This window comes from Lacerta agilis, chromosome 9 (genome assembly GCF_009819535.1).
Source record: "Lacerta agilis isolate rLacAgi1 chromosome 9, rLacAgi1.pri, whole genome shotgun sequence".
NCBI lineage: Eukaryota > Metazoa > Chordata > Lepidosauria > Squamata > Lacertidae > Lacerta > Lacerta agilis.
The window spans coordinates 4,432,112-4,495,448 of record NC_046320.1 but is presented as its reverse complement, the minus strand read 5'-3'; the positions used below and the strand labels follow the sequence as shown (position 1 = coordinate 4,495,448).

At 49.7% G+C, this 63,337-nt stretch overlaps 4 protein-coding genes across 4 annotated transcripts in view; 1 reads left to right on the top strand and 3 right to left on the bottom strand.

Annotated features, from left to right (window-relative positions):
* MPI (mannose phosphate isomerase) overlaps positions 1-10,611 on the top strand; it is an 11,095-nt gene extending 484 nt beyond the window's left edge. Inside the window, exons 2-8 of the mRNA XM_033160430.1 lie at positions 510-637; positions 3,175-3,375; positions 3,831-3,972; positions 6,916-7,098; positions 7,271-7,444; positions 8,479-8,687; positions 10,122-10,611. Coding sequence (XP_033016321.1) covers positions 510-637; positions 3,175-3,375; positions 3,831-3,972; positions 6,916-7,098; positions 7,271-7,444; positions 8,479-8,687; positions 10,122-10,340 — 1,256 coding nt within the window. The 3' untranslated portion in view covers positions 10,341-10,611. The remainder of the gene's footprint in view (positions 1-509; positions 638-3,174; positions 3,376-3,830; positions 3,973-6,915; positions 7,099-7,270; positions 7,445-8,478; positions 8,688-10,121) is intronic.
* A 3,890-nt stretch (positions 10,612-14,501) lies between these two features.
* Positions 14,502-22,525, bottom strand: FAM219B (family with sequence similarity 219 member B). The gene is made up of 6 exons (XM_033160693.1): positions 22,436-22,525; positions 21,505-21,601; positions 19,459-19,552; positions 18,633-18,710; positions 18,157-18,205; positions 14,502-17,285 (listed from the first exon to the last, which is right to left on the bottom strand). Exons 1-6 carry the CDS (start codon positions 22,523-22,525, stop codon positions 17,130-17,132), a joined length of 564 nt encoding a protein of 187 aa, XP_033016584.1. The 3' UTR covers positions 14,502-17,129.
* Positions 22,526-25,074: 2,549 nt separating this feature from the next.
* LOC117052897 (cytochrome c oxidase subunit 5A, mitochondrial) lies at positions 25,075-34,024 on the bottom strand. Its single transcript, XM_033160256.1, has 5 exons — positions 33,884-34,024; positions 29,858-29,974; positions 28,597-28,718; positions 27,619-27,741; positions 25,075-25,239 (listed from the first exon to the last, which is right to left on the bottom strand). The coding sequence occupies exons 1-4, from the start codon at positions 33,966-33,968 to the stop codon at positions 27,628-27,630; spliced, it is 438 nt and encodes a 145-aa protein (XP_033016147.1). The 5' UTR covers positions 33,969-34,024; the 3' UTR covers positions 25,075-25,239; positions 27,619-27,627.
* Positions 34,025-58,181: 24,157 nt separating this feature from the next.
* On the bottom strand, positions 58,182-59,307 carry RPP25 (ribonuclease P and MRP subunit p25). The gene has a single exon (XM_033160307.1). It carries the CDS (start codon positions 59,225-59,227, stop codon positions 58,592-58,594), a length of 636 nt encoding a protein of 211 aa, XP_033016198.1. The 5' UTR covers positions 59,228-59,307; the 3' UTR covers positions 58,182-58,591.
* Between the last annotated feature and the right edge of the window lie 4,030 nt (positions 59,308-63,337).

Below are 63,337 nucleotides of genomic sequence, written 5' to 3'. Positions count from 1 at the left end.
AAGGCCAGGCAAACCTTTTTTATTCCCTCAGGCCTTTGAAAGAAAAGAAAAGCTCTTAAAACCATCTAATTTTTTCCTATTAGTGTCCACAATATCAGCTACCGCATCCCACCAAACCATCTTGGGAATTGTAGTTTGTTTTGGGCACTGGGTGTTTTTAGGGAGACCCTGTTCCCCTCAAAGAGCTGCAGTTCCCCATGAAGAGGGGTGGGCTGTGAAAACCGGAAGAAACTGTAACTCTGAAAGGTTCTCTCAGCACCTTTAACAAACTATAGTTCCCAGGATCCTTTGCGGGAACTCATGACTATTTAACGTGGAGTGATCCTGCTTTAAATGTGCAGGTGGGGGCCTGTGTCAAGATGCAGGGGAAGGGTGAGGTGGGCTCACTTGCCCTGAGAGGGAGCATCCTGACAACAGCGATGGAGCTGTGGGGCCGACCGGGGACAGCTTCCCACATTGTGTCCTTGCGCATGACCTCTCACCTGCGCCTGTGTCTTTTGCTCGCTCAGTGTTCCCCTTGGCGTGCGCCGTGCAGAACTACTCCTGGGGCAAGCTGGGCCGGGACAGTGAAGTGGCCAGCCTCCTGGCAAGCAGTGATCCAATGATCCACATCGATGCGGGCAAGCCCTATGCGGAGGTGAGTGCCACCTGCCTGGGGGGCCTTGGAGCCAGGCTCCCTCCTCTCCCCTCCCTCCTTGCCCATTCCCAAATTCTGCTATATGGCTGGGAACTCAGATCAAGGTGCTCGGATCGGTCAGGGCGGCCACTTGCGCTCTAGACCCTTGCCCCTCTTGGCTGATAAAAGCCAGCAGGGAGGGAACATCTGGCTGGACCAGGGAAGTGATTGATGCCTCTTTACGAGAGGGAGTGGTCCCTGCCTGTTTGAAGGAGGCAGTGGTAAAACCACTCCTTAATAACCTTCCCTGGAGTCAGAAAACCTAACAAACTATGGGCCAGTTGCTAATCTCCCTTTCCTGAGCAAGGTTCTGGAACAAGGAGTTGCAGACCAGATCCAGGCGCTTTTGGAAGAAACTGATTTTCTGCATCCATTTCAGTTGGGGTTTATGCCCAGTTTTGGCACAGAATCTGCTTTGGTTGCTAGTGCAGAATTCAGCGTCCGGGCTGCTCACTGGAGCAGGATGGTTTGAGCGTATTACACCGATCCTGGTCCGACTGCACTGGCTAACCAGGCCCAAATTCAAAGTGCTGCTTTTGACCTATAAAGCCTTAAATTGCTCAGGACTGCAGTACCTCAAGGACCATCTCTCCATATGAACCTACCTAGACCTTGAGATAGTCTTCTGAGGCCCTGCTTTGTGTGCCACCTCCTCGAGAAGTCCGGAGGGTGGTAACACGAGAACAGGACCTTCTCTGCAGTGGCTCCTCGTCTGTGGAATGCTCTCCCTGGGGAAGTTCACCTGGTGCCTTCATTATACACCTTTAGGTGCCAGGCAAAAACGTTCCTTTTTAACCAGGCCTTTGGTTGATTTGATTGACACCCTATGCCCTTTTAAAATTTGGGTTTTTTGGGGGAGGGTGCTATTGGGTTGTTTTTATTTTGATTATTTACATTGTGGTTTTATTTTTTGATTTTGTTCTATGAACCACCTTGAGACCTCTGGGTATAGAGCGGTATGTAAATTCGATTAAAAAAAACTAAAAAACTAACGAGTCTGAGCTCTCAGCCCTGTCTAAAGTGGCCACGGGGGAACCGTCACAACAGTGCTGCTCAGAAACTGATTTCTCAGGGCTCCAAAATGGGGACAAGGTGCCACCTTTCCTTTGTTGTCAGATGCCCAACTCCCATCCGCCCCAGCCAACAGGGCTAGTGGTTGGAGCTGATAGGAGTGCAAGTCACATGCTGCGACGAACCTTCACTTCAGACTCTCCCCTCGTTACTAAGTGAATTTTTAATCAGGTGTTCTGGGTCAAAAAAGGGGACCCAGGTGGCGCTGTGGGTTAAACCACAGAGTCTAGGGCTTGCTGATCAGAAGGTCGGCGGTTTGAATCCCCGCAACGGGGGTGAGCTCCCGTTGCTCGGTCCCAGCTCCTGCCCACCTAGCAGTTCGAAAGCACGTCAAAGTGCAAGTAGATAAATAGGGATCGCTCCGGCGGGAAGGTAAACGGCGTTTCCGTGTGCTGCTCTGGTTCGCCAGTAAGCGGCTTTGTCATGCTGGCCACATGACCCGGAAGCTGTCTGCGGACAAACGCCGGCTCCCTCGGCCTATAGAGCGAGATGAGCGCCGCAACCCCAGAGTCGGACACGACTGGACCTGATGGTCAGGGGTCCCTTTACCTTTTTTACCTCTGGGTCAAATTACAATGCACCCCACCTGTCCCTCTGAGGTCCGTCTGTTATTTCACTTCCCTTTTATTAATAATCTGGGAATTTCTTAGTAACGGGAGTTTTCCTGTCCAGCGGCCGTGGCCGGTTATATCCTCTGCTCTGGGCTTCAGGGGTTAACCTCTCCTTTGCCCACAGTTCGGGGTCTCTCCTTATTAGATCCCCTCACTATACCAGTTAGCTAAGCCCTCTTAGCAACTCTGTGGCAATACCAGGGTTTCCGCCCGTTAGCCCCTCCTGAGGGAACTCCAAGACACAAACTATCACCCTTCAGGTTAGTTTTGTCCTTTCCCTGAGTTCCCCTCCTCAAGAGCCTATATAACTCGCTGGACCGAAAGAACGACGATATTTTCTTGGCTCAACAATAAGAGGTCTTTATTTCTTACAGAACATAATGGTTTCAGTAATGGTTCATAAGCTTAGTTTCATAACAGTGTAAACTCTTTCAGCAACATATACACATCTTCAACGATCCTAACCTAACCTAACCTACCCAAACCTAACCTGGCCCCACACCCTCCTTCTTCCAGTCACCACTCTCCTCCCTCTAACGGCTCCTCCCTCCTTTTAAAGAGCGGAAGGTCCCGCCTCCCAAGGGGTATCTGCCACTCAAACTGGGGTGCCCATTAACTCCTAAAACACCGTGGGTTTCTGAACACCCCTTAACTTAGATCTGATTCATTACACATGCCGTACTCCAAATCCTATCAGCCCTGATTTCTGGCTGCGCTGCCTGGGGCTGATGGGGATTGGAGCCCAGCACCTGGAGGGCCGCAGGTTGCCCAGCCGTAGGTTTTGTGCATCATCTGTGTGCTCTCTTTTCCTCCTAGCTCTGGATGGGCGCTCACCCCAAAGGGGACGCCGTGATTCTAGATAATCGCATCCCGCAGAAGACCTTGCGGCAATGGATTGCGGACAACCCCGACTGCCTGGGCACCAAGGTCAAGGAGGTCTTCCAGGGCCAGCTGCCCTTCTTGTTCAAAGTGCTGTCCGTTAACTCGGCCTTGTCCATCCAGGCTCACCCCACCAAGGTAAGGCCTTCTTCCCAGGGTGCCAGACAGCATGGAATCCTGCTGAGCTCTCTGGACTTTGTAGGTCAAGGACAAGGAGATTGTGGTGCTCCAGGAGTGGAAGGAGTATCAGTGGTTGAAGCAGGTGCTCATCTGTTGGGTCCAGAGGTTCCCTTCCTCTGACACAAGGAGCCTTCCACCAACGGGCAAATTGAACCTTTTGGATCCAGCCCAAGGCTTCACGTTAATGGGTTAATGTCAGATGCTTCTGGGGTCGCAGCACAAATTCCTCCTGCTTTGATTCCCATCCTTGATGTGTTAGCCCACCCCTGGGTGTGTTGCCTGGTTTCCCAGGTGCTCTGTGGCTCACTGAAGCCACGGCAGAGGGCCCCCCCCCCGAGCGGACTGACTGTGACACTGGAGCCTGGGGCTCAACACCTGTCCCCCCCTCTTCCCTCCCTCTTCCCCCCTCCCAGGAGCTGGCAGAGAAGCTTCATGCCCAGTATCCAGAGCACTACCCAGATGCCAACCACAAGCCGGAGATGGCCATCGCCCTGACGCCCTTCGAGGGCATGTGTGGCTTCCGGCCTGTTGAGGAGATTGTGTCTTTTCTCCAGAGTAAGCATGGGAGGGGAGGGGGAAGGGAAGGGAATAAGAACCAGCAAGATACAGCAACTGGGGATGGAATTGTGTCCTTGGAACCGTTGTTGTTGTTGTTCAGTCATTCAGTCGTGTCCGACTCTTCGTGACCCCATGGACCAGAGCACGCCAGGCACGCCTATCCTTCACTGCCTCTCGCAGTTTGGCCAAACTCATGTTAGTAGCTTCGAGAACACTGTCCAACCATCTCATCCTTTGTCGTCCCCTTCTCCTTGTGCCCTCCATCTTTCCCAACATCAGGGTCTTTTCTAGGGAGTCTTCTCTTCTCATGAGGTGGCCAAAGTACTGGAGCCTCAACTTCAGGATCTGTCCTTCTAGTGAGCACCCAGGGCTGATTTCTTTAAGAATGGATAGGTTTGATTTTCTTGCAGTCCATGGGACTCTCAAGAGTCTCCTCCAGCACCATAATTCAAAAGCATCAATTCTTCGGCGATCAGCCTTCTTGATGGTCCAGCTCTCACTTCCGTACATTACTACTGGGAAAACCATAGCTTTAACTATACGGACCTTTGTCGGCAAGGTGATGTCTTTGCTTTTTAAGATGCTGTCTAGGTTTGTCATTGCTTTTCTCCCAAGAAGCAGGCGTCTTCTAATTTCGTGACTGCTGTCACCATCTGCAGTGATCGTGGAACCCAAGAACGTAAAATCTCTCACTGCCTCCATTTCTTCCCCTTCTATTTGCCAGGAGGTGATGGGACCAGTGGCCATGATCTTAGTTTTTTTGAGGTTGAGCTTCAGACCAGATTTTGCGCTCTCCTCTTTCACCCTCATTAAAAGGTTCTTTAATTCCTCCTCACTTTCTGCCATCAAGGTTGTGTTGTGATGGAAACAAGTATTGCCTCACTGCAGGGTCACCCATCCTCTCCCTCCCCTAGCACAGCCACAAGGAGGCAGTTGGCAGCATTTGCCTTCGGCCCTCCAGATTTTTGGACTACAATGCCCATCATTCCTGACCACTGGTCCTGTTAGCTAGGGGTCATGGGAGTTGTAGTCCCAAAACATCTGGAGGGCCGCAGGTTGGGGGTGCCTGGTTTAGTGTTACAGCCCAGCCCTCAACCATGATTTTGCTTAATAGCAGTATGTTGAAATGAAGTTAGCTTCTTGAACTATAGTTTGAGTTTGGCTTGTTTCAAGCAAGCTGTAATTAAGATTGACCACACAATTAGTTGAGCTTGGCCGACATGACAGGCTGCGATTAACTGGAAGCAGAAGCTGCTAACTGCCCACTCAGGGACCTTCCAGAGGTGGAGGATCAGCAGCAGCCTGGAGGGTGGCTAGACTCCCATGTAGCCATTCTCTCTCCTTTTAAAATAAATTTATTTAGTTTTTTCAAATTTTCAAATTTACAGACAATTGTCAAACATCCAAAATAAAAAGAGAATCCCGTAGATTCCTCTGGACTTCCCTCCTCCCCTTTGTGGGTCCTTAATTAACTTTTTTTCTTTTCTATTAATCCAAATCTATTAAATCTCCATTACAATCATAATTCAATGTTAAACTACATTGGAATAAATTATTATTCCAATCCAACTACTAATTTTAATTGTTTAAAATGACTTTTAAGGTAAATTATTTATTCCCCCCATTCCTTATTAAAGTTTTGGTCTTCCTGATTTATGATTCTTCTGGTCATTTTTGCCATTTTGGCACAGTCCATCGACTTAATCTGCCATTCTTCTCTGGTAAGGATTCTTCTTCTTTCCACTTCTGGGCTAGTAACATCCAGGCAGCAGTGGTCGCATACATAGTATAGCTGTCAACTTTTCCCTTTTCTTGCTAGGAATCCTATTCGGAATAACGGAATTTCCCTTTAAAAAAGGAAAAAGTTGACAGCTATGCATACATAGTCTTTTCTGTTCTGTTGTAATTTTGGCACCTAGAATTCCTTAAAGGAAAGCTTCGAGTTCTTTAAAGAAAAAGTTATGCTAAACATTTTTTTTCCACTTCATTATATATCATCTCCCAAAATTCTTTTACTACTTTTCAAGTCCACCACATATGATAAAAGGTGCCTTCTTTTTCCTTGCATTCCCAGCATGTATTTGACCTTGTTTTATACATTTTAGCTAATTTACTAGGAGTTAAGTACCAACGATACATCATTTTCGTATAATTTTCTTTCAAAGTATAACATGCTGTAAACTTCAAGTCCCAGTTCCATAACTTCTCCAATGCTGTAAGTTGTATATTATATCCAAAGTCCCTCGCCCAGTGTATCATAACTGGTTTAACCTGTTCATCTTTTGTATGCTATTCTAATGTTATTTTATACGTTTTAGAAAGCAATTTGGCCTTGTTTTCTAACAGTTGTTTTTCAAATTTAGATGTTTCATTAAAAAAGCCTTTCTTTTTATCCATCTTAAATAGATCATTAAGTGGATGGTATTCTAGTAGCTGGGGAAACCCAGCCAGTTGGGCGGGGAATGAATGAATGAATGGATGGATGGATAAATAAATAAATTTTATTTATTTATTTGTTTATTTAACCAATCAGTTAATAGTTCTCTTATATCCTCAAACCTCTTTTGTTTTAATTAATGTTCTACTTCCATTAATGATTCTTTATAAGTTTCCCAGTCATTTCTCATATTTAATTTTTTTTAGAGATGTCGCATTTAGTGAGAAAGTCATCATGGTGTTTTCCATTCTAATAAATTTTTATATTTTCCCCATACTTTATAAACCGCTTTCCTTACTACACAGTGTAGGAAAGCTCTATGTACTTTAATCTCGTACCACAAATACTCATGCCAACCATATCTGTTATCATGACCTTCAAGATCTAAATTTTTTAGTGATATCCATTCCTTTAGCCAGCATAGGCAGGATGCTTCACAATATAGTCTTAAATCTGGCTAGACTCCATGCAGTCATTCTCAATGTCCTTTGGTTTCCTTGCAGACGTTCCTGAATTCCGGGCCCTGATCGGGAACGTGGCAGCGGAGCAGCTGGAACGCTGCGCTGGTGAAGACCCCCGGGGTGTCTCTGCCGCACTGCGCATCTGCTTCACCCGGATGATGAAGAGCGAGAAGAAGGTCTTTGTGGACCAGCTTAACATGCTGGTGAAGCGGATTTCTCAGGAAGGTGGGTCTGGTGTGAGACTTGGGTGCTGGGCAGGTTGTGGCCTTCCCAGGTGTTCCTGGGACTGCAACTCCAGGCACCCTTGATGGTTGGCCGTGTTGTGGGAGGCTGATGGGAGCCACCTCTGCAGTGACCTCTGCTCACCAGACTCCCTCCATGTGTCTCCATCCCACAGCAAATGCAGGGAAAGAGACTTCTGCCAGCTGTGGGGAGCTGCTCCTCCGCCTCCACTCCCAGTACCCCGGAGACATCGGCTGCTTTGCCATCTACTTCTTGAACCTGATGAAGCTGCAGCCCGGGGAGTGCATGTTCCTGGGTGCCAATGAACCCCACGCCTACCTCTACGGAGGTGAGTTTCTGGGCGTGGAAGCAAAAGGGAGGCTTTGCATGGCCACCAGATCTCCTCTCAAGGCAGCTTCCCAGGTTTATGGGATTTAACCGCTTGGATTGAACACTTGTGGGGGGGAGCAGGGCTGTGGCCGTGGAAGAAACCTGGAAGGGGCCACGTATGGCCCCCAAGCCTAATGCTCCCCACTCTGAGGTTTGTGTCTGGGTGCTCCATTTTAATTAGCGCTTTGAAAAACTAGAGCAGCCCTCAGAGGAGAGGCGGCCAGGGTGGCGAGCAGGTCTTGTGGCCAAGTCCCGCAAAGGGCAGTTGGGTGCACTGAGTCTATGAAGATCAAGCGGGGTAGAGCGCCAGTGTGGTGTAGTGGTTAAGAGCGGTAGTCTCGTAATCTGGGGAACCGGGTTCGTGTCTCTGCTCCTCCACATGCAGCTGCTGGGTGACCTTGGGCTAGTCACACGTCTCTGAAGTCTCTCAGCCCACTCACCTCACAGAGTGTTTGTTGTGGGGGAGGAAGGGAAAGGAGAATGTTAGCCGCTTTGAGACTCCTTCGGGCAGTGATAAAGCGGGATATCAAATCCAAACTCTTCTCTTCTTCTTCTTAAGACCTGATGCAGAAAGTGGGGCAGACTTGCTCTCTGTTGCTCAGGAGGGCAAGAGTGGTCGCCCGATGGCAAGGGCTGTTCTGGCAACGGAATGTCTTGGCAGCCACTTCCTCCAGATGTGCTGGACTCCAGTTCCCATCAGGCCCCAGCTGATGGTCAGGGATGATGGGAGTTGTATTCCAGAGATGCCTGGAGGCCACTAGGCTCACCATCCCTGCTGCAGCTGCATGAATCCTGCACTGGGCTAAGTGGCCTCAGAGGGTCTTGCCAACTCTGAAACTCTTAACTCTTGGTTTGAGATGACAGGGAGGGAATGATAAAGAGAGGGTTTCTTGAGATGGGGCAGGAGGGTGTTTCTGGAGGGCCTCTCTTGCCACCAGGAGCAGCCTCTGCACTTCCTGACGGGCAGCTTCTCTCCTTCCCGCCTTGCCGCAGATTGCATCGAGTGCATGGCCTGCTCTGACAACACGGTGCGTGCCGGCCTGACGCCCAAGTTCATTGACGTCCTCACGCTGTGCGAGATGCTCAACTACACGCCAGCCCCCGGCAGCTCCAAGCTCTTGAGCCCCGTCCAGAGCCGCCTGGACCCGTGTGTCTACCTCTACGACCCACCTGTCCCAGACTTCTCTGTCATGAGGATAGAGGTGAGCTTCTCGGGGGCTTCCCCTACCCTGATGACGGCAGGCTGTTCCTGCTGCATGATCCTTTCAAGTGCCGAGGTGGCATTAGGCAGCTGCTCCCTGTGCAGCTTGGCTCAGATGGATCCGTCCACTTTGGTTTCTCATTCTGCCCTCACCCTGAATCTTAGGTTCAGTTTTCTCTCTTTCTGGATGTCTTTGCAGTTCATTTTTAAACAGTGTACATGGAAAATGTATAAAACACATTTATGCACACTGTTTAATATAATGCATGTTGGCACACTATTTTCACTGATACACACTTTCCCCAAATGATGCATTTCTTTTTTTGGTTGGAGAAGTGCACCACACATTTGGAGAACAGCATATATCCTGGGATACCTGCTTTCAGATGGCATGTTGGTTCAGAAAAGTGTGAATTAGGTAGCTTTGCATGTTAATGCAAACTTTACAAAGTTGCCTCCCTGTCCCTACATGGGCCCCAACTTTATTTATAATGGCATTCTTCCTCCAAGGAGTTTGGGGTGGCATGTGTGGTTCTTTCTCCTTATATTTAAATGGGGATTTTTGTGTGAAACTTAATTTTTTTAATGCACATTAGGAGTGGGACAGGACACCCATGCGATTAGCGTGGGCGAGAAACAGACGGGCCTGTCGTTGCCTGCTTGTACAGTTGCTGAAATTTCAGTTTGGCTTGAGATGGAGACCAGCTTGCACCGCTGAGCACTCTGGAGGCTGGAGGGATCTGCCATTGCCTCTGGATTTGTCCCACACCTGGCTCATTCATGTGGGATGTAAACACAGAGCAGCCAAACCCAACACTGCTAGAGTGGACATGAAGGTAACTCAGTTCTCCAGGCTTAAATTCCTGTTTACTTGGACTGAGTTACAGGAACCAGAAGTAGGTGTGGCCTTACCTGGGAACAAGATCCCAAAGACCAGTCACCATTTTGCCTCTTCTCTTGAAGAAGCAGGATGCTCTCTTGGCTTGCAGCTGAGAGGAGCACAGGTGAAGCCTGTTCCCCTATGGAATCAGCTTCACTACATGTAAATACATTTATCTAAGCCTGTCTGCCTCTCTGAGCCTGTACTGTAACTCAGGAAGTAATGTAAGTAAACTCTTTTATATCTTATAAACAGTACTGTGTTGTGTCTTTACTTTTAAGAGGGATAAAGGGGAAATATATACCAGGAACATATATATTATTTAGGCTTTAGCAAGCCTGTGCAAGCGCGTCTGCTGTGTGTGTTTTAAAAGGGAATGAAACTCTGCTAAGTTTGGAGCTTGTTAGTTCAAGCTGGGATGAGATATATAAAATAATATATCATCATCCACACTCCTAAACATTCCCACAATTCGCTTCCTACTTAGTGAGGCAGGAAGTTAAAATACCCAGGCCCCACCTCTGTGCTGAGCAAGGGTTCTGCTTTCTCTTGCAGATTCCTTCCTCCATCAAGCTGTACCTCATTTCGGCCATCGACTCGGCCAGCATCCTGTTGGTGGTACAAGGAACTGCTGTCGGCACCTCCACTGCGGCCGCTTCAGAAATGGCTGTCCGCCGCGGCTCTGTGCTCTTCATCTCCGCCAATGAGAGCGTCTCCTTGCACCTGTCCGCACCTGACGGGATGCTGCTCTTCCGAGCCTGCTGCCTCGTATAATGTGGGGGCGCTCGCCTCTTCCTTCTCTTGCTGAGACTCCGGTAGAAATGGCTCTGTGTCCTCTGCACAGCCGTTTACTCCCCTCACCCATCAAACCACTGTGTCAAAAGCCCAAAGCATTGGCGCCCACCCCTGTATGGTGGGTCCTTGTTCCCCACACAGCTTGACACTATCCAGGGAGAACCCTCCTGCTCCTGTAACGGTTGCTGTAAAACATGTGGCTGGGAATTCTCCAGTAGACCTCGTCGTTTTTTTAAAAAACTGCCATCTCCACCATGCGCTCCGGTGGTGGGCCCCAACTCCCATCACTTCCTACGGTTACTGGCTATGTGGTCCCGATGGGAGTCAGAGTCCAGCAGCTCCAAGGGCCACCTATTGCCCACCCCCTCGACTAGACCTTGCTGCTTTTGAGGGGTAGCGGTCTGCACACCCTGAACTTTAAAAATGCTGTAAAACTTATGAAACCAGCAGCCACAGTCAATGGTGTGCCTCTCTCACCCCCTGCCACCCTGGGAAGAGGGTGGAAGTTTGGAAGAAGGGCTTGGTAAGGATTTGAGCTTCCCAGCCGCTAGAATTCCCTCTTGGCCAGGACATTCTGCCTCCTGCCCTTTACCTGGGGGGCAGGCAAAAGCTTGTCTCCACCTCGCCCCAGTTCCTGCCGATCAGGGGCGTCGCAGGGGAGGGGGCGGGGGGCCCCGAGCAGTGCACCTGCTGGGGGTGACACATCGGGGGCGGCCCCGCCCACTGGGCTTTTTTTTTTTTGCTTTTTAAAAATTCTTTTTAGGCTATTTTCGGCACCGCCGGGGTGGAGCCGCAGGGGCCGCCAGCGAGTCGGGGTGTCACCCCCCTCGCTGGCCGCCCCTGCGGCTCTGCCCCGGCAGCGCCGGAAATAGCCCCCGCCCTCCAGCGGCTTTTTGCGCCGCTGGCTGGCTTGCGGAGCCGGGGCAAGGAGAGGGGCGGGCCAGCGAAGAGGGGTGACACCCCTCTTCGCTGACCCGCCCCTCTCTCTGCCCCACTTGCGCTCCCCCGAGGGGGCCCGGGCGGCGGCTTCGGGAGTATCTGCGGGCTGCAGAGAGTCCCGAAGCCGCAGCCTGGCACCCCTTTGTGCTACATCAGCGGCTTCGGGACGCTCTGCAGCCCGCAGAGGCTCCCAAAGCCCCCGCTCGGCATCCCCCGGGGGCGGGGCGTCGCCGTGTGTGCGTGCGAGCTGCAGATAGTCCCGAAGCCCCGCCCGGCATCCCCCGGGGGCGGGGGCATCGCGGCGTGTTCGTACGTCATGACGCACCCACGCGCCGTGATGCCCCCGCCCCCAGGGGTGCCTCTTGGCTTCCCGTCCCGGGTAGCCAAGGGGCTAGGAACGCCCCTGCTGCTGATGGAGAGTGGTTGGCTATCATTGCTTCCAATCCCTGGCTGACAGTGGACAGCATGTTCTGGTGTGGAAGTGCTTCCTCCTTGAGGGGCAGCTGCGGGTGGTTGCTTAATCTAGGCGTGGTTCTATCTGCCCACAGCAGGGCCATGTGGGTTGAGCCTGATAGGAGTTGGGAGTCCAGCAACTCCTGGGGAACTATAGGCTCCCCATCCCCAGTGAACAGTCCTGATTTTGGGATGGGAGGACAAGCCAGTAGTACGTTTCTGGCACCGGTGGCTTTTCAGGTGCGATGTCATTGGACTTCCATCCTGGGCCAGGTGGCAGAAACGAGAAGTCCTCTAATGCTACAGGCCTGTAGGGCAGGGCCTCTGCTTTGGCCTCTCTGGGTGCTTTTCACCATCTGCTTCCCCCCCCCCACCCAGTAGCATTTTCCCAGCACCGTGTAGGAAGCTCTGAGTGGTTCTATCCACCGGCTGCATGTGGGTGTCACAATAAACCGTAGCTTGTTGTGATAAGAACAAACCTGCCCCTGGTCCAGCTCCAAGTGCAGTGTCAGTCTTCACTTTTCCTTGTTTGAAACAAGCACGCCATGGGGTTGATAGAGCTGGTTTGTTCCAAACAAAGCACAGTGAAGACAAACCAGTCTAGGGCTGAGATGATTAATTATAACTGGCACCCCAATTTCCCCATTATTCCTCCCCCTCACATTGGTTGGGGTGAAAGGGTGTGTGTGTGTGTGTGTGTGTGGTCAGGCCCAAGAAAGTGTAGAGGCTCCTTTCTATCCAAACGTAGCCAGCACCTGCTTTCCCTGCAGTAGTTTGGAACCTGTTCCCAAACAACCAGGAAAAGGGTCCCCCTGCCCAACCAGTGTGTTAAATTTGGAGGTAGGCTCAGCTTTTTGTGGCCTGCAGGGGCTGTGGTTATAAGATGATCAAATTGGCACTCCAGTTTGGGTGGGTGTGTGAGCCATATATTGTTAAGCGGAGGCAGAAAAACAATCTGGCTTTGCATTTGTCACCTCCCCACAACTGGGCCTTGCCGTATTTAGCCTGCTCTGAACTTGGCAGATCCCCACCTGTGTTCCCCCCCCCCTTTAGCCATGTAGAACTGCAGCTTATGTGGTGGTAGCATCATCTCGGAATGCAGCTCATGTTTGGCTTTTGCACCAACAGGGAGGGAGAGCTTATTAAGAGTGGCTCTTCCCTTAAAAAACATCAGATTACCACATCTTCACTGTACGGTGAAGCTACTTCCCTGGCATTTCAAAGTAAAGTACATGTGCCAATAGCTAAAGTGAGTGTTATAATCGCTCTGCGCTACCCCTCGCTTCCACCTCCTCTTGCAGAAAAATTCATTGAACGATGGTACCCTAAACTCTTGAGTAAGTCAGTGCTATAAATTCAAGTGTCGCCAAGGGACAGGCGCTGCCTTGGGGCAGGACAGGAGGTAGCCTTTCAGTTGTCACTGTCTTACAGCTCCCATCATGCAGAACCATTTGCCATTCTGGCTGATGGGTGTTGGGGTCTCGCAAGATTTAGGGGGTCTTAGGTTCCTCACCCAAAGTTCAATTCTGTGGCTTGGGGAGTAGAAAGCCCAGCCACTCTACCTTCAACTCAGTTTGAGGTTGCAGTGTTGGAAGTTGTTGCTTACAGAGGGAGAGAAAGTCCACTTGCCGCTTCCACTCGACAACTCTGGTTTGATTTTGCATGCTCACTCATTTGGGGCTCAGTATATTTCAGCAAAGAGAACTGCCCCAGTTTCTCTTCAGCTTCCCGCCAAATAGAACTGTGTCCTTGCCCTAGCAGATTGCCAAGCAGGAGCGACTGTTGTCTGCTGCAGAATGATTCGAGAGAGAAAAGTGCAGAGGGAAAAACACAGAACCTTCAGAGTCTGAAATAACAGTTGTGTATCAGAATTTGAATCCTGAGGTGACTCCGACTCTGGCGCTGCAAATTGTAGAGCTGTGGTTTCAGCATTTGACATTTTGATAGCTGCAGTCAACCACTTCTTAACCATTTGTGTTACAAGATGTGTGGACCCAATTGTACACTTTATACAAACTATTTTGATCCTAAATTAACCTGGAGGTTTGAGATGTACAGAGAGTGCGCAAGTAAAGACCCCTGGAAGAGCCAGTATTCCTGCTACCACTGTACTGTATTCCATATTTCACAGCTATAGTTATGGCTAATAATCCCCAAAAAAATGAAACAGGGAGATGAAATTCAGATGGGTTCAGAAACAAAAAATCTTCCCACCAGTGTAAAGCATCAGTTGTTTAAGAGTCAAATGCAATGAAAAGTTGAAGAAATAAAGAAGGTGCTGTAGAGGACAGGCCCCGAGAACAACCTGCCTGGTGTATGTTTTTCTTGGGCTAAAGTTGCTTTTAAAATTTCGTTTTCAAAAGGCTGAATAAAGAGCTTTGTCCAAGTAAGTTGAGGAGGTTAGGACATTCAAAACCTCGAACAGCAGGCTGGACAGAGTCCCACAAATGCCAGGACCCCAGGAGGCTCCTCACGCCTGCCATGAACGGCCTCTTGCCCTCCACCACCACAGTGGACCCCAGGAGGAATCCTACTGCAGGCCTCTTTGCTAACACACACGCAGGTAAGGAACAAACATTTCACATACAAAAGGATCCTAGCCTTGTGAATACAAGGTAGTTTTATTAATACACACTTCCGTTGCTCAGTATATATAAAACTATTTGCTATATAGTTCTCTGCATATATAATAACATTAATATCCAATAAGATTGTCCTCTGTGCCTTTCAAGGTTGGTTTGTGTTTCAATTTCATTTAATGCATTTCAATATTTTAAGGCAGCTTTTTAAACACTCTACAGGTCACAGTCACTCAACTCCTTTCTCCACCCTGAAACCCCCACATACACAACACTGTCGGCCTGCCAAGCTTACTTTGCAGCAGAAAGCGGGCAGTTTTCTCTCTACAGGTCTACTAGTGTCCTGGCTCTCCACTGTCCACCTCATCTAGCGTTACACACTATTTATTAAAAGCTTACTGCAGCTAGGACTGAACAACTCGAACTTGTCCAGGAACATCAACCTTTTACCATGGAGAAGTGGTCTCTGGAGGATTTGCAGGCAGCACAAATAAATATAGAAAATGAAAGGCAGCTGGGGGTGGGGTAAAGTTGCCTATGTAATCCAGCGACTTCACCACCAACCAACTCTCTCTACTGAAGGGCTGGAAAGTGCAGAGTTCACTTGGCTGTCTCTTGCTAGCCATGTTCCCCAGTGAGTAAACACTGGCCTGTGTTATGGCCTGCCACGTGGCCTATCTCTTGACAAATAATTCTAGCAAAGCACATATACCCAACTGGAAACGGCCTCCTGGGTGCCACTCACCTGGGAACAGCTAAGCAAAGCAGAGAGAACTCCAGTTTAGGATCAAGTCTGCCAAATAGGGCAAGACTTATCTCATGCCTACTGGCAAGTTTTCCAGGAAAATGGGGGGGGGGGGAGCAGCCGCCACTTTTAGCAACTTACAGTAACAGAGGACAACAGTGCAGTAGCATCTTGCTCAAGTTGTGTTAGTGCCTTCAGAGACCTCTACATCTCTTGCTACTAAAGCTTCAATTTAGACGGCAGAGGTAATAAATAGCCTGTTATGGTCCCCAGACCAAGGCAGCAAAGGGGGTCCCATTCATACGGATTTATTACTCAATGAGGCTGCCCAAATATACAGGGCACATCTTCCTCCCCCAACCTAGTGCCTTCCAGGTGTTGCTGGACCAAAATTCCCATAATCTTTAATCACTGGCCGTGCTTGGTCCAAAAGCACCAGACTGAGGGTAGATCATGGCCCCAACTTGCATGCCAGCAGGGTTCCTCACAAAGCAACACTCACAATTGCTGGCAATTCCTCCCCTCCCTGTTCTCCGCAACTGCCACATAAAGCGAACCACAGCTGGTGCTAGCAAATCAGAAAGGCTAGATCGCAGCTCTTGCTCACAAGCTGTCGCTTAGTGTGCACGGAAAACACCCTATGCGCTGCTTGAAATCAAAAGGAGGCTGCATAGGCTAATTCTAATTATGGGGAAATTAAGTCAGAATAACAGGAACTGATGCAGGGATGGGAGACGTGTGGCCCACTAGATCGGGCGTCCTCAACCTGGTACCCGCCAGGGACTGGGGAGACTCCATATCCCATCAACCCCAGGCAGCAGGGCCAACGGTCGGGGATGGTGGGAGCTGAAGTACAACAGCAGTGCTCGGATGGCGCTAGGAGGCACACCTGGTCCAGACCCCTCATCGCACAAAGGCAGGCAACACAGAAATGAGGCTATGGGTGCCAGCACCTTAGCCTTCCTCCTCTGCTCCTCCTCTGCTTGGTCTCTATTAACTTCGGAAGAGGGTAGGGGAGAGGGGCAAGCATGTCTGAATCAGCACCAGCTCCCCAGCCAAAGTGAGGCAGCTATGACCTAAACTAACCAGGATTCTCATCCGGAGCCAGGGATGTCAGATTTGTTGGCCCTTTTGCCAGGGAGGACCAGCCTCCAAGGCAAGACAAGTGAACCCTTCCCCTCTATCTGTGGGGTGGGGTGGGGATACACCTCCCTCCCACGCCAAGAAAAAAGGTTCAGTAGGTCCGTCTTTCACCAGGCCAAGACTTAATGCTGAGGGTCAATTTGAGACGATGCAGCAGCTGGTGAAACTGTTTTGAAAGCTCCTCAAGGGAAAGGGGTCAGAGCAGCAGCTTCCAGGCAGCAAAGCCAGCAGAGGGATGGGTGGGAGTTCAAGAGACTGCGAGGATGCTAGCAGGCTGTGCTCCATCCATGCAGCTTGATAGAGGAGCTTCTCCATCCCAGAAATCCGCATGACAACATCTTAGTCCAGCTCTACAAGGACCCCAGGAGATGGTGGCTCAAGCACTGGAGTCCAGGAAAGGATCCTGAGCAAGTGAGGAAAACCTGTTTGACCCGATGTAGTGACTGGTGTGCTTTTTTCCCCCAATCGTAGTTTTTGTAAACTAAAGTTTTAACTTGTCCTAGTCCATTCTTCATTCCCTTTCACAAAAAAGCTTGGCTGTTTGCCTTTAAGGAGGAAAACACCTGCCCAGTCCTCTCCTCCCATCTGCATCTTTCTCCAAAGGCATTCTCAGGCAAGGGAACCAGCTGGCTCAGAGCCTTCCCAAGGGCTTCCACTGAACAGTCTTGTATGTGCACCACAGATAAGAGCTTCAAGAGGCTGTTTGGTGCCCGGACAAGTGCAAGCAGGGCAATGGTGCACCCCGCTTTCCCAGCCACCAAAGCACCCTCCTCCTGCTCCCTATCGCCTTGGTCAAGGCTCAGTGCCAGACTCCATTGCCTCTGCTGGACCTCCAGGCGTCTGAAAGGAAGGGGGAAAGTGCTGGGTTCTTGACCTGTGCAGTGCAGTGCAGTCCTGCTCTTGGGATCCTTACTGGATGGAGCAGGAGGCAGACTCCCCAAAGCAGCAGGGACATGGTGAGGATGACACAGGCTTGGGAGGGATGAGGTCAAGGTCCTCGTCGTCTGGGATTTCATCGAGCCGATACCCATCTTGCAGCAGCTGGCGGCTGAGATCCTGGTTGACCTGAGAAGCGAGAGGAGGGACAAGCTGAAAACACCTGCTGGACGACTATGGAATTGGCCTGCTGGTTATCAGTTTGTGGTAACATGGAGGCAGGGTTTTCCACTGGTGGAATCAGTGATGTGCATTGCGCTCCATGCTGAAATATGAAAGCCCCATCAGTAGTGGCATTCTGCTGGCTCTTGAAGACACGCCGGTTGAGGCAAGCATTCTCCTGAACTTGAACTTCCTGATCTAATTATTTTAATTGCTTTCCCCCCACTGTTTTACTTGCTATGCTTCTTCACTGTTTTCTTTTATTGTCCATTTTAATTATGGTTGTTTTTAATCTACTCAGAACTGTGTCCCCTTATAGTAAGTAAGTAAGTAAAACTTTAATACGGTCAAAGACCAGCAGAAAAATGCAATTCAGTTCATAAGATAGATTTCTCTATATTATAGGATTGGACTGCAGTCCTAAGAAGGAAAAAAGGCCTGGAGAGCTCTCCTTCCTAGCAAGCATGCAAGTGAGAAAATGCAGATCCATGTGCCTACATTTCCTCACTCATGGTCAGTCACAACATGCTTACTGGGACACATGCGCACATAGACATTTCATGTAAGATAGGGATCCCAGACTGCACGCTCTCCCATCCCTGGCGACTGGTTGGCTAGAGATGGAGGCTGACAGCATCTGGAGGGTCACGGGCTTTGCACCCCAAGATTAATGAGCAGGCAACATGAGTATCTGAGGTTCATCTTGCACCCCACCCCTACCTGCAACAAAAGCCTTTGCTCACTAACCATCAGAAGGTCAAACAGACAGGCAGACAAACCCCACCACCTGCAGGTCAATTTCAATGCCTGTAAGGAGCAAGCCATGCACCAGACTTGCCTCTGCAGAGGAGTAACCGGAGGAACATCTTGATTCCAGCTCCTCATCACTAGGAGAGAAAAACACCAAGGGTCAGCACAAACTGAAAGGGTATTTCTAGCACACCTCTGGCTCCCAATCCTCTGCTAAGAATGAAGAGGGTTTTGTGTCATGAGAGGAAGTTTGTCACCCATAAGAACATAAAGTGACCTTCTGGATCAGACTAGTCCAGCATCCTATCCCCAGAGCAGCCAACCAGATGCTTCTGGGAAGCCCACAAGCAATGCTGACTCCTGCCATTGCTCCCCCGTATCTTCAGGGGAAGACTGCTTCTGAAACTGGAAGCTCTACAGGGCTACTGTGACTGGTATCCCGTTCAGAGACTGATCCTCTTTGCTAACACTCCTTTTTAGAGCCATTTAAAATTGGTGGCAATGCTCAAACCTTTTTGGCCTTCTCTACCCACAATCAGCAAGCAGGTCAGACTCGCTCCTCACCTGTCAGAGTCCAGGGACACCAGGGTTTCATCTGAGATCTGGCTGAGGGCAGCATAGCCCTTGTTGAACTTCACTGACCTAGAGAAAGAGGCAAAAACCAACATGAAGCACCTGAGAGTGGGGGAAGGTGAAGGGAAGGGTGTTGGTGCAAAAGACAGGGTGCCACTTTAGAGTCCTCACTCAGGCAGAAGATGGCCTTGGGCAAGTCACTGCCTCAACTCGACAAACCTGATATGGCTTTTGGCACCAATTCAATTCAAGGTGCAAAAAAAAGTCAGGTTCTGTACCTACGTATTCTGGAAACACATTTCAAATCATTCAAAGCTGAATCCTGCAGTCAAGGCTGACTTATCAACAACAGGGACAGAGGAAGCTACCTCAACCAAGTGAGACAGACCATTTGTGCTCTGCACCAAGCAGGATTGAACTCGGCGTATCAGCTGATTTGCAGAAGTACAATCCTGCTTGGTTCAGAGCTTCAGAAGCTCCTGGCACCCAGCAGTATGATGCCAGGTGAGTGCAGCTTGTCCCAAAAGGCCTGGCAGCCCAAATGCCGGGGACTGTTGGTCCAAGCCTGGCGTCCCCTGCCCAAGCTCTCCACTTTCAGACAGGAGTGTCTCCCAGCCCCCACCTGGAGATCTTGTGGACTGAACCTGGCACCACCTTCCTGCAACGCAAGAGCTTCTACCTCTGAGCTGCACTGGCCCTTCTCTTAAATTGTGCCACCAACGTTAGCCGCCTAACCTAACGGATGCGGACTTGTTAAGGGCAACTGAACTCACAAAAAGCCAAAAATCCCCCCCAACAGTAAGAAAATGGACTGGACCTCTTGGCTGGTAGCTTGGGCTGGTGCCGGACGGCTCCTGAGAATGCGCCTCCCTTCCTCCGCAGCATCGCCTTTGCCATCTCGCGATGTTTCTCTGCAGCCCCCAAAATAACCAAGGCAAACTCAGTGAATATTTGCTGTGTTCCACGTTCCTGGGGAGGATCACCTCCCATAAACTACACCCCACCAGCCAACTGCTGCCTGTGGGGCAAGTTCAGACAAATATTTACTGCAAAAGGACAGCAGAAAAACCCACTCTGGGGAAACGCTGCCTGTACAGGAGTCAGTGTGGTGTAGCGGTTAAGAGCGGTAGACTTGTAATCTGGGGAACCGGGTTCGCATCTCCACTCCTCCACATGCAGCTGCTGGGTGACCTTGGGCTAGTCACTCACTCACCCCACAGAGTGTTTGTTGTGGGGGAGGAAGGGAAAGGAGATAGCCACTTTGAGACTCCTTCGGGTAGTGATAAAGCGGGATATCAAATCCAAACTCTTCTTCATGAATCATCTGAATCCTCTGGTTGCCCAGCAAGATGCCAACACACTCTCAGAGGCTTACCATCTATTAAAGTGGGTTGGCGTGGCAACTATGCTGTGCAAGCCGTCTTGGGGAAGTCCCAGGGGTTCCCACCCCTGCAGCAAATATTCAGGTGAATCCACACCACTTGGTGGTGTTGCAGGAATGCTTCCGGGTGTAGGATGGGGTGTAGAACATAAAAGACCTGCAGCTGGATCAGGCCAGAAAGGGCCCATCCAGTCAAGCATCCTGTCCTTGCATTGGCCAACCAGATGCCTCAATGGGAAACCCACATGAATAACCTGAGCGTAACAATACTCTCTCCACTAGTGCATCCCAGCAACTGGCATAAAGAGGCTTCCTATCTCAGACAGTGAAGAAGAAGAAGAAGAAGAAGAGTTTGAATTTGATATCCCGCTTTATCACTACCCGAAGGAGTCTCAAAGTGGCTAACATTCTCCTTTCCCTTCCTCCCCCACAACAAACACTCTGTGAGGTGAGTGGGGCTGAGAGACTTCAAAGAAGTGTGACTAGCCCAAGGTCACCCAGCAGCTGCATGTGGAGGAGCGGAGACGCGAACCCGGTTCCCCAGATTACGAGTCTACCACTCTTAACCACTACACCACACTGGCTCCTAATGTGGGGGTGGGGCACCTAATTATTGTGGCTGGTAAGCACGGACGAGTCTTATCCTCCATGTCATTGCCTTGCCTTCCTCCTGCAGCAACGAGGGAGCACTTTCTGCTCAGCAGTGAAAAAACCACAACTATTTCTGCCTTCCTAGTTAAGTCAGTAATTTCCATAGAAAATAATTAATCCATGAAACCCACCCCCATGTCTGTACCTTGCTGGTTGGCTGGGGAGCCTGTGCCCCTTCAGATGTTGTTGGGCTACATCTCCCATTGTTGAGGCCACAGGAACACTCCTCCCCTGCTCCTCCACAATGAAGCTCAAGCAGGAACAATTGCCGTCACTTCTTCTCCTGCCTACATTGCCACTTCTTTCGTGGCTGTATAATGGCTCACAGTAAGCAGGTATTGTATTATTGTTGCTAACAGCATTTTAGTTCCAACTAGAGACATGCGGAGGCTTTGGTCAAAATCATGAAAAAAAGTGGGATATTTCAGAGTGATTCTCTGAGGCAAAGTGGGATCTGTACATGGTAGTCAAAGCAGGGATGCCCTAAAGGTGCCTCAGCATCTTGGGGGCACACACACACTACAAACTGTTGTCTGCTAAAAGCAAAACTAATGTCTCTAAACTGACCATGCAAGGGGTGACTCATCCCCATCTCAGTGCTCTGAATACCCCAGTTGTTGAGGAACACAAGTGGGAATGGTGCTACTGTGCAAATGAGCCGCTTATGGGCTTCCTGTGGGCATCTTACTGGCCACTGTGGGAAGAAGACGCTGAGCTAGGTGGGCCTCTGGTCCAACTAAGCAGGGCTCCTCCCTTGCTCCTCAAGCGGTGAGCCCACCGTATTTGTGAAGGCTCTGCCCTCATGTAACACAGATTCCAGTCCTGACTTACGTAGCTTGTCCTGAATGGAAGGAGTTTTGCTCATAAGGTACGGCCCCCTTTTCTCCACTGGTGTTTCCCTGCTTGTCCTCTTCTTGTCCCTCTGCCCCTGTCAGAAGGAAAAATTTGACAGCCATTATACCCCAAAGAGAACACAGAAGTCCAAAGCAGGGGAGCTTTCCTTTCCTTTTATTGATGCCCAGCTTTTTACTTATTTCATTGCTGGCCCCATATCAAACACATGCCTGTTTTATTTACTGCAAGATGCACTTTTTGCTCAAAAAGGGAGATAGAAAGTACAAAACAACAACAACAAATATACTGTATGAATCCCCTCCATTTCCAAGGTTCAGGCTGTGAGAGCCATTATGTAGCCAAAACAGCACCATCCATTTACAAGGAATAGGTATCAGCAGGACTGCAGTGGATGCAGAATGCTGATGGGACTATTAGCAGGGGGAAAGAAACCTGGGGTAGGGAGGAACAGAGTGGCTAGTATTCTGAATGGGAAGCACTCTGTTGATGAACACCTGACTAGCTAACAACCCACCCCACCCATGCAACGCTCCCCCTTCCTGCGGCTCCCTGAGCCCAAGGAGGCAGAGCACAGCCTCCATCACGGCCAGCGGTGGGACAGGCTTGCTTCTTCTCCACGAAGCCCTCTCATCCTCCTGCGGGAGGGAGTTCCGCAGTTTAGCTGCTTCGCGAAAAGAACTCGCTCCTTTCATCCCTCCGGACTCCTCCAACGTCCAGCTCGCGCGTCTGACGCAGTTGGAAGGGGGCCCCGCAGGTCATCTACACGACCCCCGAAAGCCCCGGCAGGCGGCCCCCCTCGCCCCGCTTCCAAGCAGTAGAACCTCCATGGCCAGGAGCAGCCCACCCGCCCTGCGGAGGCCCGGCAGCAGAGGCCCCGGGAAGGCCCGCCCACCCGCCGGCCACGCACCGTGTCTCTGCTGGGCCCGGGCAGCGTCGCGACCTCCCTCCGACCCGGAGGCTCCACACCGCCTCCCGCCGCCGCGGCCGCCGCCTCCATCGTCGCTGCCCTCACCGCAGCGCCGCCACAAAGCCACGCCTCCCGCTTACGTCTCCCCGCCGGCTCTCCCCCATTGGTTTGTTTTAAAGCGGCCCGCCCCATGTCCTCTCGCGTTAGCAGCGCTCGTTGGCTGTTGAGGGGAGAGACCAACCAACCAGCGAGAGCAGGAGGCGGAAGAGCCGCTGAAAGGCAGTGACGGAGCGAGGCGACGGTCTAGGCTTCCGGAGGTGTCGCAGTCTGTGGTGTGCTCCGCTGCTCTCGGGGTCACGGGGGGACGGGGATGACGAGACCGTAGTCTCAGGAGTTAGCTTTCTGATTAAACGATAATTTCCTGCCACCACAAATCCCTGCAGATAGAAAAATAGTGCATCAAGGGAGTGGCTCTAACTAGGGGTGCCATATCTCAAAAAAGAAGATTCCTGTTGACCTTTTTTAAGGAAACCAACACAATTGTTGAGCTTTTTTGGGGAAACCTGTCCCAAAAAAACCTAACCACAGCGGATGGCGCTGTGGGTTAAACCACAGAGTCTAGGGCTTGCTGATCAGAAGGTCATCAGAAGGCAAGGAATGAGTCTCTGTGCTCCACGGAATATGGAACTGTTGTGATGGGAACTCAAGGCTCTCCCTTTGTTCCCTCCCACGTGCACTATCTTGCTACCCAAGTCAAATTCAGTGTGAATGCTCATGTCTGGCTCAGTTGTAAAGGAGCAGATCAGGAGCCCCCATAGCCTCCAGGCAGATGAATAGCTGGTCCGACAGGCCACTGACACACCTGGAGTGAATGGCAGGGACATTGCCTGATGGCTGCTGCCCTCTTGCACATTCCGGGAATATCAGTGTTTTGATGAAATAGTCTAAAACAGAACTGCCCGACGTGCGGCCTTCTTGTTGTTGGGACTGCAACTCCCATCAGCCCCAAGCATCATGGCCAACAGACGATGATGGGAGTTGAAATCCAGCACCAGGAGGGTCACAGGTTAAACACCTCTGGCATACAAGTAATGGTGTAGTGGGCTTGTGCATTTATACAATGATCAACCTAGCAGTTTGGAAGCATGCCAGTGCAAAGGTACTGCTGTGGCGGGAAGGTAAACGGTGTTTCCGTGCGCTCTGGCACTCGCCATGGTCCTCCGTGCGCCAGTAGCGGTTTAGTCCTGCTGGCCACATGACCCGGAAAACAGTCTGTGGACAAACACCGGCTCCCTCGGCCTGAAAGCAAGATGAGCGCTGCAACCCCGTAGTCACCTTTGACTGGATTTAATAATAATTTATTATTTATACCCCACCCATCTGGCCTAGTTTCCCAAGCCACTCTGGGCAGTTTCCAACAGAATATTAAAATACAATGGTCGATTAAACATTAAAAGCTTCCCTAAACAGGGCTGCCTTCAGATGTCTTCTAAAAGTCTGGTAGTTGTTTTTCTCCTTGACATCTGGTGGGAGGGCATTCCACAGGGTGGGTGCCACTACCGAGAAGGCCCTCTGCCTAGTTCCCTGTAACGTGGCTTCTCGCAGTGAGGGAACCCCAGAAGGCCCTCGTCGCTGGACTTCATTGTCCGGGCAGAACTATGTGGGTGGAAACGCTCCTTCAGGTATACTGGACCAAGGCCGTTCAGGGCTTTAAAGGTCAGCACCAACACTTTGAATCGTGCACGGAAACGTACCAGGAGCCAATGTAGGTCTTTCAAGACCGGTGTTTAACCATCCAGGGGTACTTTACCTTTACCTTACAAATGAAGTCTTACTGTAAGATTTTGCAATTTACTATTCACATGAAGAGGCAAGGAAGCCTTGCTATCAGACCAATAGAAATCTTAAGGGTTATTACCAGTTGCACTCAATTCTCTCCGATTTTAAACATGCCCATTGATTTCAATTTGATCTAAGCTCAATGAACTTAGTCTGGATCCTTATTTAGTACCTCCAACTTACAGGACTCCACTAAATATTGATCAAATACCTCCAAGCATTTCTGCCACCTCAAGAGCTAAAAATTTGCATTGCTGTAGTAGTACTATATCATGAATTATGAAAATTTCAACGGTTTTCTCAGGTTCTCGCCATTAGTCACCCTGTGTGTCTGATTGGAGGAAGGGCCACATATATAAATAAAACAGAAGCTGTCCTTAGCAAGCAAGTTCAGTGCTGTGGTTTTTGTGCAGCAGTGCACACATACAAGAGGATCTGCCTAAGGAACAAGAAGTAAAGCTCCTGGCCCCATCAGTTTCATGAACTCACATGGTGTTTTGAAACAAAAGCATGTAATGATAACCTTCCTCAAGGATTTATAGGGATCCACACACAAGCAATAAAAATTTGAATGCCAATGACACCAATAAATGAAATTAAAAAATTCCTTCCAGTAGCACCACAGAGACCAACTAAGTTTGTTATTGGTATAAGCTTTCGTGTGCATGCACACTTCTTTGAGAATCCCATTGTCAGGTTGTGAAATTGAGGATTAAGTTCTGTACCCCATGTTTATTCACTTTTATTATGGGAAATAAGATTTCTTTTCTAGTATATAATCACACAGGCTACAAAGAACACTCAGTTCAAACCAGTTCCCCTTTATTAGGTCCAGCTTCACAACACATACTCCAGGACTCAATAAAAGGAAGTAGTAATTTCAAATAAGTAATATTTTAACGTCTGTTTCCAGGCAATTGTTGTACAATCAAATAGAATTAACAATAACCCCACAGGAAGCTCATCTGGAAGAGAACAGATATCATGGATTAGTTCATGCATTTCTACACCCTTTTCAAGCTTTTTCTGCCTCCCCCCACCACCACCAGAAAGCTTCTGAAAGAGAAAAAATGGATAGTTGGGGGAACATAATCTGATCTGTGTACCAAGCAGCTGCAGATTAACAGCTTGCTGCCCAGTGGTTTAAAAAGACCATTTTTCTACCACAGCCTTGTGACCTTTGTTTTCCTCGTATCTCCAAATATATATATATGCAGTCTAAAGAATTACAATCCTGCAGTCCACTTGTTTCACACACACACACAGCACATGAACACACCATATATCCCAGCGGCCCTTCAAAAAATTTATTTCAACAACATTTGCTTAACATTTTTGCCCTTTTAAGTAGGGAGCTATTATATTTTTTCTATTTTAGCAGGTATCTGGCAAACTGGGCTGATTTTGCTTTGTTCTCTCTACTGCTTTGGGTTGCATCCAACGCTACTGTTCCATTAGCACTGCAGACTTCTGCCTGTGCAACACACCACACGCACCCCTCTCCCTGCAACCTCAGAACCTGCTCCAAAGTGCTGGAGAACCCCTCCAGAACAGGTGTGGATGGCACACAGGGAGAGGAGAGGGACAGCCTGTTTCACAAGTGGGACTCCGTGCACACAGTACTGGACACAACCCTTTGTGTTTTAATCTGTATTTGTAAAATAACTATGTTTTGATTTGCTGCTATTCTTAACCTGCTCTTAAGTTATTGTACAATGGCCATCTTGTTCCTATTTCTTTTATTCAGGACTGTACTGTTCTTAGCCACTCTGGTCATTTTTATGAAAGGGGGGTACATTTTGTGGGGTATGAAATAAATAAATAAATAAATAAATGTCATCTCCAGAATACAGGCTCTCTCTCTCTCTCTCTCTCTCTCTCTCTCTCTCTCTCTCTCACGTATACAAGGATTTCATGCTGGGTCAACGCAAATGTAAGTGAAATTGCATGAAGTGGGGAGCACCCCACTTTAATAAGGACAGTGTGTGGAGAGAAGAGACTCTGCCTGGAAATCTCTTGGGGCTGCTGTCCCAAGCCTGCTTGCCTGCCTGCAAGGAGTTAGTGTGTGTGGCAGCAGCCACTGGCCACAGAGAGCAAGGACCAAGAATGGCACCCAGCAGAACTGGTGCCAGGATGCGGGCGTGGATGTGCTTCCTGCCCTATGTCATTGGTCGGTTGAAGGCCACCTTCTGTTGCTTGGGCAGGGAAGCATGGGAAACAGTAAAACATTTCTAACTGCATACAGAGTTGCAGCTCTTCATTCAAAGTCAGCAGGATTCTAGTGTTTACACAGAACACACAGCAGATGGTGCCCAAGCAGTAGATTGTGGTTATGTGGCTGCAAATAAGGCCACAGATCAAGCCCCTAGTTCACTATAACCAATGCAACATTAGACTAACAGCTCAGAATCTTCTCAATGGAAAAAGGCCTTTCTCCCTGCAAAGGCTACTTGCCCCAGATGAATACTTATGCTAAAGTCAATTCAGGTTTGTGCAGGCTTGCAAATAAACACTGCTCCTTGTCTCCTTCCTGGTGCCACTATACCTAGCAGGGGCTCTGCTGCTTTTTTTCTGTACTTTAGAGTGACAGCTTAAAGTTAGCAGAGCATTGCATGTATTGCCACTAAACATTCAACTTCCATAGCACTGTTGTATTTAAGGGTGACGTGTTTGCATAGTTTTGAATGCTGCTCCATTAACAGAACAGCAGTTGCTAAGCTTAGGCTGAGTGCTTGACCCCCACTGTAAGTTCAGCACATATGACAGCAGGAAAAACACTCCTGGTTGCCAGGAGTGAAGTTATTTGATGCAGACAACTAAGCAAGCACCAATATTATATGGCTGTATTTGAGTCAGATTCAGAATTAAGGAGCCTGACATTGATGAATGAGAAGTGTTCGTTGTACTTTTCTCCAGTCTTTTTTAATCATTTAAGTATAAGAACTACATTTCAAGTACATCAAGAATGGCCCACCAGAAAAAGGGGTGGGGCTAGGTGAATGCAGGGAATCTATAAGACTTTTTTCTGCCTTTCCTCAGGCAAACCTAGAAAACGAAGCCTTGGTGTTCTACTCAAGATAGCTCAAATTCTATCTGGCGTGCAGGGCAATTGCAACTTGCACAAAGGTTACATTCCCGGAGGTTCCGAATAAAAACAAAATCACACAAAGTCAGAACAACCCCTGGAACTGCTCACACCTCTTGAGATATTGCAATATCTCAGGTTGCCCCATGAGATCTCCTAGGAACCCTCAGAGGCCTCATGCAACTGTCTAGGAGCCTGGTAAACAAGACGGATGATTAAAAAGCTGTTTCCTCAAAGGACTGAAGGTTTGTTCTCTTACCAATAATGTTTACACTTTGTCCAGGCCAAGTTCCTCTGGAGTTGAGATTCCCAACTCATTCAATGTTGGTCTAAGTTCCTGGATAACATATGGGTATATTTCCTTGTGAGGCCCTGCTTTGTCCTAATTGAAAGAACACAAAATGAATTTAAACATAACAAAACCAAGACAGATTCCTATCCAAGGCCAAAAGGGTTAATTCTTCAATACAGTGGTACCTCGGGTTAAGAACTTAATTTGTTCCGGAGGTCCGTTCTTAACCTGAAGCACCACTTTAGCTAATGGGACCTCCCGCTGCCACTGCGCCGCCAGAGCACAATTTCTGTTCTTATCCTGAAGCAAAGTTCTTAACCTGAAGCATTATTTCTGGGTTAGTGGAGTCTGTAACCTGAAGCGTATGTAACCTGAGGTACCACTGTAGTTTTAAGTTTTTTTAAAAAAATACACACAAGAGAAAAGCATTTCACCAAGAGTTAAGCAACAATTTACTGCTTCAAAATCCAGCTTTTACAGGTGAAAGTGGCTACATGAGGCTACAAATCTATACTCGCCTGAAAGCAAATCCCACTGAACTCAGTTGGGCTTTCTTTTGAGTTTACATGCATAGGCTTCCATTATAAGTAGCCTGATAAACTTTTGTGGGGAAATGGGCAAAGGTGGGGCAGGGGCAGAGCACATGTATTTTGTACAGAAAGTTCCACTCTCAGCCGCACATATCCTGTCAAAAAGATCAATGTTAACAGGGTTAGAAGGACCTATGTCACAGGCTGTGGAGAGCCAATGACCATTAAAGTAGACAATGCTGGCTAGAAAGATTTGCTAGGCTCTCAAGGCTAGTCAAACAATTCTCTACACAGAGTGCAAAGGCTCTTTATGGATCACCAGCAAGCCAGAACTCCACAATATACACACTATAAACACAGAGGCAAATGGAGAAGCAGGGTGTTGGCTGCTCAGATTCAGGTGTCTTTCACTGACCTTTACAACTTCTAAGATACGGACTGCGCTAGCAAAGTCATTTAGTCGTCGGCATGCCCTCAAAGCAGCATCAATGATTTTTGGTTCTGGAACCAGGTCATAACCAACCAGTGTGTTCATGCCTGTGGGAATGAACAAGAATGAGAATATTCTGTTGTTCTTACAAGTTCAGGAGTGTGTCACACGGGCTCCACTTCTCTTCCAAACATTTCTGATTATATCTAAATATGCCAGAACATATTATTAATACCAAATTTCCTGCAAGTGACTTCTGATATTTGATATTGCCACAGTACACAAAATTTGTAGAGCGAAAATGAAACATTGCTTACATTCCACATACAAAATCTGAGATCAAATCTGTAATTTGCCATTTCAGTGCCAAAACTACAATTCTAATTTTTTTGCATCCCATCCAACAACAGATCCCAATTTCTACAACAAAGCTCCATTTATTGTGGACTTTAAACTTGAAAAGTTAAACGCAACTTCAAGATTCTGAATGTTTGTGGCTTTTATGCTCCCTGCTTATTTAAGAACTCACATAATTTGGGGAGTTTTCTAAAATGTTACTTTATTCAACTATCAATTGCTGTTCAGCCTCTGTAGCAAAGAAGAGCCACCCAATAAAAAGTGCCGTTTTGTCTTGACAACCGTCAACACAATAAAAACTGTACACTTCCTCTTACCTTAAATAGAATATTGCAAGGCATTCAACAAAGGGATTTTATCAGTTTAGTGCTCGTTCACAGGGCCCTAATATCATTGTCCTCTTATGTACAGCCAAAGTCAGTCTTTTCTCTCTTTCCCTAACAAAAGATATGCCTTGAAAAAGGTGAGGCATGGCTGAAACACCAAGGGACTGAAAAAAACATTGAATCAGTTTCGATTTCAGCAAGATATGATAAATTACGGTACCATTTTTTACTACTCATGCAGCTATTAAAATACCAGAGGTACAATCCTAAAAGCAGAGGTTGGATGGCCATCTGTCACGTACGTTTTAGCTGAGATTCCTGCACTGCAGAGGGTTGGACTAGATGACCCTCAGGGTCTCTTCCAACCTCTACAATTCTATGATTCTATGCTCTGGAACAGTTCCATTAAGGCTGGTGGAATGTTGGGCAGGGACTGAAGAAAAATGCTCCATGCAAGCTACCACAACCAGCTTGCAGAAATGCCTCCATTCAGCGGCAGCCACAGCAGCACACGGCAAAGGAGGGTTCTCAAGCTCTTCAATACTACTCTCCCTCAGCCTTACCTTTCCTTAGCTCCCAGGCATCGATATCCGGTTTATTAAAGTACGTCACCCAGCGAGCATCAAACTCTTCATCTGACTCATGTGACCCGTGAGAATAGCAGCGCACAGGCAATGCAGCTGTGACAAAAACAGGAAGTGGGAAGAAGAGGAAGATATTAAAGAGCTCAAGGTAAAGCTGCAACACAGCAGGTACACATAGGAAGTCAGTGTACCCATGAAATCCCAGGAATGCAGCTCTCTGCTTTGGTCAGCAGCAACCATCCCCACATCACCTCCAGACTGTAGCTGCCAGAGTTTCCACTGAAGCACTGTGTCATCACCCCCTCCCTCCTCAGTAAAGAGAAACATGCACTGAAACAGCCCTAAACTACACCACTTTAAAAGGTTCGCCCAGTTGTGCACAAGGGTTGCTTATGAATTTCCCCATTTCCTGCCAGAAGAGAGGGAGAGCGGGGCAGGAGGCCGCAGGCGAAGGGTAGAAAAACTACAGCAGAGTATGGATTTGCATCGCTGGAGCAACATATCTTCAGCATTCATGTCAAGTTAAGTCACCTAAAAAAGCTAATTACCATCCCATCAGAATAAGCTTTCCAGCAATTCAACTGCTATTTTGTAAATTATCATAACTTTTCAACGGACACATTACAGGTATCCCTCCCAGCTTTAGATTTTATTTATTTATTTATTTTTGCTAGCAAGTCGCCTTTGGGCTTATTTACATAGTTGAGATAGCTAGTCTGGTGCTTTCAGGGGAAAACATGAAGTCCCTGAATGCTTAAGAATGTAAGCCAGAAGGATAGTTAATAATAGTGATAATTAAAATCACACTCCAATACTATCTAACATAAGTCAGTGTTCTGAACTGTACAATATACAGAACTAAGAACAAAACCTGGCCTTCCAAGTTTACAACCTGGGGGAAAAAAACTAGACACACAAGAGAAAGGGAAGATAATGGAGAAGATTAAAAGCTCACTTAAATAGAACAGGCTTGAAAAAATAGACATGTCTGAAGTCATTTCATAAGGAGTGAGGGTGTGTGTGTGGATAATATGAGTACCTGGATGCAGCAAGTTCCAAAGTTCCATGATCTCTGGCAAAGATTTAAAGCAGATATAATCTAAGGGTTCTAAAGTCTGTCCCCAGAGTAGCAGTTAATATTCTACTTAACACATCCTGCAGGATCACTGTCAGTGTTAGAAATTAGACAACTGCGTTTTGCTACTGGCATGGGTCTAATTGCGACTATGTGGGGGTATCTGGGCGCCTGGTTGGCGACCACAGTCTAAAAACCTCTCCCTTAGTCCATAGTTTAAACCATTTCCATTTCCACAGTGTATGTTTCTCCTTCTTGCATACTGGGACAAGTGCACTGTTGTAAGAGCAAGTCAAGCAATGTAGCTGCAATCATAGAATATTAGAATTGCAGTATTGGAAGGGACCCAGAGAGCCATCTAATCCACCCCACCCCCAGCAAATAGACATTCTGTTGTGGCGACCATAACCTAGGTTTAAGGTGCCATTTACTGCTGCTGCATAAATAATATTTAATTCAAAAATTCACTTCATTTAGTCCAATTCAGCAGTAAAATGAACTCAAACAAGAGTAAAAAACTGCTTTCATTCTGGACATTGTCTTGCTGTCCAAAGAAACTAGACGGGTTTGGAATTTTAAAATGCCAGGTGTTAAAACTACCCAAAGAAATGAGATGCTGGCATTTAAGCTGCAAATTATCCATTTCACTCTTGATTTTTCTATTCTTCAGTTAAAAAGCCTCCATCTCAGAACAGCTGCTCTAAAGTAAAACATGCTTTGTTGCAATGTTGGTAGTCAAAGACAATTTCCAGTACCTTCAGTATTACAACTTCCGCAGATTTTGTGGTAAATCCTATCTGTTAAATGAATGCAAAATTTGCTGGAGTCTTTAGCATCAATGGTATTCTTAGTTTCCAATACCTTCACCTGCCATCTTGGGGGATAAGTACAAGACACAAAGGCCGTACAACGCTTGTTAAGTACGGTATCTAGGTGCCTTCACCTAGAATAGACACCAATATGACGACTGCATCAACACTGTTCTCCAATGCACTGCCTCAATGTCAGTGAAGTTTTATTGAGCCAATTTCCCTGCTGGGAATTAATTTAGATACTACGTTCACAATCAAGCTATTATATAGAGCCAACTCACATGTAAATTGGGACTACACTGACCTGAAAAGATCATGGTTTGGAACAGGTCAACAAAGCCATGCATAAGTGAGTTCGTAATGCAGAGTATTTTTTCCCCAGATGTCCCTATCTTAGGGCTCCTCCATTTGACCCACTTACTAAATACCCATCTTGATTGGCTTGCACAAAGATTATTCAGCGATTAGCCTATGTATACTGAGCAGTCATTCTGACTTGTTTCTGGGGTTGATATACAACAATAAATATTCATCCTGATATGCTTGTGCTTTGTTTATACGCCTTCCCATTCATTCACCCCACTGTTTTCAATCCATTGCCCTGTCACATTCCAAACTGCAAAAAACCACCCTTCTTTTTAACATGGATTTGTTGCATCAGGGCAGTAACTCCACTTTAATTGTGCAAACCTAAAGTTCCAGTATGTGCCTGAATCTCTCCTTTAAAATACTGTCTGGAAGCACCCTTAAGCAGATCATGGCCCTAACTGCCCTTCTTAAATGGGAATGGGATACAGACAGGTTATCACACAATTCCCCCCTACCCTTCCTTCAAGGAACTCAGGGTAGCAGTCAAACATGATCATCTACTCCAGGGGTCAGCAAACTTTTTCAGACCTTGTGGGGAGCCGAACTATATTTTTTTTTGGGGGGGGGCAATGAACAAATTCCTATGCCCCACAAATAACCCAGAGATGCATTTTAAATAAAAGGACACATTCTACTCATGTAAAAACATGCTGATTCCCGGATCGCCCGTGGGCTGGATTTAGAAAGCTATTAGGCCGGATCCAGACCCCGGGACTTAGTTTGCCTGCCCATGATCTACTCCTTCACATCCTCACAGTGAACCTGTGAGGCAGGGGAGGCGGAGAGAGACTGGCAGGCTCAAGGTCACCCAGTAAATTGTTCATTTCTTTGGACGAGCTAAGAACACGCACGGCTCTGACTGCAACTGTTTTCATGCCTGGACTGACGGTCAGCTTATTAGCCTATGAGCCCATTTTCAGGCATGAGGAGAGCCCTTAAAGGATGTGCACCTAGAAATGAAGAGTTGGTCCTTAAGAAATGCAACCTATTCCATGAAAAGGAAGCAGAGCCAAGAGCAAAAAGTGAAACCAGGAAGAGCAGAAACTGAGGGAACTCACTGCAGATCAGACCCAAAGGCAGCACCAACTATAAAGGTTGGCAAAAGCAGACATACCCACCCTGAAGAGAGGGGAAACTCTCCTTTGGTATGAATACTCCAAAGCACATTATCCCCCCCCCCTGAGTAACCGGGCAGAGATCGTCTCTGATCTTCTTCCTCCCTTCGAAATCATTTTCTCGTTGCATTTACACCCCACCTTTCCTCCCGACAACCCTGCGAGGCATGCTAGGCTGACCCCCAAGGTCACGCCCAGAGAGCTTCATCCACGGCCGAGCGCGGGATTTGAACCCGGGCCTCGGCGTCACCTTCCTACCGAGGGGAGCTCAGGAGCCGAGGAAAGGGGGCGCCTGAGGAAGAGCAGGCGGGCCCGCGACCTTCCTCGTCGCCGCTGCTTCCCGCGCCAAGGTCACCCGGCTCCCTCCCCACCTGCCCCCCCCTCGCAGGGTCGCGGCGAGGCCGAGTAGCGGGCGCAGCGGGCGCCCTGAGCGTCCCCCCCGGGGGGGGAGGGAGAGGGAGGGAAGGGCGGCAGGGGACCCGCCAGAACCGGGCCGAGCGCGAGCGGCGGCTCCCCGAGGAGGCCTATGGGCTCCCCGCGGGCGAGCGGGGTCACGGCAAGGACACGGCGAGGCCTCGAGCGCCGTAGCTCCGGCGCCGGCGCGGCCGGGAGAGTCGGGGGAGGAGTGCCTCACCTGCGGGGGCCGCGCGGGGGACGAGGCCGCGGAGGACGGGCGCGGCGCAGCGGCGGCGGAGGAGGAGCTGAGCGGCTGCCAACATGGCTGAGGGGACAGAGAAGCGGCGGTCGTGAGGCGACGCGCGGGAAGGGGCGGCTGGGTGGTTGGGCGGGCGGGCGGGGGGTGGCCGGCGCGGCTGCTGCTGCTGCGGCGGCTTCTGCTCCTGGCCGGCCTCCTCGCTTGCTTCCTTCCTTCCTTCCTCCGACGGCCACGCGCCGCTGCTGCTCCGCTGGCGAGACGCTCCGAGGGCAAAGGCGGGCGGGGCCGACGCTACGGCGGCGCAGGGCGGACTAACCTCCTCAGCGCCCTCGCGAAGGACGGCGCCGGCGCGGAAGGAGGGGAGAGCCGGCGCTGCGCACGCGCAGTCGGGGAGAGGGCGCGGCGGGCTCCAGCGGGTTCCTCCTCCGAGGGGCGGAGTCGGTCATCCGCTCGGACGGCGGGCGGGCTGGAAGCTCCTTTGGCGGAGAGACCTGCGGCGGGACGGATCCCCGGGCCAAAGGATGCCCTGTGGCGGGTGGCGCAGCGCGTGGACTTGCAAGGCGCATCTGCCTGTATATTTAAGGCACCTTCGCAGCGCACACACCCCAAGATCCCTGGGAACCGTAGTTTCCTCCAGCGCCCTCGATCAGCTACAGTTCCCGGGAGCTTTGGGAGGGTGTAGTGGGGGGGGGGGTGCGTGCTTCCCGGGATCCCCTGCCCCGAGGGGCTCGCAATCTTTCCTTCCGCCGCCGCTGTTGTTCTTGCTACTTAACAATGGGGGGCGGGGGGGGGAGGCTGTTTTCTGCGGATTTGCAGGGAGGCGCCTTGCAGCCCGTCCCTTCGGGAACGCGGCCCGCTGCTTTCGGTGCAGGTGCGTCAGGCAGAAGCCCCAAGGCGGCGATGGGGCACCAGTGTCCCCCCCCCCCAAGGTGCTGCTGGACCCCCCGCCCCCCATCAGCCGCTGGCCGCGCTGGCTGGTGCTGACGGGAACCGGAGTCCCACAGCTCCCGGGGCTTTGCTCTAGCAGAGCTTCGCCCCTGCGCTTATTTGAAGCAAGAACGCTTTGCTCTTCGTTGTGGAAGCGCGACGCCCGCAGTGAGCAGAGCTGCCCTCCGAAGGATCCGCCGGGAGATGCCGAGGGTGCCTGGGACACCCTGAGAGCTCAGGGCAGGAAGACAAGGGCCAATTAGCCGGACATGGGTTTGGTGGCAACGCGAGTTTGCGCTGCAGGGTTCCGATGGGCAGCCGCTCAGCCATGGGCAGAACGGCAGCACAGAATCATAGAACTGTAGAGTTGGAAGGGATCCCGGGGGTCATCTAGTCCAGTGTTTTTCAACCTTTTTTGGGCAAAGGCACACTTGTTTCATGAAAAAAATCACCAGGCACACCACCATTAGAAAATGTTAAAAAATTTAACTCTGTGCCTATATTGACTATATATAAAGTAATTCTCTTGAATTTTTCCATTTTTCCCACGGCACACCAGGCAACATCTCGCGGTACACTAGTGTGCCGTGGAACAGTGGTTGAAAAACACTGATCTAGTCTACCCCCTGCAAGGCAGGAATTACAGCCAGGAGGGCTAGCTTGGCCCTGTGGCTGCCATGCAGCGTGAATGGCCCTGGCGCCAATAATTGTGGGTGCCTGGCCCTCTCATGGGGAATTTTGTGGGTGCTCAGGCACCCAAGGCCCCTGGAAGCCCGCACCTATAATTACAGCTGAAGCATCCCTGGCACATCCAAACTCCACTCAAAAACCTCCAATGAAGGAGAGGTTTCACAGTCAGCCTACAACCCATCATGCTTAAAAGGGGAACAGTCTTGCAGCACATACAGGGAGCTGTTTTGTACCAGGCCAATAGTTTGGCTGTCCTCATTTTGCACACTCCGGCTGACAGCACCTTCAGAGACTTTCCCACCACCTGCTACCTGCAATACTTTCAACTGGACGCGTTGGGGACCAAACTTGGAATCTGCACCCCTCAAAGTGTTTGGGGCTCTGCTGCTGAGCTATTATGGCCTACAAACTGTTCCTCAGGTGCCACCTGCTGGATTCTGCAGGACTTTTTAGGAGGTTTTGTGTAAGATAACTCCCTTCACTTCACCTGTAGAGGCACACTCCATTGTCTCTTGAGAGAGACGGATGCCAGCCAAGTCCCTGGGTTGTGCTGGGTCCAAGGGTCTTCTTTTCCATCCGGCACCTCTGTTGCAGGCAAATGACGTCTCCCTGTGACTCAAACCACAAGAGGGGGCTGTTTGAAAAACATGATCTCTCCACCTCTCTCACACACAACATGGGGCAAGCTTTCAGATTAGTGTGTTCTGTGTGACTTGTGGTTGTGCTAGTGTCACAAGTGCCAATTGGACAGTGTCCGTGGCATTGCTATGTGGAATGTCACTTTTTATGGCATATTTGGGTTTGGGCCTTGGAAGGTGCTTGATGGTGCCAACCTCGCTGCTTACTACATTTCTAATAATCAGGATTTCATGGGCTACCTGTATTTGAAAAATCAGCTTTCTGTGTGATTTTTAAGCACCTTAACTGTATCAGGATGTGTACAATGCCCTCCCTTTTGGGAAAGATAAACATTCTCACAATCAGAAATTTTTATTGATTATGGTATTTGGTGTATTTCAACTCCACCCCCCCCCCTTTTTAGGCTACAAATTGTGCTCCCTCTTCAGGGAGAATTGTACAAATGATTCCACTGCTTCTGCCTCTCTACAGATAATGCTATCTTGAATTATGCATATAAGAAAGTTCAGTCTTCTTCAAGATCACATGGAATTGTCCCCAAAATTCTGATTCATGCAAACATGATGCCTGAGCATCTTCATTGTGTCAAAGAGGTCACATGGCTTTAAAACTAAATAGCGTCATGACAGGCATAAGTTCATCAGACTTGTTGTTGTTGTTGTTCAGTCGTGTCCGACTCTTCGTGACCCCATGGACCAGAGCACGCCAGGCACGCCTATCCTTCACTGCCTCTCGCAGTTTGGCCAAACTCATGTTGGTAGCTTCGAGAACACTGTCCAACCATCTCATCCTCTGTCGTCCCCTTCTCCTTGTGCCCTCCATCTTTCCCAACATCAGGGTCTTTTCTAGGGAGTCTTCTCTTCTCATGAGGTAGCCAAAGTACTGGAGCCTCAACTTCAGGATCTGTCCTTCTAGTGAGCACTCAGGGCTGATTTCTTTAAGAATGGATAGGTTTGGTCTTCTTGCAGTCCATGGGACTCTCAAGAGTCTCCTCCAGCACCATCATTCAAAAGTATCAATTCTTCGGCGATCAGCCTTCTTTATGGTCCAGCTCTCACTTCCGTACATTACTACTGGGAAAACCATAGCTTTAACAATACGGACCTTTGTCGGCAAAGTGATGTCTTTGCTTTTTAAGATGCTATCTAGGTTTGTCATTGCTTTTCTCCCAAGAAGCAGGCGTCTTCTAATTTCGTGACTAAGCTTTCCCAATCACTGCCTTTGTATGCCACAAAAAGCTTCAACTGATGAAATTTGCTTGTTAGAGGCAAAAAAAAAAACTTTGCAAGAAAATGTTCTTTTTGGCAATCCTTATATAGTTTGCTTAATCTCTACAGCTCAGACATTGCAACAATTTAATGAATAAAAGACCCTTAGGACCTTGTGCAGCAAGAACCTAGACGCTATTTTAAGATACCTTTTATTTTTGGTCACGGAATTAATTTTAACAAACTCTCCCTGCCTTTTCCCACCCTCTAAGGCAGAAAATTATTGATCTGCAGCCAACATAGTGATGGGCTAGACTTCTCCAGAGCCCTGCTGCTTTCATAGCTTGAAATTGCCTGAATCTAAAATCAATTAATAATAATTCAAAACATTTTGCAAAATATTAAATTGAAAGAGGATGGCACTGGTTTCTTTCTATACACACACAAACAAACACCCTTCGGTGGAAGCCATGAGATATGGCTAGATGGGAGCGCAGAGGAGATGGGAATGTTGTGGCTTGCAGCCTGAACACTCCCGTGGCTAATTCATTGTTGTCATTGGCTGGTGGATATTGACAGCTTCCTATGGCAAACCAGATGAATCACAAATGAAATTATCCTACCGGACACAATGATTGCATTGGAGGGGGAGCACCTTTCCCGATGGCCCTTTTGGCCACTGTTTATAGAAGCCCCACCCCCGGGGGGGACGATGATTAACGCCACCCTGTTAGGGCCTTCCTGACTGCATTTCTCTACCATGTCTCTCTATGGCAATATGGTTGACTTTAATTGCAGTTATTCTAACTTGTTATCCAGGCACACCATCTATGCGGGAGGTGGGAGGCCAAGCCCCCCCCCCAAAAAAAAAAATTGCTGAGGGGGCCAGGCCCCCTCAATATTCCACAGCTGGGCAGGCCCCGTTGGGCCCTCCCATGGCTGCAGCGGGCCCCGTCAGGCCCTCCTGCCACTGTGACTAGTCCCCGTTGGGCCTTTAGGAGGGTGTGCCAGGCCCCGCCGGGCCTTACCAAATGCCTGCACTGGGGTCCCCTAATGTTGCTATCTGACTGGGAGGGGGGGTTGTTTTAAAAACAGGATAGAACTGACTGTAATACATAGATGACGCTTTGGGTCCTTTCCAGCTCTACAGTTTTATGATTCTATGCACTTCTTTACTGTAATCTGACCAACAAATAGACAAATTGGCCAAGGAGGGCATTCGCGTCTTCTGCGCAGCGCTGTTCAGTTATCTAGGCTGTACAATTTCCTGGGAGGAGGGGTGTAAGATGCCATTGCCTTCCATGCCACACTGTATTTGTCACGTCCAGCACTGTTTCTGTGCCGCTGCAGTTTGTCTTCTGCCCAAAACAACACCATTTGTCCCACTGCAGTTAAATTACGTTATTTACATAATTTGACCGATTGTTTGCATACATTACATTGCCATCAGGCCATTCCCACCCCATTTATTTCAATGGAAACAATGCAAAAGGGGGGGGATAAAATCAATTACAAAGGGTTTGCAGAGTGAAAGCAGCAACAAATACCGACCATATCAACTGGACTGATTTCCATGCAGGACATGGAACGAATAAGAAAACCTTTGCAATTTCCACTCCCATTTTCATTGGAATTCTTTGATGTCCCTACCTGAGAGTAAGCGGCATTGAATTTAGAAGAGCTTGCCTCTGAGTAAGCAGAGGATTGTGCTGTCAGTCTACCTAGCCAGATCCACCCGTAGTCAGTACTATAGTCAGTGGACCAGAGCTGCACAGCTGTTCTCTTGATCTTTGCTAATGTCCCACTTAGCTACCATTTTTAGATGCCTAGAAGGGAGAGGGTGATTTGTCCAAAATGTGGAAGAGTTTGTGTGGAGCTGGTAGATTCCATCAGGGCCTCCCCGATCAAAAATAATAGCGATTTGAGCACTGTCAAACCCAGAAAGCTTTTTCCAGCTGCTTAGAAATTACATTGATGACTCACACGCAGACAGACGTGGAGGTGTTGGCATAATTGTTGCACTTTATTTTATGTGCCTGGCAGCGTGGGCACACGCAAAGCATCTGCTGGGATTTTGGAACAATGCTAGTGGCAGTTAAGCTCACGCTCACATGGATTAGGCCCTGAGTTCCCACCCCAGCACCTGGTGGAAAGGCAGTAGCTCAGCAGCAGAAAACCTGCCTTGCAAGCAGAAGGTTCCAGTTTCTTTCCTTTTTATATAAGAATTTATTTTAAAAAAAATAAAACAACAAACACAAAATACAACAAACAATACATAACACTACAAAACTACAAAAAATACAAAAAAATAACAAAATTAAACACAAAAATACAAAAATCTTAACAAACACTTATTAAACTATCCTCATATTCCTCACATTGTTTAGGGACCTCCTCACATCCTCTCTTCTGCGTTCATTTCTAATCTTCTTTAGTAATTTTATAACATAAAATCATCATTCTCATCTTAATTCTCAATCTTAATTCCAGTTTCAGGCCCCAGTGGCATTGTCAGGAGAGATCCCTGAGAGTTGCTGCCATTCAGTGTAGGCACTACTGAGCTAGATGGACCAATGGGCTGACTCAGTATACGGCCTCTGTCCTTTCCCCAGTGCTGCTTCCATGATTTTTTCTGGGGGGGGGGGGAGCAGGGTGCTTTCCCTGCTTCCCTCCCAGATGGACAGGGCACGGATCCTGAGATTTGCCTTCATCTTCACACCATGTGGGCCCTCTGCTGATCTGGGGGGGCCAGCCAATGCCCAACCTTGCCTCTGTTGAGAGCCAGTTCCAACCTTCCAGAGCTTTCCTTTGAGATATTTAAGGTAGGAAGAACACCTGCCTCGTAAGGTCTCCTGCTGTGATCTCAGGCAGGCAAGTCCCATTTAAACACATGGCTTTGCTTTTGAGCAAGCCTGCTTTGAATCACAACACCAGGAGCACTCTTCCCATCTTTCTGCCCTCTGTCACCTCCGCTAAGCCTTTCAATGCAAACTCCACCAGGCCAAGGCAACGCATCCTCTGCCAAGGCTACAGGCCTTCTGACAACCTCCCATGATGCAGGGGAGAAAGACATCCATCATATCTCTCCACCATGCCAAAGTGGCACAAACCACCACAAATTAAACCCATCAATCAGCTCAGCTCTGCCTCTGTGTGAGTTTGTTGGAAAGCCAAAGCGAGGAGTGGGGTGCTGAGGCCTCTCTGCTGTACGCTGAAGAGGAAACCAGGTTGTTTGCACCCCAGATTGCAGAGGCTGGAGAACTGAGAATTGGGATGGGCAAAGGTGGGGGACTGACTGGTGCCTCCCCTTCCAGCAGTGGTAGCAGCAAGCAGCAGTGGGTGGCCATAGCACTATGAGCGCTGCCTGGTGCCCACTGGGCAGGGTATGGCCGAAAGCAGGGAGGCCAGCATTGGCAGAGCCAGAGACAATGACAGGCAGGGCGTCCCCCTCTTTCCTCATCTTCTGGTGTAAGGCACAAAGTGCCCACACTCAATCCCTTATGCCTAGGTGTAGCTGCAATGATGGATGTGAAGGCATATTGCAAAAAAGCAAATTTTGGGGCCAGCAGGGATATGGGGGCATATGGCCTGCAACAGATTATCCTGAAAGGAATGCAGTGGGAGAGGAAGAGAAAGGTTCTCAACACTTGTAATAGGCATTCTCCAATATATGGGGCCATGATTTGGGGTGCCCTAAAGGTCACGCAGGTGGTGCTGTGGTCTAAACCACTGAGCCTAGGGCTTGCGAATTAGAAGGTCGGCGGTTCGAATCCCTGCAACGGGGTGAGTTCCCGTTGCTCGGTCCCAGCTCCTGCTAACCTAGCAGTTCAAAAGCACGTCAAAGTGCAAGTAGATAAATAGGTACTGCTCCGGATGGAAGGTAAACGGTGTTTCCGTGCGCTGCTTTGGTTCGCCAGAAGCAGCTTAGTCATGCTGGCCACATGACCTGGAAGCTGTCTGCGGACAGACGCCAGCTCCCTCGGCCAGGAAAGCAAGATGAGCTCCGCAACCCAAGAGTCCGGGGTCCCTTTACCTTTAAAGGTTACTTTAGGGTAGTGGTGGGTTGTACAACCAGCCAAGAACCCACTTGTCAGGCAGTGCCGTAGCTACGGGGGGGGGGGGGGGCTAGCCGGGTTTTTTGCCCTGGGCCAAGCCTCCATGTGTGTGTATGCAAATGCACATGGGGGGCAGTGACAAACTGGGTCTTTGATCAGGGTGAATAAAGCCTAGTTTCGCCCCTGTTGTCAGGTCAAGGCCGGTGTCAGGAAGAGGCAGTCTCCCCCATGTTTTGCAGCATTTGCACTCTGCACAAACAGTGTCAGAGCTGGGACTGGCAATAAGCCTCCGTCCTTTACTCAAGAGAAAGCCCAGTGACTGATGGGCTGCTGGAGTCTCCAGACCTGGAGGGCGAATTAACTCCCCATCCCTCAACCTCGCCTGCCATCCTCTCTCTGCCTGCCTTCTTGTCCCAAGGCCTGACGCACTCAGAGTAAGGGGGCACCTGTCCTATCCTTGCTGCAGGCCTTGCCCTCCTGCCCTGGCATGGTCCTGGAGGAAGGGAGAGCGTGGGGGGGGGGAGACAATAACAACAACACCTGACAATTAATATTCAATTATGCAGACGCAAGAGAAGTGAAATGAATCAATCTGTGTCGCAAGGAGATAAGCCGCTGCCTCCAGCCGCAAGGAGCTGCTGCTTGCTGGCAGATAACAAGGAGAACAAAAACAAAGTCTCTTCTCTGCATCCCATCCCCAGGACACCCCATGGCCCATCCAGCCTCCCCTCTCACTACACCCCTCCACTATCCTGTACAGCAGGGCTTTCGTTTTTCAAAGGGAGTAGTCCTTCAAGGCAGGAGACGGGAGGCAGTGGGAATCCAGGGCCCCCCCCCTTCCCCAAAAGGCTGCATATTTTCCATGGCAGAATCGTGTCATTCTTCCTTGCATGGCTCCATGGCCTGCAGCTGGATTAGAAGAGGGAGCCGGGTGATGAATGGGGAGATAGGGGAAGAATGGCTGAGCTGGGAGGATTGGTATCTCTCCACTGGCTCAGAGCTTAGGGAAACAATTAATGCATCTGACGGCCTGCGGGTGCTGATAGGGAGTTGGGAGGAGGTGTGCAGATTTTGCGGTTCAGGGGCTGGAGGGGATGCCATCTGCACACACAGCATCCTTTCCGACTTTTGCAGTCAGCTTGTGAGAAGGGCTGTAAAATCCCGAAAAGCAGAGATGTAGGGATAAGGACAACAGAGCTGCTGAGAAGGTGCAGGGAAGGGGGTACAAATGGCAGCTTAGAGTAAGAAGCCGGGCCAGGTGTGGCAGACAGGAAGCACAACTGGTTGATGATCCTGCTAGGCCTCAGAGAAAGCACTGGACTGCCCATTGGACAAATGACACCTTTGTCCCCAGCTCGGCCGCTTTTGGAGTGCGGGGTTGCTGTCCCCACCCCCACTGGTGGCCACTCCAGGCTTAACTGGAATGCAGCCCCAGAATGCGTTGCAGGAGCATGTGTGCACGTGCGGCAATGCGCGGAATATGTGGCCTGGCCTGGCTGCCTCTTCATTCATTCAGGAGCTTTTCTCAACAGCAGGGAAGGGATGTACCGGCAGCTCAACAGTAGAGAATCTGCTTTGAATGCAGAAGGTCCCAGGTTCAATCCCAGCCAGAGCCATAAATAAAGTGCCTGCTATGTAGAGGAATATCCTATTTCCTCCTCCCTGGATCTACTGCCAATCAATTTCATTGAGTGACCCGGAATTGCACAATTGCGAGTGCTTGTACCTTTGAATATATTGCTGTGAATGTCTTGTTACCGTAAAAGTGATAGATAAAGGGGAAAACATTATATGCTCCCAGAAAGGGAGGGTGCTTTTGTTTATTTCAATGGGTTGGATTTACAGTTTTATTCTATAATTAAACACCATAAAAATGTTACAGACTTGAACAAGAGGCTGCTCTGGGAATCAATCAGTGCCAATGAGCAGATCAGAATTGTTTGGTCCTGTAGGTTGTGTTCACCTATTGTGGGAAGGAATAAACTTCTCAGGTTGTCTGAGGCGGGCTGTGGGCAGCCATCGGAGGTGAGCCAGGAGGTGGGACCCACGAGGTGTAGGGCAAAGTCAATAAGCTGGTTCCTTAGCACCCACATATCTTTTTCTATCCTCCCTTCTCGCAAGTGAGAACCACAATCACAGTTCACGGACACACATTCCAACGGGACCAAAACACACCATGAGACAGCAAGGTGAGGGGCATGGCTTATTAGAGGGTGTGGCCTGCGGAGAGTCCCAAAGGCTCCAGTATACCTGAAGGAGGGTCTCCACCCCCATGGTTCTGCCTGGACACTGAGGTCCAGCGCCGAGGGCCTTCTGACAGTTCCCTCACTGCAAGAAGCCAAGTTACAGGGAAACCAGGCAGAGGGCCTTCTCGGTAGTGGCGCCCGCCCTGTGGAACATTCTCCCACATGTCAAAGAGAACAACTACCAGACTTTTAGAAGACATCTGAAGGCAGCCCTGTTTAGGGAAGCTTTTAATGTTTGACAGACTATTGTATTTTAATATTTTGTTGGAAGGACAACAAAGGGTTTTCTGGGGGAAACCTGGCCAGATGGGCGGGGCATAAATAATAAATGATTGATTGATTGATTGATGAAGAGGGCTGCAGAGAAGCACTTGGCCCTCATCCTGAGGCTCTCCATCCCTGCTCCAACATCACCCATTGCCCAACCACCTGCTGCCTGAGACAGCAGGTTCACTTTACCTAATGGCAGGACTGGCCCTGGAAGGTCAAGCAGCAAGCCAGCAGACAGCACCAAGCGGCAACTTTCTAGCCATGTTCTCGACCCTATGCATAGTGTTATCACCTCCATCCTGTGCCCCCTTGCTCACCTTTTTCCTAAACGTAAAATCCCCCAATGCTGCTATGCTATTTAGCTCTGAGGTGAGCCCCTGTGCCTTGTTTTGTTAACAAATCACACAATTTGGGGGGGGGGGAAGAGAGACCTTGCTGGAGAGAGATACACTGCCTCTCTGCCATTCAAGACGCAAGCAATGCATTCAGCTGGGGCACAAAACTCAGGCAACCGCATTTTCCAGTGGCCACCTGCATTGGTGATAGCTCCGCTATCTTGGGGAAGAATCACATTTTCCACGGAACAAGATATCATGCTCCAACACTTAAGGAATGTGATCTGCCCTCAAGAGAAGCTCTCACCCAGGGCTACTAAATGGAGCCTCCATGTTCAAAGCAGTGACACTGAGATCAAACAATGGGGCCATCAATACCTTAGATGGTGAATTCCTAGGGGACAGGACAGGACTGCTGAAATGCCGTGGGGCAATGGCTGCAAGATGCTTCCAGAGATGCCCATGGGACAGCCACAGAAGCACATTTTGTGTCAGCATCTCCTCAAGGCAGGGGTGTTGTCCTTTCTCTATGTGCTCTGCTGCCTGGCAATCCTCTCCACAGCCTCCAAGCAAGCACAGACCTCTCCCTCTTCCTCCCAGGTGCCAAGGTCTCATGCTGTCTATCACTTTATAACGTTTGTATAGAGCTGAGTTGCCATTTTCCATTTTGGTCCCTTGCGGTTGCTCTGATGTTCACTGATGGTTCCTGGGGCTCAGCAGGACCGGATTGAAACCTGTAGTCTTGTGGCAAGTTCCTGTCAAAAAGAGACTGGTTAATGAGGTGGGCCTTTGACCTCACTCAGCAAGGCAAATCCATACTGTGCACACTGCTCTGAGGGAAGGTGTCTGGATTCCACAAAATAAATGGCAACCCCCTGCACATATACTGTGTATGAAGGGGAGAAACCCCTTTGCAGAAAGGAACCACCTTTATCCCTCTCAGATCTAGGATCCTCACAGGGATCCACTTCAAATATTTGGCCTTTCCCTCTCCCCATCCCACTCTGGGAGACCAAGGAGGGCTTCCTGCCTTCTTCAGAGCTATACAGAAGAGAGGGTGTTGGCAGGAGCTCTGCTCCAGGCAGTGGCTCTATTTGACAGAGGCAACTGGAACACTCTAAAGAGCCTTCAGCACAGCTGCAGGCAGAGCCACCTGAGGTGGGAATCCTTTTCAAGGGCCACATTCTCTTCTGAGGGCCACATGCCAGTGGTGGGTGCACAAGCAGAAGTGAGTGCAGCAACAAATTTTGCCTCTGCATTTTTGTTTCTCTAGCTGCACATTTCAGCAGCACAGCTAACCCGGAGGGCCACAGTCTGGAGGGGTCAGCCTCTTCCTCTGCTGACATTCTGGGTTGCTCTGTTAGCAGTTCCATTCTAGGTCCATGGCCTCATCCCCCAAAGAGGGGAAGTTGGATCCTGAAGTCATGGTACCAGCTGTGGCCTTCCAGGCAGCACCGAACAAGTTGCACCATTCATGGCACCATCTCCTGGGCAACTACAAAGATAGAGGAGCTTCCCTCCTTTGCAACAGACCACCCTTTCTGTCCATGCCTCAATTTCAAGGAACTCTATGGCTGCTTGTGGTGGCTAGATGGAACCTCCGTTCAGCTCATCTCTGAATACCCATTACAGGGGTTAATCACAGGAAGGGCTGCTGCCCACGGCTCCCCAGGGGCATGAGGAATACAGGAATGCTGAGTGAGGCCCACTGTTCCACCTGACTCAGTATTGCCCAAGCTGACTGGCAGCAAGGACTCTCCAGGATTTCTCCCAGCCCTACCTGGAGACACCACCAGGGATTGTGGCTAGGGCAGGGGTCAGCAACCTTCGGCTCTCCAGATGTTTTGGACTACAATTCCCATCATCCCTGACCACTGGTCCTGTTAGCTAGGGATCATGGGAGTTGTAGGCCAAAACATCTGGAGAGCCGAAGGTTGCCTATGCCTGGGCTAGGGTCTTTCTGCATGCAAGGAAGATGCTCTGCCAATGAGCAGCAGTCCTTCTTCTGTTTTTTTTATAATAATTTTTTATTGTTTTTCCAAATATACCAAATTACAACCAATTCAACATCAAATACACATTACATTAACCATTGCTCTGCCGAGCTACTACTCCCCTCCCCCACGTCAGCAGGTTTTCTAGTCCAATCTTGTCGCGCAGTTTATATTACATCCATGTTAAACCATGTCAAAAGTTTATTCCAGTCCTACTAGTGTTTTTAAACTTCCTCTGTTCAATCTTAAGTACTCCACAAATTTACTCCAATCTCTTTGAAACCTCGAGTCATCCTGGTTTCTGACCCTGCCGGTCAGTTTTGCAAGTTCAGCATATTCCACCATCTTCATCTGCCACTCATCAATCGTTGGTAATTCCTGTGATTTCCACTTTTGGGCAAGCAATATTCTCGCTGCAGTTGTCGCATACATGAACAATCTTTTGTCCTTCTTAGCTATTTCTTCTCCCATCAACCCCAACAAAAAGGCTTCAGTTTTTTTTTGGGAAAGTATATTTAAACATCTTCTTAAGTTCATTGTAAATAGATTCCCAAAACCCCTTGACCTTATTGCAAGTCCACCACATGTGATAGAAGTTCCCTTCCTCTTGTCTGCATTTCCAACACAACTTATCATGCATTCTATACATTTTTGACAATTTTACTGGAGTCAAATACCATCTATACATCATCTTGTAAACATTTTCTTTCAATGTTACACACGCGGTAAATTTCAAAGTCTCATTCCATAATTTTGTCCATGCATCATAGTCAATATTGTGCCCAACAGCAGTCCTTCTTCTGGGTGAGCAGTGAGGGAAACAGGATGCCAGACTAGGTGGATCCGTGGCCTGATCTGGGTAGTTGTTCTGTCCTGTCCAAAGTGGGAATCAATGGGACAAGGCAGTCAGAATCTCACAACCTTGGTCAACTCCAAGGACCCAACTCGCCCTGAGCGAAGCTGTTCTGCTCTGGTCCTCGAGAGGAGTCTGCAAAGCTGGTCAGTCATGACAGCACCACGGAGAGCTCCTAAGTCAGCAACCTCATTCTGCCTCCCCTTTGAAGAGCTACCAGCTCTTACAGGGCTGGGTCTCAAGGAGGAAAAGTGGGTAAGAGGAAAAGAGGGAGCAAGGAAGCAGGGAGGAGAAAGAAAAAGAGGGGAGAGAAGAGAAGAGAGGGATGGTGGCAGAAAAAGGAAAGGAGAACAGAGAAGGGACTGACAGAAAGAGAGAGAGAAAATGGTAACCTCATCCACCATTGGCTCTAGCCCAGGAATAAGGAACCGCAGGCCTGGCAGGCCAAACACCGCCCACACCGACCTTTGTATCTGGCCCTTGGGACTCTCCCCAAACCAGAGACACTTCCAAACCACCTTCCTCAGCAGCTGCAGCTGCTTGGCACTTTCCTTGTGTGATTTTGCCTGGCTGGACTATGCTCTTGAACTCTAATAATGCCTCTTACTTGCCTGGTTGGAGGAGAGAGGGAGATCCATGCAAAAACTAGCCTCTTGTACAGAGATAAAATTTACATCAATTGCTCTGCCCACTTTTGGCTCCCAGAAGGTTGTGCAGAAGGGGATGTGGCCTTCTGACTGAATAAGGTTCTTCACCCCTGCTGAGGTCCATATCTAATCCATAGACAGTGTGGTGTGGTGGTTAGAGTGTAAGACTAGGAAATGGGAGACCAGGATTCAATTCCCCACTCAGCCAGGAAGCCCACTGGGTGAACTTGGGCCACTCACTGCCTCTCTCAGCTTAATTTACCTCACGGGGTGTTGTGGTGATTAAATGGGGAGACACTGAGCTCCCTGGAGGAAATAAGGGGGTATGTAAATGTGAGGTGGGGGAATAAAAAAACTTCAAAATTAAATACACACTTTGAACTCCAGCCTGTCACCAGGATGCAGCCCCTAATAGACAACTCCAAGAGAATGTGCACCGGGTTAAAAGAAGGCTGCTAGACCCTCCTGGAGCAGAGCAGTGTTTTTCAGGAAGCTCTGCTGTGTGGCCCATTTCAGTCTCCCCCCCCCCCCGTTTCCCACACATTATCCCAATGAACTTAAGCCTGCCTCCTCTCAGTCTTTCTCTCCCGTTTTTGCCTGGTTTCCCACAGCTTATCCTGATGAACTTCTGCCTGCCTCCTCTCCGTCTTTGCCCCCGTTTTCACCTGCCTCCCCACAGCTTCTCCCATTGAACTTCCGCCTGCCTCCTCTCTGTATTTCCCTCCGTTTTTGCCTGCCCCCCCACAGCTTCTCCTGTTGAACTTCCGCCTGCCTTCTCTCCATATTTCCATTTTTGCCTCCCCCCACAGCTTCTCCCGTTGAACTCCTGCCTGCCTCCTGTTTGTCTTTCCCCCCATTTTTGCCTTCCTTCCCACAGCTTCTCCCATTGAACTTCCACCTGCCTCCTGTTTGTCTTTCCCCCCGTTTTCGCCCTCCTCCGCACAACTTATCCCGTTGAACTCTCGCCTGGAACCTCTCCGTCTCCCCTCCCCCCCCGCTTTCGCCTGCCTCATCACAGCTTCTCCTGTTTAACTCCTGTGGTGTGATTTGTTCGCCACCCCCGCACTCTCCCTGGTCACCCCATAACTCTGTTGCTTACTGTTGTATAATTGCAAATGGCGCAGCCTGAGGCAAGGAGTTGTCTTTGCGGCGGCAGTTAAAGCGTGTTACGGCCACACCCCCGCCGGCAGCCTATTGGCTGAGCTGACCTCAAGTTTCGCTCCCCCTGTCTGTTGTTCTATAGTGTGCTGCGTTTTATGTCCACTGGAGGGCGCTATGTTTCTTTGTACAAAATCACATTTTTAGGTTTGATAGGTGTGGCTTTTCTTCAATGTAAGTACATCAGATCACTGCCATATTGCCATGTAACGTTGTGTCCAAATTTGAAGGCAGTCGGTCAAGCGGTTACGGAGCAAGGCTTTCGCCAACAAACACCCAGCTTGAACATTTATATAGAGAGAGATTAAAAGATGCTGTAGGCCTCATTACAGTGGAGATGGTGATCTGTGCGCATTATAATCTGGCTGGAGAGCTGCTGAGGCCACAGCTCCTTCCCTCGCCCCCTTGCCCTTTCGCCTGCCCGACATTTGATGACATTCCTGCCACTGCTTTTTCCTGCCCTGCGGGAGGCGAAAGCAGGAAAGGAAGCACTTGAGCTGCAACCCCAGCTGACAAGCGGGACCAGAGGCGCTGGCAGAGAGACGGCTTTTTATAACTCTGATGAGAAATTAGCCATGCAGTGAAGTGCCCTGGGCAGAGTTTGCTGCTCTGGGCTCACCAAAGGAGCAAAGAAAGAGTGGGGGGGGGGCAGACAGCTCCCCATCCCCACCATCTGTGCCTCCCAGATAAATTCTGAATTTGGGGTGTCAGTGGATAAACAGGGGCAACGTTCCTCCACTCTCTTCCATCTTCAACAGCCCCCCCCCTTTTCTTTACAGCCAGGAAATATTAAGCCCTTCCACATTGGTGCAGATTGTTACCATTCTTGTCCCAACCTCCCCATCGTAATGAGCTTCACCTGCCTCTTCAAATTCGAGGAGCAGGCCATGAAGAAGCCTCCTCCTCCTCCTGAATAAGTGACGCCAAGGCCCCCACCCCCACCCCCTCACACGCTCCGTTTGCTTTTCTCCATTTATTTTCATTTTCATTTACTTCATGTTATATAGCGGCACATAGTCAACAAGCACAAAACTGACTCTCCTAGCTGCAACGAAAAGAACTCACTCAGCGCTTCCCTGGAATCAGCACATGTCCGCTTCACTTAAGGACAAGTTGACTCTTTTCCCAGCCCAGCCCTGTCCATTTCTTAACTTGCTATTAATGTGAGTCCTGCTGGCAAAATTGTCAGGCTCCCTTCTGTAGGCTTTTGAGAATAAATAAGGGTTCTTCCACTCTTTAGGTCAAGGCATGGTAGGATTTGCTGCATGCTTAATTTGTAATTTTACTGTCTGGAACAGCACGTATGCATTCTGTCATTTTCATTTCATATAATCAAGCTTTCCTTGTTAATGCACCTCCAGAATCTTAACGTAAAGCTATTTGTTTGCCTCTTAAAATTACTGGGTCGCCACACCCCTCACTGGCAGAAATGTTCTCTTGAACTCTGATAATGCCTTCGGCTTATCTAGGAAAAAAAGATACAGGGGTATGTAGGAGAGAGAGTAGAATTTACCCGACTGAGCAAATTGCATCCATTGCTCCACCCACTTTCCCCTCTGGCCCTGCCCAACAGTGGCATGTGGCCCCCAGAAGGGAATGTGGCCCTTGGGCTGACACAGGTTCTCCACCCCTGATTTAAAGCATGCCCAAGGCAGGCATGGTGTGTCCCATTGCCGTGCCCTCTGCCAGCCGGACAGCACAGCAGCAGCAGCAGCAGCAGCATGTTCAAAGGTCCTGTGAGCATGCCTGTCAATATGCATGGAAAGAGCCCTTCCACAAAGTGGGGCTGCTCCATCTTGCTAAACAAGCACAGGACTAGTACAGAGAGACTTCCTAGAGAGAACCCTCGGTGTGCTCACTTCCCCTGCCTCCTCTGGGTGTGAATCCTGTAACAAAGGAGACAATCCTTTATCCTTCCTCCTGCCTCGGAGGCAGGACCGGTGCTAGGGCTTTTTGCGCCCTAGGCGAACCACCTTCTGGCGCCGCCGCCCAAGCCTGCTTTAGCGGGAGCCGGGGGTGGTGGTGTAGGGGGCAAGCAGCACCTCTCCGCTACAGCGGAGAAGCTGCTGTTAGCCCGTCCTGCCCAAGCCTGGCCAGCTCCCCCTCCATTTTGGCGCCCTAGGCAATTGCCTAGTTCGCCTAAATGGACGCGCCGGCCCTGCTCGGAGGACAACCCCGGATAATCAGAAAGCAGAAGTTCGTGCCCTGTTGTAGCTGAAGGCCAAGGCAGCCTGGCATCAGTCCACCTGGTAACCTTGCCTGGACACCTGATGAGCTGAGTTCCACACCTGGGGCGCCTTTCACAGAATGGGGCTGAACGTGATACAGTCACATCTGCTTGGCTGGCCTTGCTCCTGGCAGAGCACGAGAGGCTGCGCTTTGCTCTCTGTTTCCCAAGGCCTGATCCAGTTTAAGGGAGCAGCTGACCTCTGCCTGAGATCTTGGGAAGCCACTGCCCAAGTAGGCAATACCGGGCTTGATAGATAAGTAGCCTAACCTGGTACAAGGCAGAGTGGAGGGCGGGGGGGGGATACCCTGGCACCAAAGAGATCTATCACAAGGAAGGGCAGGTACTCTCCACACACTGCTTTCCCCCAAAGAAACCTGGGAACTGTAGCTTTTAAGGGTGCTGGCAATTGTAGCACTGTGTGGGAAACTACAGTTCCCAGGTTTGTTGAGGTGGGGGCGGAGTCATGTGCTTGAAATGTCGATGGGTTGTGCCCATAGAAAGCTGCTGTCAGACCATTAGCCCATCGGGCCCAGTATTGCCTGCACCCCTGGTAGCAGCTCTGTAGGGCTTCAGGCAAGGCAATAGTTGGAGATGCTGCCACTGCGGATTGAATCTGGGCCTCTCTGCATGCAACACAAATGCCTTGATACTAAGCTGCATTGGCCCTTCCCCACCCCACCCCCCTATTAGAGAACAGAGTAAAAGGAACAGCGGCAGCCCCCAGCACTGGCGTGGCCGGCAGCTCATAAGTCATGGCAGCGCCTGGCCTGATGCTCTGCAATAAAGGGAGGGAGGGAGGGAGGGAGGAGGAAAGCAAGCCCATCTGCCTGTTTGTGTGTTTTATTCAAAACAAACCATTTGGCCCTGAGCCCTGAGCCGCCCATTAATAACCCTGACAGCTCCTTCTCCGCTTGCCGATAATGAAGGCGCAGTTCGGCAGGCTTCAAGAGAGCCACACTTCCCGGCAGCCCAGATGTCTCAATGTGCGCCTGTCAGCTCCCTGCCACTCCACGCAAAGAACCGGCTGCGGCTAGCGGCTTTTCTGCATTCCCTGCACCCTCCCCAGGATGCCAGCCACACAGGGGTACGTTTGGTAGGCCTCAGGCTGCCCCAGAGCCCCCAGCACCCCAGAGCAGGCCTCGCTCAAGAGAGAGCGCAAGGCAGAGCTCTTTTTAAAATGGGTTGCCACCTTTCAAAAAATGGCCCTCCTCCTGTGCCATCCACGAGAGCCAGACCCAGCTTCCCTGTTCAAAGTCTGTTTGCTCATACAGCTGAAGCTGAGAGGTTTGCTCAAGACAACCTTCCCCCAGCCGCCTGCCCTCCAGATTTTCAGACTACAACTCCCAGCAGTCTCAGCAAGCACGGCCCATGGTCAAGGAGGATGGGAACTGTAGTCCAAAGCATGCAGAAAGCACAGGGCTGGGAAAGGCTTGCTTCAGACCTAGCGAATGTATGGTTGGAGCAGGATTTGAATCCTGCATTCTTTGCTGGCTCATCCTCTGTGCTATGCCAGAGCTTTCTTAAGGTTTTGATCGGGTGTTTCCCGATTACAAAAGTTTTCATAAGTTTAGCCTACTCCACAACGTTTTACAGGCAGAAATAGGGGCAAATCTGTAAAACTCTGCTTCTCACACTAAGGAGTATGTTGCTGCTGGAACATTTACACTCCCTTCTCCAGGCTGTGTTTATTTGCTCTGCGATCTTCCATTTCCCGCCAGTTTAAAAGCCAGGTTTATATTTGTTCCTTTGATCCAAGATACAGTACACTAGTATTTGCAGTGTTCGGGTTGAAGTGCTGATCCTTACGCAGACAAAACAGCTGCAGCAATGACTAAGAGGGAGCTATCTAAAGGCTTGCTTGGAGGAATCTCAAGCTTTGCAGACGCGGATAATCTTTATAAGATGGGGTGGGAGGACCACACAGGAAAACAAAGATTGTGCATGTGTGTAGCAGCATGCAGAAAACAGGAGAAGAAAATCGAGAAAGAAATGAACTGAACTGCCGCCCTGGATTAAAATATTCCACTTGTCTGGAGGGCAGAGAAACACACACAGGCACAAATCCATATGTAACATTTTGTTGCAGAGATCCTACTTGGCTCCATCTGCAGGTACAGGAGGAGGAAGAAAAAGAAAAAGGTGCCTACCATTCTTTTTAGAATGGTAAATCAGCCCTGAATGCTCACTAGAAGGACAGATCCTGAAGCTGAGGCTCCATTACTTTGGCCACCCCATGAGAAGAGAAGACTCCCTAGAAAAGACCCTGATGCTGGGAAAGATGGAGGGCACAAGGAGAAGGGGACGACAGAGGATGAGATGGTTGGACAGTGTTCTCGAAGCTACTAACATGAGTTTGGCCAAACTGCGAGAGGCAGTGAAGGATAGGCGTGCCTGGCGTGCTCTGGTCCATGGGGTCACGAAGAGTCGGACACTACTGAACAACAACAACAACAACAACCATTCTTTATTTTCAGAATGAAACCAATTTGTTGAGAAGCACTTTTCAGAGTCAAAAAATACGCAATGGATCAGCTGCACAGACCATTTAGGAAAAAATGAGTGCTCTGTCCCCGTTCATCCTAGAATAAATTGTTGTGTGTATGCAGCTGGACCCTGAGAATAACAACTCTAGCTACTTATTGTAGCAAGAAGTTCCCCAAAAAAGTTATTAAAAGAATTAATTAGGGACAAGTACAGTGGTACCTTGGGTTACATACGCTTCAGGTTACATACGCTTCAGGTTACAAACTCCGCTAACCCAGAAATAACTCTTCAGGTTAAGAATTTTGCTTCAGGATAAGAACAGAAATTGTGCTCTGGGGGCGCAGCGGGAGACCCCATTAGCTAAAGTGGTGCTTCAGGTTAAGAACAGTTTCAGATTAAGAACGGACCTCCAGAACGAATTAAGTTCTTAACCCGAGGTACCACTGTACTAGAAGACAGTGTTCTCGAAGCGACTAGCATGAGTTTGGCCAAACTGCGGGAGGCAGTGAAAGATAGGCGTGCCTGGCGTGCTCTGGTCCATGGGCTCACGAAGAGTCGGACACGACTGAACGACTGAACAACAACAACATCTAGAAGATTGGAACTGTCCTTTGTATGTAGAGACAATGGAAGCCAAAATCCGAGCCTGTTTTCTCCAGGCTAGTTTACGAGAAGCAGAGCCAGACGCATGGGCAGGGACATAGAATTGGTTGCCAGCTCCCTCCCAGCCCCCAGAGTTCCTGCGCTTTAAACTGTGCCCTACAGGCAGAAATTCAGCAGGTAGAGATGGGAGAATTCTCCATCCCAGGAGTGAAGACTCAAAACACAAAACGTTCACCACCCTATTGCAGAACACGGACGTTCAGCAGCAAGCACTCTGGACTGGCGACTCCAAGCCAGCTAGGCTTTCTTTATTTTTTAAAAGTATTTTTAAAAAGCAGTTTTTCCAACTGCACAAATTCCCCATCAGACAACCCCCATTTGCTCCTTGCTTACATCCTCTATCCGTGACAGTTTCTCTATAGGAATCAGCAGTTCTTATCTACTATACAGTGACAATTCGTTTATGAATCTGCCTTAGTTCAGTAACTAAGGCATTTGCAAGGGTGAAATAAAGCATTTTCTGGCAGAAGACAGCGCAGCAGAGAACCTTCCATCCCTGAAGAAGCAGGTGTTTTGGCCTGGCTTGGGCATTTGATTGGAAGAATGCAGCACATTCTATAACCTGGGCACATGCTGGCCCTGGCATTGCCTGTCCCTTCACTGCTTAACAAACATAAACTAACATAGCTAATTTCTCTGCTCCTTCCCCCCCCCCAAATGTCCCCCATTACCAGCTTTCTAACTGCACTTTCTCACCCACCCCAACTCAATGTTTTGCATCCAATTGCACACTCAACAAAACCTTGCTCCAAGCCAGGGGTGAACAACCATCAGGGTGGGAGGCTTCCTGTTCCTCAGATGTAAACTGTTGGGAGTGAGGAGGTGTTAAGTGTGTGTGTGGGGGTGTCCTGAAGGCAGTGGTGCACAAGGCTAAAGCCCTATTCCTTCACCCTTTTGCCTCCCACCTGCAAGACTGCCTAAAAACAGTCTGGCATATCACTCTTGCCAGAGGTCTGAACTGATTGCTTACAATGTTTTGTTTTTAAGTAGGCCTCGTGAAATTCAGCCAGAGAACCGCAGATTGCCCACCCCTGCTATGGATCTTATGGGGACCAGACTTCCCTGATTTTGTGCCTTCCTGATGGTAAGAACACAGAAAGCTGTGCTCTGCTGAGTCAAACCGTTGATCCTCATAGGTCATAGTGTTGTCCACACTAACTGGCAGCAGCCCCCGGGATTTCAAGCAGGAAGCATTCCTAGCTCCACCTGGAGATGTCGGTGGGATTTGAACTCAGCACCACTTGTATGCAAAGCAGATGCTCCACCATGGAGCTACCATGGATTGGACTCTCAGCTCCTGCCAACCCCAGTAAGCAAGGCCAATGGTGAGGGATGATGGGATCTGGAGAGCACCTGTTGGGGAGGTCTGACAAACAGCTAAGAAAGTGAGAGTCTTTCTTTTTTTCTGAAGGGAATGGACTCCTTTTGTAAGTAGAGCCTCTAGATAATATCTCCTGTACTTGTTAAGTGATCTCAGCTTTGACGAAGACAAGCACATTGTCCCACATCCAAACGTCTTATTGTTCACATTTCAACTCCTAGGACCCAGGATCTTTATCAGTAAATTTCCTCCATTATGATGGGCGCAGCCTGCTAGCACTTTGCCAAGTACAGCAAATGGGGCTAATCCTTCTTGGCATGCATCCATATCATACCTTGTAAACTTATTTTAAAACCTTACCTGAAAAGCAGGTATTGGGTTTTTTTTTTTAAATGTGGTTATCTATACAAAGCTAATGAAAAGCCTGCATTGACTAGAATGGATGTTTAGTTTTAACAGAGCTCTCTCTTGCTTTCTAGAACTACTGTACGTTGCATAGGTCTTCAACAGTGATGTGTTCCTGGCAAAAAAAGATACAGTAATCAAGTCATTCCTCGAGGAAAAAAATGCCCATATAGATCTTTGTTCTCAAGAAATGCATTATGTAGCAGAAAAAGAAAGAAAGAAAGAAGGACCCGCTGTAATTTGAAGGGGAGGCGGTGGAATGAGACAAAAGCATTCTTTGGTTACAATGATCCCACTCTGAATCAATACAACTTAACCTGCACCTTCTGGGCTCCGGAAAGGAATAAATCCATTGCAATGAGTTTTGTGTTCTACAAAGTGTCTGATAAGAGCAGCCTCGTTGCAAAGTGTTGAAGAGATACAGAACTGCCCACTTTGCACAGCCTCTTCTACCCCCACTCCTTCGTTGGAGGAGAAGCAAGATTTCTTTTTTATCCAGCCAGGAAGATAATGCTCCATGCAGAAGCTCTAGGAGGGCTGCAACTGTTCCAGAGAGAGTCAGAAGGAAAGAGTTCACAAGGGCAGGAGGAGCAGAGAGACCCAACATTATATTCCCCCCCCCCCGCCCCCTGCAATCTTGTACCTTTCCGGATTGATATAAGGAGAACCTCCTAGCAGCAGATAGAGGGACAGCTTAGTAACGGGATTACCGATTTAAGCAGAGCTCTGCTGAATGGACCCCATCCAATGTGTCTGCTCCAGGCTTTGGAGGACCCTTGGACAAGACTGCTCCTGTAGGGGCCCCTCACTCACTGAGTTCATCTTCCCATTTTAGCAGCTCCAGGGGGCTCTTGGCAGTGAGGCCCCTGCTGGGGTGTGGGTCCCCAGCAGATGCCTGACCATACTGACCAAGCCACACATCGATCTAGTTTCCCACATGGGCTACTAAGATGCACACACAAAAGGCCATCCGCACACCATGAAGGCTGCACTGGTCTGCTCCTCTGCTCCCCACACCCCCACCCCGAGCTGGCATTTCAGTGGCATCCTGCCCTTGGTGGTGGAGGATTCGTTTAGGGTCACATGCCTGCCCTCCACAAATGTGCCTAATCTTTCTTTCAGGCCACTTACGCTGGGGGTGGAAAATTCCAGGCATCCGTTCTGTGTTGTTGTGTGAAGCAGTTCTTGCTTCTGCCTGTCTCAAATCCACGCCCAGCCAATTCTGCTGGGTGACCCTGAGTTCCAGTGTGATGGAAAAGAGAGAGAAATCTGCTGCCCGTTTTCTCCAAATCATGCTTTCCCCCCTTTTCATTTTGGAATGTCTCCTCTGATTCACCTCCAGCTTCAATAAAACAGAGAAACTCTTACAAAACAGAACAGATATGAGAGGAGCCTGTAGGACAGAGCATTTCATAGGATGTGGTCCAGCCCTCTCCAATACAAGGGCACCCACCTACTTCATTAGAAAGTGACGATAAGCATGGAGGCTGCTAAGACCTTACAAGACTCAGGCAACAGCATATACAGGTGAAACTCGAAAAATTAGAATATCGTGGAAAGTTTCATTTCTTTCAGTAATTCAGCTTAAAAGGTGAAACTAATATATGAGATAGACTCATGACGTGCAAAGCAAGCTATGTCAAGCCTTTATTTGTTATAATTGTGATATTATGGCATACAGCTGATGAGAACCCCAAATTAACAATCTCAACTTTGGGGTTTTCATCAGCTGAATGCCATAATCATCACAATTATAACAAGCAAAGGCTTGACATATCTCGCTTTGCACGTCATGAGTCTATCTCATATATTAAACTCCAGTAGCTAATGAAAACAATTGCTTACATAAATGGACATTTCCACGATATTCTAATTTTTCGAGTTTCACCTGTACTTCCTAAAATGTGCATATGCAAATCTATAGGCAGAGATGCAAATTTAAGTCAACTTTCAGAGGGAAAACTTCCCTGGAAGCAATGCAATCTTTTAAGTTTAGAAGGGGCACAGAAACCATAGCCCTGATCATAAGACCATTTAAAAAAAAACACACACCCCTAGTCCTGGATAGAGAAATATGTTTCCATTCTCAGGTTTACAGTCAACGCCTTTGCCTCTTATTGGGACCTTTAACTCTCTCTCCCCAGCCCTAGCAACAAGCCACATGTGCTGTCAGTGGTTTTGAGCAACCCACGTCTTGAGTCCTCCACTTCACCCGGCGTGTGAAAACATCCTGCGTGCAGTCAATACCCAAACCATGTCTTCTTCCCTCCTGGGCTGTTTTCCACAACCCAGTGGTCTGTCTGAATGGACCATCCTTTGATTGCCTGGTATATGGAGCAGAATCCTTTGCTCCACCCAACCTGAGTTGGCAGGATTTGAGGCGGCTGTGGGGGGACATCTGTCCCTGGGAAGAATAACCCAACACAAGACCGTTAGCAAAGGCAGTCCCCGCTCCATCACCCCTTTTATTGGTTACGAAGCACCTGCAAATCCGGAATGCGCCCAGCCTCAATCTGTCCCTCAGTCTGCATATAAGGGGCGGCAGGTACGGCTTTGCTTTGCTCACAGTTGCTCAAGGCAAGTAGGGCAGGAATGCCGTCCGTGTCCACAACCCACCAGGGCCTCCGAGTCGTCCTGGATCTCCGGTACCTGAGCCTTCTTGTTCCGCGGGTCCTCCTCCTCGTGGGGCAGCGCCAACCTCCTCTTCCTTCCCTTCGGGGAGGTGCTGGACGTGTCCTCTTGGCTGCCCCCCTCGCCCACCCACAGGCCGCCGGGGAGATCCGGGGGCTGATAGCCCATCTGGCTGGGATCCAGGGCGTCCTTGGAGAGCAGGATGCAGATGGAGGGCACATTCTTGTGGACGGTGAGATGTTCTGCCGGGCCCCCCTCAGGCCGGGCTGCCTTGTTCTCCCAGACCTCGAGGATAGTCCTGTATTGCACTTTGGTGACCTGGTGGAGGCCGCCCACTTTCCTCTTCATGATCTCCACGCAGGTGATGGTCTTGGTGACAGCCCGGCCGCAGCCGCTGAAGACGATCTGCCGGGTGTCCTCCCGCGCCACCCTGCCCATGGCGAAGCCCATCAAGTTCCGGATCTTGCTGCCCTCCTTCACCTTCATCTCAATCACGTCCGAGGGGAGGCCCACGAAGGGCAGCGGGCTTTCTTCCTCCGACGTCTTGACCTTCCTGAAGTTCTCCATCCTGGACTGCTGGGGGGCGATGGGCTCTGTTCCCCCAGAAGAAGCCGCCGTCTGGGGCACGGCGGCGAGGGATGAGGGTCCCACAATCCCCGGGTTTCCTGGGTGCATCTCGCAGAGACCCCGCTGCCTCTTGCTCGCAGGAAGGTGCCTTAGACCAAGCTGGCCCTCGGTCCATCTAGCGCAGTGCTGCTCACACTGGCCGGCAGCGGCTCTCCGGAGTTTCAGAAGGGGAGTCCTTCCTCCGTCCTGCCTGGAAGTGCCCAGGGATAGAACCGGAGACCTCTTGGGCGCTGAGCAGGCGCTCTAGCCACGTCCCAGGGCAGCACAGACGAGAAATGCCCAAGGCCAGGCTGGCCCGCTTCTCGCGGGGAGGGCGCGCCGTCCAGGAGAGACCGCAGCAGTGCTGGCTGGGCTGGATCCCTCCCTCCTCGGCTCGCTGGCCCCTGCAGCTGGACTTCGGCTCAGTGGGGCGCCCGGAGCCCCCGGAGGGATGCAGAAGAGCAAAGGGGGAGCCCCCGCGCCCTGCTCAGCGCGGCCCCGGCGTCCTCTCCCGCGCCGCTTCGCTTTCCCGCGCCGGACTTTCCTCCCGTTTCCTCTTTGGCAGCGAGCGAGGCCGGCAGGAGCTGCTCCCGGGCTCTCCCTCCGCGTCCGGCCCCCTTAAAGCGAACCCGGCCCGCCTCTCGCCTGCCGCGCTCGCCGCCCGCCGCCTCTGCTGCCTCAAGGACGGGCGCGCCGTCAACTCGGAATCGCTCGTGTCAGCAAAGTGCAGGCAGCTGCTCGGGCTGAAGGCGGCTCCGCGGCTGCTTCCCGCCTCCGCTTCCCTCCGCCTCCTCCGGGGCTGAGCGGGAGAGATCCCCGGGGGCCGCGGAGAGGGCAGCCAACCGGCGGGGCTGCGGAGTGCAAGCAGAGGTCCCGGAGTTACTTTTGCGGGGACAGGGACTCTGGCCACTGCGGGACTCAGGTGGCTCGACTCCGGACTGGAATGAGCTCCCCCCCCCCCCCCAAATCTCCTTGTCCACGTGACCAGCAGGCTCAGACCCATAAGTGGGGGGTTCGGGAAAGGTGGCCTGTGAGCTGCATGATGCCGAGTCAGCCGCACAGGGAGCATTTTTCGGTCGAGGGCCGCATCCCCTCCTGGAAAGCCTTCCGGGGGCCACATAGCGGCGGCGGGCAGGGCCAGGCAGGGACAACCAATGTAAATGCTTGAAAAGCTGAGGGAGGGAGCAAGTAGGGCCACTCAGGGGTGTGGCCTGGGGAGGGGGAGGGCAGAGACCCGAGGGCCAGGTGGAAAGGCTGGGAGGGCCACGTTTGCCCTCCTCACTGAAGGCTCCCCCTCCCCATGTCTACCTTGAGTGGCAGCGCAGCAATCCAAGGTTCCAGACAAGGAGCTTTTCGCAGTCCCTGGCAGCCCTAGGGGTTGAACTTGGGCTCTGCATGCGAAGCAAGTGCTCTCCTGTTTTGAGCGAGGCCTCTCTGTAGCTTCTCATAGGTTCTAAGGGGATAGGTGACCAAAAGATACGGTGGACATGACAGAAAGTTGATAAATAATAAGCAGGAGGCAAGAGAATATGTGCAAGGTAGAGTCAAAAGGCAGCCCTTGGTGACACAGCCCCTAATGGATCTGTGGAACTCTCTGCCATGTGATATATAATGATAGCCAATGGCTTATGTGGTCTTTAAAAGAAGGGTTGGACCAAGGAGGGGAGCTTTCTCAAGAGCTACTTGCTACACCAACTCTATTGGGCATTCCCTCCCCTACTCCCCCCCAAAAGCTGGTGAACGTTGTAGAATAGAAAACCATTGTATGTAGAAAACCTCTCTGCTGGCTTGCAAGTCTGAAACACTGCAGGCTGGTAAGAAACAGCTGAAAAATGGCAAAACTGTTGCAAGTATTGATTTGCAATTGAGATCTCGACCACATCAGGCTCATGGATTGTTTTTATGCCTGTGGTAGATTGCAAATCTTTCTGACGCTGGCTTGTCAAGAACCTGGGTGGAATTTAGGGTTTTCCAGATGAGGCCTGGCAGCAAGGCTGGTGAACGCACTCTCACGTAGGCTCCAGCTGTCCCTTATTTCACTAGGGACAGTTCCAGTAGAGCCAGTGTGGTGTAGTGGTTAAGAGCAGTGGACTCGTAATCTGATGAACCGGGTTTGCGTCTCCACTCCTCCACATGCAACTGCTGGGTGACCTTGGGCTAGTCACACTTCTTTGAAGTCTCTCAGCCCCACTCACCCCACAGAGTGTTTGTTGTGGGGGAGGAAGGGAAAGGAGATTGTTAGCCGCTTTGAGACTCCTTAGGGTAGTGATAAAGCAGGATATCAAATCCAAACTCTTCCTCTTAATAATATCATTTGCTGGAAACCACAGGAAGGGAGAGGGCTTTTGTCCTGCTTGCAGGTTTCCCATAAAGGGCATCTGGTTGGCCACTGTGAGAACAGGATGCTGGACTAGATGGGCCCCCTTTGGCCTGATCCAGCAGAGCTTTTTTATCTTCTTACATTCCCTCTGGTGGTTCCTGTGACTGTCAAATCACCATGCCTATTTTCCTTTTGGCTTTTGGAGATGCCTTGTTAAAATGCTGTTAGCAGTGTGAGTTGCAAGTCTTATCATTCTTTTAGTGCTCAACTCCTTCCCTGGGCTGCCGGGAAGTTTAATCTTAGAGTGGGGAATGGAAGCGTCTTGTCTCTAGCATACATCCATGAAAAGGCCTGTGCATGAATGCAAACAGCCTGTGCCGCACAAGACTGCAATCCCACACCCCGCAGGTGCCACAGTATGGGTTGAACTGTAGACAACTTAGACAGATGCTGTGTGTGTTTTTGTGGGAATGTTTAGGGATGCAGGAGAGGATATATTGTTTACCGTATCCTATTCCAAATTGTGTTAACAAGTCCCAGAACTTAGCAGAGTTTTACATTCCCCTTTTAAACACACACAGCGGAAAGCTTGCTCAGACTCGCTAGAGTCTCTATAATAATACTGTCCTGGTATTTTTCCCTTTAATCCCTCTTAAAATAAGACACGACACAGTCTTCTAGGAAAGCATATAAAGAGTTTACTTACAAGATATCATCTGTTCACAATTGGATCCCAGAAGGCAGACTTTTAGCTTAGAAAATAGTATATACATTATTAGGAGACTATTCCTTAAGAGAGATAGCTCCTTCTAGTCTCTTGGCTGGAGGCCAAGAGAGCAGCTTGCCTAAGCCCATGTTGCTTAGTTGAAAGATGGTCAGAAAGAGAGAGAAATGGTGGCTAGCCTGTGGTTTTGTATTACCTGCACAGGTGAAGCCACACCCATCTCTAGTTACGCAGAGGAAGCCCATCCCAGCCAAGAATAAACAGGAAGTTCCGGCTGGCAGACTGAGACCCCTTTCATGTCCACTCTATCAATGTTGTGTTTGACTGCTCCTGTGTTTTACATCCCACAGATGCAGGGCTGGCCCACCCATGAGGCAAGGTAAGGCAGCAGGTTCCACAGGGGTAGCAGATCTGGCTTCCAAGGAATGTGTCGCCCAGTGCTGCTGCCATGGTGGCAGGCACAGCTGTGGCATGCTCCTTGGAGGCTGGATCTGCCACCTCCTCAGCAGCCCCCCCACCCCATGCCACCTCTACTCTTGGCAAATAGGAGGCACTGCTGGTCTCCTCTCACCCTCGTTCCTGGTGTAGATCTTCACTCACCCCTTCTTTCCAGGCAGGGTGTGGGCACCATTTTTTGGGTCACCTCAGGTACCAACATATCTTGGGCCAGTCCTGGGCAGATAGATGATTGTTTTTCAGCAATGGATACAGATCATGGCTGGGGAACTGAGACAAGGAGGAGGCAGCTGTCATCCCGTGGACTGGTGGTAAGAAAGAAGGAGGACGGGTGAGGGCAAACTGAGGTACCCTATTCACTCATATGGACCAGCCTCCCCAGGGCATGGTAGTGCATGGTGTACTTTATTCCAATGGTGAGTCAAGCTCAGGGAGCAGCATCTGTAATGGTCACAGCTCAGGCTTTGCAGGTTCTGGATTGCTGACCTCAGATCTAATGGGCTCTGAGCCATCAGCTTTAGAATATATGGACTCCAGCACTAAGCTCCTGGTCCAATTCCCCAGCTGGTGA

Excerpts from the sequence above, each read along its gene's own strand:
- FAM219B (XM_033160693.1), bottom strand. The coding sequence starts at position 22,525 with ATGGAGGCGGCGGCCGCGGCGGCGGGAGGCGGTGTGGAGCCTCCGGGT. Across the intron at positions 18,711-19,458 it reads CCCAAGCTACCAGCCAAGAG|GTCAGTGAAGTTCAACAAGG; the intron begins GTCCAGTCCATT and ends CTCTTTCTCTAG. Across the intron at positions 18,206-18,632 it reads GTGTCCCTGGACTCTGACAG|TGATGAGGAGCTGGAATCAA; the intron begins GTGAGGAGCGAG and ends TTTCTCTCCTAG.
- RPP25 (XM_033160307.1), bottom strand. The coding sequence starts at position 59,227 with ATGGAGAACTTCAGGAAGGTCAAGACGTCGGAGGAAGAAAGCCCGCTG.
- LOC117052897 (XM_033160256.1), bottom strand. The coding sequence starts at position 33,968 with ATGTTGGCAGCCGCTCAGCTCCTCCTCCGCCGCCGCTGCGCCGCGCCC. Across the intron at positions 29,975-33,883 it reads CCCCCGCGCGGCCCCCGCAG|CTGCATTGCCTGTGCGCTGC; the intron begins GTGAGGCACTCC and ends TTTTTGTCACAG. Across the intron at positions 27,742-28,596 it reads GTATCTTAGAAGTTGTAAAG|GACAAAGCAGGGCCTCACAA; the intron begins GTCAGTGAAAGA and ends TCTTTCAATTAG.